General features: G+C 39.8%; 4 protein-coding genes, 1 long non-coding RNA gene and 1 other non-coding gene across 9 annotated transcripts; 1 reads left to right on the forward strand and 5 right to left on the reverse strand.

Annotated features, from left to right (window-relative positions):
• Positions 1–364: 364 nt before the first annotated feature.
• LOC144044240 (uncharacterized) lies at positions 365–9,079 on the reverse strand. 2 transcript variants are annotated; one of them, XM_077558520.1, is made up of 3 exons: positions 8,831–9,079; positions 4,546–4,630; positions 365–4,423 (listed from the first exon to the last, which is right to left on the reverse strand). In XM_077558520.1, the coding sequence occupies exon 3, from the start codon at positions 4,172–4,174 to the stop codon at positions 2,438–2,440; it is 1,737 nt and encodes a 578-aa protein (XP_077414646.1). In that variant the 5' UTR covers positions 4,175–4,423; positions 4,546–4,630; positions 8,831–9,079; the 3' UTR covers positions 365–2,437. The 2 variants fall into 2 exon arrangements, with proteins under 2 accessions (XP_077414646.1, XP_077414647.1); XM_077558521.1 differs by lacking the exon at positions 8,831–9,079 and adding an exon at positions 8,001–8,791.
• Positions 9,080–12,548: 3,469 nt separating this feature from the next.
• nfil3-6 (nuclear factor, interleukin 3 regulated, member 6) lies at positions 12,549–15,338 on the reverse strand. Its single transcript, XM_077559202.1, has 2 exons — positions 15,053–15,338; positions 12,549–14,434 (listed from the first exon to the last, which is right to left on the reverse strand). Exon 2 carries the CDS (start codon positions 14,376–14,378, stop codon positions 13,230–13,232), a length of 1,149 nt encoding a protein of 382 aa, XP_077415328.1. The 5' UTR covers positions 14,379–14,434; positions 15,053–15,338; the 3' UTR covers positions 12,549–13,229.
• Positions 15,339–34,995: 19,657 nt separating this feature from the next.
• Positions 34,996–42,834, reverse strand: LOC144042723 (uncharacterized). Of its 2 annotated transcripts, none has more exons than XR_013290967.1 (4): positions 42,774–42,834; positions 39,256–41,445; positions 37,090–37,175; positions 34,996–36,142 (listed from the first exon to the last, which is right to left on the reverse strand). It is a non-coding gene; the product is annotated as an uncharacterized LOC144042723 (long non-coding RNA). The 2 variants fall into 2 exon arrangements; XR_013290968.1 differs by having other exon boundaries at positions 39,256–41,442; positions 42,774–42,800.
• A 494-nt stretch (positions 42,835–43,328) lies between these two features.
• On the reverse strand, positions 43,329–50,527 carry LOC144044156 (uncharacterized). Of its 2 annotated transcripts, XM_077558388.1 has the most exons (3): positions 50,463–50,527; positions 45,707–45,783; positions 43,329–44,545 (listed from the first exon to the last, which is right to left on the reverse strand). In XM_077558388.1, the coding sequence occupies exons 2-3, from the start codon at positions 45,750–45,752 to the stop codon at positions 43,740–43,742; spliced, it is 852 nt and encodes a 283-aa protein (XP_077414514.1). In that variant the 5' UTR covers positions 45,753–45,783; positions 50,463–50,527; the 3' UTR covers positions 43,329–43,739. The 2 variants fall into 2 exon arrangements, with proteins under 2 accessions (XP_077414514.1, XP_077414515.1); XM_077558389.1 differs by lacking the exon at positions 50,463–50,527 and having other exon boundaries at positions 45,707–45,834.
• Positions 50,528–56,349: 5,822 nt separating this feature from the next.
• Positions 56,350–59,216, forward strand: LOC144043108 (general transcription factor II-I repeat domain-containing protein 2A-like). The gene is made up of 4 exons (XM_077556347.1): positions 56,350–56,641; positions 56,765–58,170; positions 59,013–59,078; positions 59,151–59,216. Exons 1-4 carry the CDS (start codon positions 56,350–56,352, stop codon positions 59,214–59,216), a joined length of 1,830 nt encoding a protein of 609 aa, XP_077412473.1.
• Positions 59,217–59,707: 491 nt separating this feature from the next.
• Positions 59,708–59,795, reverse strand: trnay-gua (transfer RNA tyrosine (anticodon GUA)). Its single transcript is given in 2 exon segments — positions 59,708–59,743; positions 59,759–59,795. It is a non-coding gene; the product is annotated as a tRNA-Tyr (tRNA).
• Between the last annotated feature and the right edge of the window lie 11,532 nt (positions 59,796–71,327).

The raw sequence follows: 71,327 nt of genomic DNA on the forward strand, positions 1-71,327 counted from the left end.
AAATGATATCAAAATTCCTCAGGCCTCAGGTAACGACATATCATGAATCAAATCAGAAAACAGGTGAGCTGTGATTTGTCATTACCTGACCCCTGAGCCATTGTGATGTAATTTTTTGCCAACAACAAGCGCCAAAATGGCCGACCCCTGAGATGGATAGAAACATGTGGCTTTTGCTGCTTAATAAATATTCAACAGATACAATACAGTAGACTAGCGGGGTGCATAGAATATATTATTATTGTTATTATTAATTATTTCTTTATTTTTGTTTTGACTTCCATTTTAAGATTTCCCATCGATTATAAAAAAAAATGTGAGTGAATTAAAATAAGAAAAACAGAAATAGCCTCAAGACTTTCAATTGGTTCAACATTGTTTTATTTATTTTTCAATCTTGAAATGCTCCCATCTTCATTAGTGTTATTTCATACATATTCATGTCAAAAGGAAGAGACAGTAATGACCAGCCGGATCAAGTGCCACCCATCTGTGCCTGTTTCCTTTTGTCTCCGTGTCTTGTTCATAAAACCATCATCAGCAAAACCACAAACGTTACTGATTAATACACACTGAAAAGAGGGTGGGTGGGCATGGGGTGGTATGAGTCAAATACATGTCATCATAGTCAATAGGAAAAAGGACACGGTATAGGGAACAGAACAACACCGGGACGAAAGGATAAAGGGTATAAAACCGATTAAATAAACATTACAGTGTTGTTCAAGGGTGAGGGAACTTTACATTTATACACAAGTGTCAAAAAGCCAAACATGGTACATATACTTCTGCTTCACATGGATCCAGTGCAGGCTACATACATACTCAGTGAGCAGTAGAGCTACATGGAGAACTGGATATTGGAATCATATAAACTCCACTTTAAAACTTGATGAATGGAATTGTGATTATACAAACCATGCTTTGGCCAATTTGAACCCAAATGTTTGTCATTACCACTTGTTTAACGTCAGTGAGCACAGTTTTAAACTCCATGCATTACAGTTCAAACTCAAGCCTGCAGTGGATCTTAGGTCTAGATCTGTACACATTTTGTCTATGTTCATGTGGGCTTTTTATACAGTGATGGGCAAGCGGAGAAGAGGGAAATAAATACATTGGGCCAGTGAATGGTGACAACAGATATGGTTGATAAAGCTCAAATAAACTAAAGGCTTATAGCCTGCAGCTGGTGAGATCCACCACATATTTAAAGGCTGGTTATAGATTAAGAAATCCAAACATTATAATGAGGCACTCGCCCCAGAAAACAAAATGTTCTCCATTCAGTGCTGGTGGCTCTCCAAACTGGACAGCCATATCTGTGTAAACAGGTCATTAACAAATGATTAATGCTAAAGCTTAACAATCAAGAGAGAGGCATTTTGATTTGAGGGGGTCCTGTCGCAAGAGCTGACAGTGTGGCTGTACAGTAATTTCATTCCGATTCCGTAAAAGGATGGTCATTTCAAAATCCTTTGTCGTTGCAGGTTTGCTGCATTTGTATTAAATGTATTGTAAAATATAGATTTAAAATAGATACATATATTCATATATCACAGTAATATACAAAACAAGTGCTTCAAAAATAAAGGTGATGCAGATCTTTTATGAAGTAAGGGGGAGAATATGGATCATAGAGGTAGGGTCAGGGAAGAGGTATGGAACTCGAGTTTTGTAGTTTTGATGGTGTTTGAGCTTCTTTGGTCAAGGGAACATCCCAAGAGTGTGTTTGCATTTCATTTGAATTAAGGCATAAACAGACAAACATGTGAGTCAGATATGCAGCAAATTTCTGGTACTGATAAAGCTTGAGGCAAATTGTTTTACATTCTTTTTGGATCCAAATGTGCTTTGAGTGTGTTTTACGCTGTGAAAGAAATGTAGTTCCATACCTCTTCTCATCTCATTAAAAAAAGTGCTTCTGTTGCTATGGAGAGAATGTAAGAAACAACAAGTCTGTACACTATATACAAGTATGATACAGTCCCACAAGTCACAAAGTCCAGTCTTTTTGGTGACTTGGAGGTCACTAGGCCAGCTTCATGTAACAAGAGCATCAGAGGGCGATCATAGGCGAAGGCATTATGGCAGGACGGTGATAGAGGAGAGATTGTCTTTACAATACGTACACAGTAAATTTTGTAGAGTAAATTTGACTCTATTTAGAGTGGGACCAAATAGACTCAGTTTTAGAGTAATATTTACACTTGGAAGAGAGTAAAGTAAAGAATTTAAAAATAAAAGTCACTCAAGGGTTGTGGAACAAACTCACAACCTTCGATCATTTCTTTATTTTACTCTCTTCCAAGTGTAAATATTAGCCTACTCTAAAACTGAGTCGATTTGGTCCCACCCAAAATAGAGTCAGATTTACTCTACAGAATTGACTGCGTATCACTGGAGAATGCTTAGCTGTGACCACATTTGAAATGACCTAATCTCGTCTCTTATTCCGCCGTCCACCTGCCTCCTTTTTGCCGTTGTGTTTCCTTGTGCCTTCCCCCTCATTTACGGCCCCGGCCGGGTTCTCTCTATGAATGTTCGATTGCGGTGACAGGGATAAATACGGATGTTGAGGGAGGGGTGGCGACGTGGCAGAGGGAGGTGTCGTTGGGGACTCTTGGCCGGAGCAATGGCCTCCACTGCTCCCGGAGTTTATGGCCCGATGTTTAAGCCTGAGTTTGTGGGGTAATGCCGTGGTCTTCACCTCCCCCTGGGGGTCTCGGCCCTGGGCGTGAGAGCAACTCTGGGATGAGGTTTGAGGGGAGGCTGGATCATGGATGTTGTTGAGAAGTTGATTGTGGTAGTTGTCTGAACAGGACGAAGATGGAGACTCATCGTCATCAGTGGAGGCGTCTTTGTCAGAGCTCCGTGGATCTCCGTCACTGGATGATGTGTCTTTGCCAGATGAGCCTGATTGGCCTTGGTAATAAGCATCAGTTGGGAACTTGCCTTCAAAGCTAAGAACAGGCGGCTCCTGGTCTTGGGCACAAAGGTATGAACGAAGAGGCTGGTGGTGATACAGATGCGATTGGCTGGCTTCCTCAACTTGTTTGTGGCTAAACTCTCTGGACAAATGAGACTCCTGCTGCTCCTGCAGGGGAGATTGGCAAGTTTTGTACACTTGTCTCTGTCCATCTTCATTTTGGCAGCCTGCGAGATCATATGAAGGGGTGTCTAAAGGTTCCGTGTTCTCTGCAAAGGACTGGGGACTGCTACTTTTGCTCTGCACATTGGTATCGTGGGAACGTGCTAAGCTGTCCACAGGACAAAAGAGAATGACACTCCTCTGGGCAGCAGGTGGTTGAGGGGCAAGTTGGCTGTTGACGGTGGAAACAGGCTCCTGATGGGGTTGTTGTTGGTGAAGATGCTGCTGCTGCTGTTGCTGGCTGTGATAAACGGCCTCCATCTCCTGAGAATGCTGCTGGAGGTGGTGATGAGTGGGTACAGATGCCAGACCTCGATGGATGTTAAACATGATCTGAGTGGTGGTGCCGTTGGTAATATCCATCTCCAGCCTGTCGCCTTCCTGCTTGATTTCAAAGGGAATTGGCTCCGGGCTGTCTCTGGAGGAGTCGTCAGACATGTCAGACAGAGAACCACGTGGCGAGTATTTCGCCATCTGCCTGTGGCCCTCGCCCAGCCCGGATTGCTCCGTTTCGGAGGAGTCCGAGTTCATCATCACCTGAGAACTGCTGGAATAGCCGCTGGAGTAGTACTGAGAGGATGATGAAGAAGAGGAACCGCCATTTCCTGTGCCGTTGCTTCCCTCAATCTGTTGGCTCTTTTCGATGTAGGAGGCGGTGCTTATAAGGCCGAAGCGTAGCTTCAACTGGAGCAACTCTGTTTTGAGCCTCACATTTTCATCGTTCAGTGCAATGACACGGTTCTCCAAAACCATATCGTTAAGACGGCGTTTCTCACGGGAGCGCTTAGCTGCCTCGTTGTTCTTGCGCCGTTTCTCCCAATAAGAAGCATCTTTCTTCTCATCGGAAATGAATTCACGTTTTCGCCTGCAGGTCATATTGGGTTTGGGTTTGAGGATGCGGCCCATGCGAGGCGGCGCCCCTTGGAGAGGGGTCATAGGCTCTTCATAACCGGTGAAGGTCTCAAGGCAGTTTAAGTCACTTCCTGAGTTTTGGAGGGCTGCAGTCAGACTTTCCATTCTCATCTGCTCGTAGCCAGTTTGAAGTGTAGACAAAACAACGGGTCAGCAATCAAGGTGATGGAACACCTTTCGAAACTCCTTCAATGTATTGACTGTAAGTTCAGTGATGGCAGGAGGGAACTCAAGTGTCCAAATTAGCCAAGAAGATCAACAACACTTGCAGCTCAGCATTAGACACCCTCATTTATCCACTCGTAGCTTCGGGTTCAGTGTTGATACTGGTATTTCCGACTCCTGACTGAGACACTGAATCTGGAGTCGAAAGAAAAGAAAACGTGTTTAGTTTTGGCATCATAATGGCACGTTGAGTAAAGCCGTAAAATGTGTGTGCCAGATCTGCATGCAAACAGCAGCATGTGGGTCTGCCAATCTACCTCAGTGTGCCAGTCTCTTGGGGAATCTTGCCCTCTTTCCCCTCGTTGTCTGTTCTCTCTCTCTTGTTGATGCCAAGATTAAAAGCTGCAGAGATAAAAACAAACCGGAAAAAAAAGATATGATCATTTTGGTCAACTGACAGATTTACATAAAAGAGTCCAAATGATGTCATGTTAAGGTTCTCCTTTTTGTGTTCCACTTGCATAGTGCGAAAAGGCCCTTTTGCTTTTGTATGTCTGGCGGTCTCCCATGGCAACCGTACTGTCTGACCTCTTTGCTCGTCTATTGATCTGCTCTGTCTAGAAGCCTATGACCCTTGACCCTTAGCCTGGCATGTTGACTTATGTGATGTAATGTAGTCACTGGGTTGATTGCATGACTAGTGATCCCATTTTTTATCTCGCAACCCATGTGAGCTTTTGTGATATGCATCAATGGGACCGGAGGCAAATGCACGAATTATATAGTGTAAACCACTGCATCATAAGATGAACACTCAAATTGAAGGTTCCGTATAAGTGGGTCAAAAGGGTGAAGCAATAGTAGTCTTTCTCTATTGTGCAGGAACAGCCCCACTGCCTTTTCCAGGGAGAATCCCCATGTGTAAACACTCCTGAAAATAGTGAACCCCCTCATGCATTCAGGCGCAGAGGAATGTAGCAGCATTCTTCACCAAAACAACTCAATGCCAAATCAATGATGCAGGGAGAGCAGATAAGGAAAACAAAGGCAAGCAGCCAGTGCTGCAGGTCATGGAAAAAGAGGCCGAGACCGGGGGCATGAGGTTTTGAGGAAGAATTGTGTGTGTTGGGAGGGTGAGACATTGACAAATATAGGTCAAGGGCCCCGGGAAACAAAGATTGATAACATTTGCTACAACAAGAGGGTGGTCTGAGTTTTGATGAGGATTTTCTTTTATTGGGTGCTGTGTATGTATGTATTATATAACATTAGAAATATTCACGGCCATGATATGAATACATCATATACTGTCCATATTTTCTTGTTAAGCCTCAAAACCAGACTAGGTCAAAACAGGCTTGAGCCAGCATATTTGCTCCCATGTCGTTCTGGTTTGGACTGGAATTTTTTTGTCTGTTGCGTGGCGTAATGCTTTGAGGTTATCCTCGTGAGCCTTTGACGTGTGGCGGCAGTGAGACAGAATGGGAAGAGACACGTTCCACAGTGTGTCCCACTGACCCAGAAAGTCCATTAGCCTCCACGGAACCGTATCTAGGTCACCAGAACTGCGGCGAGACGAAGCCCTGACGAAGGAGCCAGAGATCGGAAGAAAGACAAAAAGTGATGGGAGACTTAGGGGGAAAAAAGAGCGTGCAGAATTATAGCATGGTGGGCTGTTAACAAAGAGGAGGGAGCAAGCAAGTGCAGACAAAGAAATGAATCAAAGTCTGAGAATTGTAACAAAGGATGAGGTGGCCGCTCGATACGGGGATACCAGTGGTGACTGCAACAATGTTGCTATTGCATCAGCAGAAGGAATGTGTCACCCCTGGTGAAAAAGGGGGCAGCCAATCACATCAGTAATCAGAGGCTCAACATTCAACTCTGATATTGTCAAAAGCAGATGATTAGTTCACTATTTAAAAGGTCAGTGGGTGACATCACCTTCTGAGATGAGTTACATTAGCGAGCCTTCTTTTACAGTCTCAGAGTTGCCGCTGAAGCTCTTCCTTTATTTTTCTCGTCTCTCACACTCTTTTGTGACAGGCAAATGAATGCGGCTATTTCATTTGCATGACTAACTGGCATTTATGACTCAATTACACAAAGATAAGGCTCAAGCAAGCAAACCTGATCTGCTGATCTAAATACATGTTCATGACCTAGATTACTCCTTCCAATTCATCATACACATTACGTGTCATCTATGCTGTGGGACTTGTGGAACGATAGCACAGTACAAAAAAAAATAAAAATTCTGAGTCGCACTCGTTTGCCAGACCGCAAGACTCTAAATGTGTACTGGAAACAGTGGATTGAGTTCAGCCCTCGCACGTGTTGCTGTGGAGCATTTCAGGAAATAGGAGCAGGCTTAAAATAAAAGGCACATGCCCCAAAAGAAGAAGATGATGAAACAGAGGAGGGGGTTCAGTGTACGGCACGTGGTGTGAAGTTGGGGGGGGGGGCATGGGTGGGGTCTGTGTGAATTCCAAATCTGGGTGCAGACTTTATCCACTTAAAAAACATGGAGGGATGGAGGCGGGGGTTCAAGAATCTGAAAGCCTGCCAGCAAGGTGGAGTCCTATCGAAACTGGATCCTTGTTCCAAGAACACACAGACATATCATCCCTCTCTCTCTGGAAAAGGGAAAAAAGCCGAGTGACTCAGTCCATGTGTTTCACTAGTCACATGTGCTCCCTTGGCCTACTAAACGCTGTAATTCGCCTGCGCATGCAGCAACAACCACAAAGCAATAACAAAGCACAGCACTCATCTTTTATCATCTCACATATGCTGCTATAAACCAAGACAATGAACTTGTCGCACACTTTTTGCACTGGCTTTTGCTCATAATGTGGACAACAAGCATCATTCGTAAATATAGTTGACTTTTAGTAAAAGTTTCACATGTGCATGGGGATTTTGAACTAAATGGCCACTTCTGCCACTGGTGAGGATTCTATTGTGTCGTTCTGACAGTGCCGCACTACCATGCCTTGCTTTTGCGCCTCACCTCACCGCCGCCCCCTCCCACAGGAGTGATGTGACCTACATTTATAGCTGGCATGGAGACCCACTGTACGCCACCCAATTGGCAGTGTCCTCGCCACAGAGTACAGACGCAGAGACCATCAGTTTCCCCTAATTGCATAATAAGCCAATTTATTGAAAAATCTATTGTCATTGATCCATTCATTTATTTATGTATCTCTGTGTCTAAATAGGCAGATTTCAAATTGGTGAGATTGTTTCACGTGCCATCATATTCTCCCCATATAGGAGAGCAGATGACTTTTCATTGTGCATGCCAGATTAAGACAATTTTGTGTACCTTAGAAGATGACTTTAGTAATGCCATTTATATATATATATATATTTTTTTTTAAAGCAAGGGCAAATGGGGTAACGATAAGCACTGCTTTGTAATTTCTTTTTTTTTTTTAATTAAACAATATATAATAAATACAACTTTTGTAACAATGCCTATTGTTTTTTTTGTATTATCTGTTTGACATCTTAAATTTTCAGCCTTAATTAAACGTTTTAGTTTCTGTTTCTCCATTATGACTAGATGTGGTAATTTTGCCCTTCTTTGTTGTTCTGTCTGACAAACCACATTCATGCATATTTAGTTGGATCCTCAGTTCATCAACTACATGCATCTATTGTAAACTACAGCACAAACAAATACAAATAAACTTGGCGTAAGGTGATAACCTATTACACTGACCCTCGTCTGACCCACATTTGATCCAGATGTTCCACGCCTCACCTTGCAGTCACCAAATCCGGTTAACTTCACCATTCTTCTATCTATCTATTTTTCTTTTGGGGGGAAGGCTCCCATTTAAAAAACAAAAATGAAAATCAGTATCCATACGCAAATACGAGGCACTCGTGGCTGGCTCGATCGTGTCTGACTTTGCGCTTCCCGGTTTGTGTTTGCGGCTTCTTGGGCGGGGACTGAAGGGTTAAGCAGGAGGACCGCACAGCGGCGTTAACCTTTACAAAGAAGCAGCTACACGTGACACGGAGAAGCGTGGCGCGGAGCCGACTGCTCCACTTGTCTGCACCGACTAGCCTACTAACCCACAAGGAGTCTAAATGAGTCCAAATAGGTCGATTCTCAAAAACTTAGCGCATCATACAACAAATATGGAAAGTAGGATTGAATGCAAATATAATAATAATAATAACAACAATAAAAATAATAACAATAAAAACAATTATAATTATAATAATAAAAGTATTATTATTATTATTGTTATTAAATCTTTACTGTATGTATTTGTATATTAGTAGTAGTTGTAGTATTTTTATCCTATGCACTGTAACACACGTGAGTTATGGATTCAGAGGCAAAACAGATATGATCAAGGATTCAAATAGCTAAATATAAAATAATGTTTAAAAAAAAAACACGTTCACCCCACAGGCGTAACCTCCATATAGGTATTTTCTCTCTCTCACAGACAGATTCTCATATACAGTAATTGACATTGAGAAAATTGTTACCTAGGTTCAAATGAGCAACCAATGGTAATCATTCTACTGGACAAATCACATGTTGAGATCGAGAAATAACTGAAAATACCAACTCACCCAGCTTCCTAGATGATAGAATCCACGGTGGGCACCAGTCCGTTAGGTGTATGCTGTCGCCTCATACTCCTAAACACACACCATCCGCCAATTTGCAAAAGTCCACCTCTCCGTTCAGTGCAGGTATATAGGAGGAGCGTGAGCACAGTGGATCTTGTTTTTAGTGCCTTGCTCATGTCATGTTTGGTCCAATTCCTCCCTCTCTCGATTTCCCCTTCTCTCTGTCTAAATGTATGTTAGTAGGTCAGTTGTTGCATAACAGGACGCTTTGGGTGCCTTGTCACGTTTTTTGTTTCTCTGCTGGTTCTGCCCCCTCCCCTCTCCTCGTGCCTTCGAATCCCGTTGCAGGAGGGATCGAAGGGGCGGGGTGAGAGGATGTAAGGGGCGGGGCTACAGGCTTCAAAGCTGTCAGTCCAGACTGCATGATAGCCTCAATGAGATTACATACGTCAAACGTGCTTATGAATAGAAGAATGGAAAATTTATGTGGACGTCAGAGAAAGCAGAGTGATATATATAATCACTTAAGTACACAAACATTGACATCAGCAAGGATGAGATGAAAATATTTTTATACTCTAATTCAATAATTGTAAATATAAATTAAAAAGATTCTGAATTGTCTTAAAGTGCAATGAGTCAGGTATTTCATAAATGTAAGAAAATACTTTTAAAATCATGTGAACAGTAAATTTCAAGAAAACAGTCAAATAGAAAAAAATCGGCCTTTAAAATTTATGGAAAAAGAGATACATAAAATAATTGATTCATGGTTTTATGAATCAATATTGGGTTTCAAAAGGAAAATCGATTCAATATCGAGTATTTAATTTTTTAAACCCAGCCCTAATATTTATTAGACATACATTGGGTGAACTTGCAGTATGTGTGACCATGCATAACTTGACTTGACTTTGGTGTGGAAGAACTTGAGAACCCTGACCTCAACACCATCTATCTCCTTTGTCATGAGCTACAACTAAGATGGAAGGAGCAAAGTGGCATATCTGCTGAATAAAATGAATGGGGTCGTACTTGACCTATAACCTCTGTTGTACTTGGCAGGGGTAACATAAACTTAATGTCCCATATACCAAAGACTGTCTCAAGGTTAATCCAAGTAGGAATTACACATTCTGTCTTTTCCCGAGTGTTTATTTTGCTCCAAAGTGTTGAATAACCCGGCTGCTATTGAAGCTGGTGTGATTCAGCTTCATTACAAGCAGGAATGTTTAATTAACATGCTGGCAGGCTGAAAATGTGGAAATCCCTCACACAAAGAGTGTCAAACTATTTTGTTAGGCTGCAACAACTCCACTTTGAGTAAATGAGGAGTTGGACTTTGAGGCATCACAAATAGTTGACTGGCTATCAAACATAGCTACACTGCGGGGGCGGCATCGGCTCAGCGTATTGGGTTGAGAACAAACTGCTTTGTTAACACAGAGCATATTTGAACTGGACAATGTGAGGACGACAGTTTGCATGTGAGTTGGCGACTTTTTTGCTTTGGGCATCCGAACATTTGTAGTTGATTCCAGTTCATTTCTGGAAGAATGTGCCTGTGTTTGTTGCCTTCGTCAGCACACTGTGTTCCAAATTATTCAACATATGATGTTTTTGTTCATTTTTCCAAGTAGTCAGTAACAGAGAGTAGTGTTTTTAATCATCAACAATTAGATTAACTTCTATAATGAGATAGATTTTATCCAACAAAACCATCATGAATAAATAATTTTGTTGTTTTTGCAAAATACTGTATGTTGTATTATTATTATTATTATTATATTTTAAATATCTTAACCACTCTTCTACTATAGCACTTGTAATTCTGTGGATGGTTTGTGTCATTTGATGACAGAAAAAAGATAACAACAAAGCACAACTTCAGTTGTCTTCCGTCAGGAGTATTTCACTGCGGAAGGCACAGTTCTTCTTCTCAAACAATGGCAGGAAACCATCAGTTGAAACTCTATATATTTTGTCAGAGGTCATTCGTTTCGCAAGGCATTGGACTATTTCATGCATCATGCATAAATAAAGTGACTTGCCAAATCATGTGCAACAGCATCCTTTCGCAATTTTCATTTAAAGGGGAAGTCAGGCAACACCAACATTTTCTTTACCCTCACTAATCTAAACAGGACATTCTGATTAATATTGCGTTTGGGATATGAGTTAAGAAGCAAAATCCAGCCATTTTTATCCATCTCAGAGGGCAACCATTTTGCCACTTGCTGTCGACTTAAAATGAGATCACAGTTGCTAAGGGCTCAGGTATCAACCAATCACGGTCATCTTCAGAAAACAGGTTATTGGTCATTACCTGAGCCCTGAGCAACTGTGATGTTATTTTAGATCGACAGCAAGTGACAAAAAGGCCGTCGTCCCCTGAGATGCAGAAAAACAGGTGGATTTTGCTGCTTAACTCATATTCCACAAACACAATATTAACCAGACCCACAATGTTAAAGTTTGGGGTTAAAATCTCGACTCTGGTCTTCCTAAGTGGAATTTGGCATAGGTTTTCACCTGGTGCTACAGTTTCCAGCTCAGCTCTCCAGTTTTTTTTTTTAAGGGATCATCTTCAAGTGTTATTCTTTGTTTCCCTCCATGGATGAAGCAGACAAATAGCACTGAAGGAGCTGAAGCATGGATGCCCCTCCCCCATAAAAACACACATTCCCTCTCTCTGTCTCTACATCGTCCCTTTCTTTTTGCACCCCATCCTTATCCCCACCCGAGCAGCCCCCCAGCTCTGTCTGCAAGCGTTCCCATGGCAACTGTCGCACTGCCTGCCTAGCAACAGGCTTTATCCTTTCACCGAAAAAAGGACGGTAGTGGTGGGGGCAACAGATTGGAGGAAAGAGGGGACTGGGAGTTACGTAGATGTGAGTAGTAACATATTGCAGTGGCTTTATTAAATTGCATTCCTTTCTACATCCTGCTCCACACCTGCAGTATTTGTCGCATATATCATCGTTTTTGTTTTGTTGTAGTACTTTGATTGCCCCACAAGATTGTGCAATTTATTTTGACAGACAATATAGCTTTCAAGAGTATGACAATTGTGGATACATTTACATCCATATTAAGGAAATAATGTTCCCCGGTGATTTTTGTTTTTGTTTTTTTGTATGTGTTGAGGATTTTCCCTTGCCTCTTTCCCAAAGACCCAGTGAGAATGAGATGTACAGAAAGCATTAAAATCAGATCAGATTAAATCAGACCATCATTAGATTAACCTTGTCTTTTATGGATATAATCAAACGAACAAAAATACAGATCTGGAGATACTAAATTCACCACACCAACTAACTTGCTAATATAAGAACAAAAGGATCAGGACGAGGCAGTGACCCCCGATGCTATTGTCTTTGCTGCCCCCTGCTGGAAAAGAAAAGTAAAGACAATTCACCCCGGAAACGAGTAGAGCCATGTGGCTTTGATGCTTTATGTGATGAGGATGACAAACGGATTTCAGCATTACTCAGCTTTGGATGGACACTTGGCTCAATACCACATCCCAGAGATAACCCGTTTTGCAATAGACTTTGTGATTTGCATATGCAACTTTACCTAACATTTTTTTTTGCTGTGTTGAAACTGGAGATAAAATGCAGAGTGAGACAAGTGATACGCCCTACTTCTTCCGTTTACAACACAGTGGACGGACTTGAATGACTAAAAAGTCACGAACATAATAACACACTTATAGTGACTTTATCAAATGTTTATTTTCGTTGAAAATATACAGACACCATTCAAACTTAGAGAAGTGGACAAACAACAGACAGTAACAGTGTTCGACTGCTTTACATGAAAATAAACACATGGTGTGTCGATAAACATCAACGGACACATTGAAGGAAACTTGAGATTCTTGAATATTTATTAGTTGAGCTCGATGTTGAGTACGTGCTACCATCCCATCTGCTATTTGTTGACGATGATTGAGCTGACTTGCCTCAACAGTGCAAAGCTTTTCAGAACTCCAAACACTTTCGCTTATCACGTGTTGCTGAAACTGTTTGAGGTTGTGATGTTAGAAGCAGGCTTTACTTGTCACAGTGTGTTGGATTATAGAGATGAATTTGTACAGTGAACTCCCGGCATTCGCTAATTTGTGGTTATTCGCGGTAAAACTCGCCTATTTAAGCAATCTAAGTATTACTTTAAACCACCACGAATAACGGGAGAACGTTGTACATCTGACAAAAGAAAAGGAAGCTCCATGCCTGAGGCGTGCAACCTAAACAGCAGACTACAAGAGGAATATATATAGACATTTACAAAATAATGCTGTATTCGAAACACAAAATACATCACATTGTTAGAGGTTTCACTTCAAAGAGTAAATGTTCTCTTTCAGCGACGTTTAATTGTGGAAGAGTGCTTCTTAGTTGGCGTTGGCCATGAGCTGCTCTGTGAAAAGTTTCTTCAGCTGAGCCACATCCTTGCTCAAAGAGCTCAGCTGAGACTTCAGGTAGTTGTTCTCATGCTGAAACTTGACCTCCGTGTGTCCTTGCAAGCTGAAGTTTGGTGGCGAGGGGACATACTGGGGCGACTGTCCCCCTCTCCTGCCCCCATCGCCCCGCAGAGGAAGCCACGGGCCCGAATGCGCCTCCCCTGTCTCGCCCCGAATCAGTTCTTGGCCTTTCGGGGTATCTCGCGGCGCCTCTACCGGGGGAGGTGCTGGGCTGCGTCGAGTGCTTTTTGGATCACCTGCCGCATCGCTCGCCTCGCCGTTACCCGGCGTCTTGAAACGCAGCTTATGAGGGAGGTTCTTCATAGGCTCGACCTGGTACACCTTGTGGTGGGCATCAGCAGAGGAGTGGTCGAGGTCCAAGGTCATCTCCTCTGCTCTGTGTGGCGAGGATTTCTCATGGTCACTAAGTCGGTCTTCAAAGTAGACGGGGCTTCCGACGCTGGACCCGCCTGGAGTGGAAAACCCAGAGTCTTCGGACAGGTTGCCGCCGTCTCTGGAGCCCCGCCCGCTCGGCTGACCTGTTTGGTGGTTGGTGAGTGATGATGAGGAGTTGAGGAGGTAATAGTGCGGCGTTACGCTCGGAGGGGTGTGCGGAGGAGCCGAAGCAGAGAGGGGCAGGATTGACGCATTGGATGGGTCTTTCACCAAACCAAATCGGAACTTGAGAGCCAACAGCTCGGCCCTGAGGCGAGCGTTCTCCTCCAGCAGGGCCAGCACGCGACTCTCCAACACCATGTCGTTGACGCGACGCTTCTCCCGCGAACGCTTGGCCGCCTCGTTGTTCTTCTTCCTCTTGTCCCAGTAGCCTTCATCCTTCTTCTCAAGTGGGATGAACTCACGCTTGCGGCGGATGCTTGACGAGGGACTTTCTTTGCGCTTGACGGCGGCGGTGCGGCCCAGCAGGGAGCGGGCCAACAGGTTGCTGGAGGTCAGGGCGGACAAGGTGTCGTCCGGGAAGGCCAGAGGTGCCCGCTCTCCTTCTCCTGAGGACTCCAGTGGGTGGAGCATTGCTACATCCTGCTGCACCCTCATCTCCTGGGATACCTCCTCATACAACATTGCGAAGAAGTCAAATCTCAGGTTGAGTTGGAGTGAAACCGCAGCAACAGTGCTACCTAGTGGCGAGAGAGACACAATGGAGGGATTTAATGGTTACGCAACAGCCATTACAACACAATATTATGTAACCCTATTACACTACTCCCGTGAAACTAGAGCAACTTGTTCCGTAATATGTGACCAATATGTCGTAACACCTGATGTTAACAATAATACTAAGCTAATGTAACACTTTTTTTAAATGTTTTATTGTCACACGACTTTGACCTACATTTTCATTTCGCTTCACCCATAAACAGAATACTTTTAGAAAGCGTATAGTCTCTCCCTCCTAGCTGCATTGCACAGCGCCCTTTAAATAGACATGCATTCCGGTCTTCGGCCAACAGGACGACCGACCCACTTCTGACGGGAACAGTCTGATCCCCCTCCACAGTGTGTCCAGACGAGAACAGACTACAGCATTTCGCCTCAGTCCAATTATAAATTGATATTACGATGTTATCAGGTAACACAGAACACTACTTACGCAACCATTTCCCCCCTTTATTTATTTTATTTAACCAGAAACATTACATCCACAAAATAGAAGAACAGATGAATAACTAAAATAATAAATTAAATCAAATACACCACAATGAGAGTTTATTAAATAATAATAATAATAATAATACCTGTGATGGGAGTTCAGTGCCGGTTCAGGAAGAAGATGCGCTTGCTCGCTGCAGATGCTCTCTGTTCTGTTTTGTTACTTAATATTATCAGCCGTGCTGTTCTTCACTCTGCTCTACTTGGAAGAGCGCTGGCGCCTATTTGTAACGCGGAGTTCAGCTCGGGACGGTCTCTATCCTCGAATGAACCAGCTGAGGCCCCGCTTGTGTGCAACTGTGCAAATTGGAAGCTGTGGGACCGCCTTCCAAAGTGACCACTCGCATAAATCCTCCCCCAGCGACCGCCCTGTGCAGAGGAAAGCTCCCGACGGTTGCCGCAAATAGCAGATGCAGTCGTCATCTGACCTCATCGACTCCTCCCCCCTCTGTGTAAACGCGTCATAATGAAGCAATGTTACGCCACTACTGCAGTAGGGTGGTAGAAATCTAGAATCAGAAGCATCCCGGTACAATATAGTCAATGAGTGAATCTGAGCAAAATCAGCAGAAGCAGTAACTGCAGCAATTGTATCTGAATAAATAGCTAATCTTTCTATCAGAATAGAAGGATATCAACTATCAACAGTACACATTTTATGAGAATCATATCATATCATATTTAGTTGTTTCGGGTGCAACTATATTACAGATACTCTGACACCGGGAGAAAATATTAAAAATAACATTCCAGAATAAATCCCTAATAAAGACATAAATAAAAAATAAAATAATAAAAACTATGTCTGCAATAGCACGCTGGCTGACTGGTTAGCACGTCCGCCTCCCAGTGCTGAGGACGTGAGATCGAGTCCGGGCTTCGGCCTTCCTGGGTGGAGTTTGCATGTTCTCCCCGTGCTTGCGTGGGTTTTCACCGGGTACTCTGGTTTCCTCCCACATTCCAAAGACATGCATGGCAGGTTAATCGAACACTCCAAATTGTCCATAGGTGTGATTGTGAGTATGGTTGTTTGTCTCTGTGTGCCCTGTGATTGGCTGGCAACCAGTTCAGGGTGTACCCTGCCTACTGCCCGAAGCCAGCTGGGATAGGTTCCAGCACCCCCGCGACCCTTGTGAGGAAAAGCGGTCAAGAAAATGGATGGATAGATGTCTGCAATATTAACCATGACAGTCCATTATACTGCATCGATAATCTATTGAGAGGAATGATGAGTTGTGAAGAAATCCTGTTAGCTCTGTAAACACCCTGAAGGTCATCCTCAGGATCAGTGACGACCATTTCAGTATTAAACAAAATGATAATTTACAAACTCTAACAATTTCCGTAATTTACACGAATAAGTGCACAGTGACGTGACTTCTCTACTAAAAGAATACAGAAGTGTTTTCTCAAGTAAAAAAATCTTCAGGGTCATACGGTTTGGTTTACGCAACAGGAAGTCAGCCACATCACAGATCTGGTTGCTTTACGAAATAAATGTAACACTTGAAGTTCTACCACTTGAAGCAACGTTGCATCAGACTTCTTTAGAAATGGGTGAGGAAACGCTGCCTTATGTCCTTCACATGCCATTCTCTACAGTGTGACAATATTCATCACCATTGTGGACACAAGACCAGGAAACGATGATTCTGTATGATAATGTATTATTAGGAAGCTTTAATTTCATCATGTTTACATAAGGTGCTTGTATTGTGTGTGTGTGTGTGTGTGTTTTAAGGCATCAGTAGCAACAATGTATAGTCTGGAGTGAACTCAAGTCAGTGAAGCTGGTAAGAAAACAAACTAAAGTCAAGAGGTTCATGAAGTTTAGTCTGAAATTCTTGACATTCTAGCCGAGCCCCTAATGGAACGGTTGACCTCGTTTATTTGACTTGTAAGGGGGAGGAGGGGAGGAGATAAACCTGCAGACAGCATGTTGTCTACTGCAAAACATGTCAAACAAGAATTTACAAGAGGCTTGTGAGATGACTTCCTTCAAGCTGCAAAGTGAAAACATGCTTTAAACAAACAAAAGCAAAAGACAACGTGGCCAACGTTGAAATGAGTTGATGAACGAGTTGGCAAATAATAAATGGCATGCTTCATCTTGCTTGCTCATAATGGGATATTTTTTCACAAAAGATTTCACAACTCACCTAAAGCCGCAATAGGCATTTAAAAAGTCACCTATCCAAAATATAACCCTTTTAAATAGGAAGTTTCTTGTATCGTGGCTGTAGCAGTGACTATATTGGATTGAGCTCACCTTTATTCAAAGGAGTCTATCCTCAGCAGCACTGGTGTTACACAAGCCATAAAGCAGACAGTGAGAGTGTTAACACCAGCAAATTCCCTTAACAAAAGCAGCCAGTGAGGTGCCAACGGATTTAGAGTTTGGAGATGCTTGCTGAAGTTGACAGATAAGGACATGATACATCAAGCGGCCCACAGGAGCCCATTTCCACCCCAAAATAGACCGGGAGGGAAGTCTTTGGAAAAGGGCAAAAGGGCGCCTGACATAGTTAGTCGATCACAGAAAGAAGGTCAGAGCCATTAATCACTTTCAGCTCACTCTCACAAACTGTTCTTGACTTGCTGCAATACTCCAGCAGGTCTCATTTATGCACCTCTTCTGCTTTTGCCCTCACATTCTGACGACCGTGTTTCCTTCCGAATGAAGAGGCTCGTAAAATCAGCGACAGGAACATAACATGCTGCAACAACACGGCATATTAGACAACGGCTTGGCCTACTTTTTACGTGCCGTATAAGGTTACCTAATGTGATAACACCCAGTGGCATTTATGAGCCGCAGCCAATTGTCTGTTATGTCAGGTACTGAAAGTGCCAATGACAAGAACAAACTTGAGCAATCTGTGCCCAAGTTCATATCCAACTACTTTTAAATCTCACTCATTTTTCTCTGTTATATATTTGCTGCTATTTTCTTTGCCATAAACAATCTATTATTGTGCTTCTTTTCATTCTTGCAGTGCTTGAACTATTCACACAATTCTCTAACATACTTTCTACAAACATTCCACATATTCTGAAAACTTTATTTCAAGGCAATTAACTCATTCACTGCCATTGACGGCTATAGACGTAAAAAATTCATTTGAACTATTTCTATTAGTTTAAAATAGTTTTTCCCACTTTTGTTAACAAGAGTATGAAAACCTAGATTTTTTTAATTGTACATTTAGAACAGATATAAAACTTGTGATTAATCGTGAGTTAACTATTGGAAAAAAAGATTATTAAAAATTAGGGGTGACAATTTTTAATTGTAATTAATCGCATGACTTCAATAGTTAACTCATGATCAATCACAAATTTTATATCTCTTTTAAATGTACAATAAAAAAATTCTAGGATTTTATACTCTTGTTAACAAAAGTGGAAAAAATATAAAACTAATAGAAATAGTTCAAATGATTTTTTTATGTCTATAGCCGTCAGTGGCAGTGAATGAGTTAAGGGAAGCTTTATAAACATGCTCATGTTTTAGACCCAAAACACATTTATGTAACAGCATAGACACAACGTCAAGCCCTCGTCATGCACAGCACAGATGTATTGGTGAAGCTATAAATAGCTCATGACTCATTTTGTTAGACTTGGGGTTCAGTTTCATAACAAGGAGAGTGTGAGTGCTGCAAGCATTACTTGTTGCCAGTTGCAAATATCAGGTGCTTTGTCAGGTAAATTCATTACATTTTTAATCTTACTGGACTGTTAACCTGTACTGCGTCACAGCGGCAAACATTCGCAAAGAAATAAATTATATAAAAGGCAGAGAAGCTCTCAATGGTTCTATTCTTAGCCTTTGAAATACGTCACACTGTTGCCAACGCAACCACTTTTGATCGTTTAGGGAGGGGAGATGGGTTGGGTTGTGATATACACACAGAGAAAAAATAATAATCATAATTAAGTTAACTGAGACACATTTTAAGCACTTAAAGAATCCCTATCAGTATTCTTAGAACTGTCAAAACAAACGTCCCATTATGGTCCGTCTAAGAATAGGACACTGCAGTGTGGATTTGATGTCCAACCATTCAATACAGCATGACATAACTCTGATAATAACACACAAAAATAAAAAGAACAGACACGCATGGTCATAGGAAACTGTATTAGCAAAGAACCCCCCCTAAAAAAAAACAAGCAAACAACTGATGTGCTGTATTCTTATATACTGTACTTAAAATTCTTGAGTAAAAAAGACGATAAAAGTCGACTCACTCATTCATCCCCTTACTTAGTTAAAAAAGTGCAGACTCTAAAGAACAAAGTATAAAAGTAAAAAATAAATTGATATACCTATTATATACAATTGTCAGGTTCCCTGTTTTTAACATCTTTCATAGCGCTTGGGCTGAGAACAAGAAAAAAAAGCTATTAAGTGTTGGCCAGTGCAATCCTGCTGTTGGCAGAGGATTTTTTTGCCATCAAAACAGCATGTAACCAAAGCATTGCTAAAAATGCCAACTGATTCACACCCCAAAAAAATCTAGAAAAATACACCTTAGCTACCAGAATGTGTTTGTGTGTGTTTTTTGTAGAATAGACAGCTAATTTTTTGAATTCCAGAAGGTTGTGGTTTTAAAATTGTCACAAGTCACACATATTTACCAACAATCAGTCTTGGAGTCGACAAGTCGACGCTATCAAGCAATTTTCTTAATTCAGGTAACATTTGAGAAATATCTTGTTTTTCAGGAACTGTTGAGTGATTGTCATGAATGCTCTCTGGTTGATGTTCCGCCATGTCGTGGCGTTCAATCAATCAATAAATCGACATCTTCCTTTTCTTCCATCAACAGCAGCTGACGTCGGAGAGCTCCCCGCATTCAGCTCACAATTTTATGCAATTTTTTACACAAAGGATCCAGTTTATTAAAATGAGATTATGGGCTCGGTGCCTAAATCTCAGTTAAATCGCACAATTTCTGATGTTAATAATGACAGCCCGGCTAATAACTGTCCGACGACGCTCTCTTATTTCAATAAAATGTCGCTTGAAAACCTTACACATCTGGTTAGTGCGGCGAAACAAACAACTTGCTTGCTTGACCTGCTTCCGGGCAAACTCGTTAAAGAATTGTTTTCTATCTTAGGACCTTCAGTCTTAAATATTATAAATGTATCACTTTCTACTGGCACTGATCCAGTAGCTTTTAAAACTGCTCTTATTCAACCTCTACTTAAGCGACCCAGAAAGTCTCTGTAATTATAGGCTGGTATCAAATTTACCGTTAATTGCAAAAATACATGAAAAAGTTGTTGCGCAACAGCTGAATGATTACATGGTTGCTAACATTCAATATGAACCTTTTCAGTCAGAATTCAGGGCCATTCACTCTACTGAGAAAGCCATTGCTAAAGTGGCAAATGATCTTCTCTTAGCAATGGACTCCAATACCTCGGCAATGTTATTATTACTCGATTTAAGCTCTGCCTTCAATACCGTAGATCATAACATACTATTAGAATATCTCCAAACATGTATCGGTATTTCAGGTTTAGCACTCTTGTGGTTTTGTTCTTACCTTCGCACCGTGTAATCCATGGCAATGCGGCCTCTGAGTTATGTAACGTTATGTGTGGAGTCCCACAAGGGTCGGTACTTGGCCCTTTCTTGTTTAACATTTATATGCTTCCGCTTGGTGATATTATATGTAAATATAACATAAACTTTCACTGATATGCTGACGATACACAATTATATTTGCCTCTACACATAACAAATCCGCACAACAACAGTAATCTGGAGGCATGCCTCGCCGACATTAAACAATGGATGCCGTTTAATTTTTTGCTTCTTAACCCAGATAAAACCAAGATGTTGATTGTCGGTCCCGCCCGTTATTGACATCTGCATGTCTTTGGAATGTGGGAGGAAGCCGGAGTACCCGGTGAAAACCCATGCAAGCACGGGGAGAACATGCAAACTCCACCCAGGAAGGCCGAAGCCCGGACTCGATCTCACGTCCTCTGGACTGGGAGGCGGACGTGCTAACCAGTCATCCACCGTGCTGCCCTCTTTTCAAATGCACATTAAAAATATTACTAGAACTGCTTGTTTTCACCAATTATAATTCATGTGTTTGTTACGTCTGGCTTCGACTACTGTAACGTATTACTCTCTGGTCTTCTCATGGCCAGTCTTAAAAGTCTGCAGTTAGCACAAAATGTTACAGCTAGACTTTTGATGCAGACGAGAAAGTTCGATTATATTACCCCGATACTAGCCAACTTGCATTGGCTTCTGGTTGACTTGAAATGCGATTTGAAGGTTTTGTTACTTACATATAAAATATTACACGGCTTAGCGCCTTCTTATCTCGTTGATTTATTAGTACCGTATGTTCCGACACAAACCCTTCGTTCGCAACACGCTGGTCTTTTGGTGATTCCAAGAGCTGGGTTCTAAAGCGTTTTTGATTCGGGCTCCAGTGCTTTGGAATGCTCAGAGTGCTCAGAGGTCAGAGATGCTACCTCTGTAGAAACATTTAAATCGCGTCTTAATGATGTGTACCTGGTGACTGCCGCTGCTTTCTTTCCCTCTTTTCTCCACGGCTTGGAGCGAGAGTTAGGTGTTAATGACCGATTTGGATGCTGCATTACGGGTTCTGTGCTGGTTAACCGGAATGCGATCCGGACCATCACCTTGAAGTTGCCGCCATGGAGATAGCTTCTCCGATCAACCGGGCTGGATTTGGAAGAGAACCCACTTCCCTGACGTCTTATTGCTGTGCTTCAATTTCTTCAATGGACTTTCGCACTATTCTAGTTAATAATGTTTAGTATGAAACATATGAAACAAACTATGAAAATTTGTGCCCATTGGGCATCCATTGCAGCCTGATCATCCTGGAAGGTGGATTGCCACATTTGCGGTCCCTTCTCAAGGTTTCTCATTTTTTGCCTGTTGCTTTCTTTTTTAGTTTTTCCTTGCCCTCTTGTGGTTCGATTAGGGGATGTTGTTGATATTTGTCAACTGTGGGCATGCGAAGCCCTTTGAGACTCTTGTGTGATTAAGGGCTAAATAAATAAACTTGACTTGACATTGTATCCACAGCTGACTTCACCTATTTGTGTCTTTTTTACATTTAGTCATCATCCACAGAGGATTAAAAAACGCAAAAAGCCTATGTAGACAAAGCAGGAGTAAACACACAGATACAGTATGTTTATAAATGTAGGGAGCAATCGTCGGGAAAACCCTCCCACTACAGAAAGACACGAAGGAAGTATTTGTACTTATAAAAGATGACTTTTATGAAAACACTCTGACCCTTTGATGAGCTACAGTGTTTAAACATGACTGGCTAGATAGATAGCTCACAATTGGTGGCGACCAAAAATAACGAGACATTTACTGAATGTGAAATGATAATGATGATTAACATGATTATTACTCAAAGCCTAACAAAACAAGTACAGTGCAACCCCCAAATTAGAGCGCTCCAAAAATACAGCTTTAAATTGCAGTCAAATTTGGAGCTTGGCCAACAACTGTAACCAAAAGTTGGAGGTTTCAAAATTAGTGCAGCTTCCAAGTCGAAAAAGTATCAATGAAAAAATAACATTTAACCTTTTAGGTTCCACGCTACAAAGCGTGAGTTATGAACTATAAACTACATTGTGACAGTAAACCACCACTAGCTTTGGTGCAAACTAGAGAACAGTAATTTTATGGTAATTATTGGGAATGGATTAGAGAAGAGACTAAACAATAATGATGACGCTGACTTTTGAACAATACTATACTTATCTACTTTTAAAAAACAAGACCATCAAACAATAACCTGTGCATTTACATTGACCTGGACAGGTAAATAAGTGCATCATATCAACACTGTTTAGAGAAAAAGTATTCGATGGCTGCAATTGGCTGGCGACTGGCGTAGAGTTTACTTCGCCTCTTGCCCAAAAGTCAGTTGGATTGGATCCAGATCACCTGTGATCCTAAAGAGGGCAAGCACCGTAGAAAATGGACGGATAGATGGTGGTTAATGGCTCCCAATAAGCATTACTTTACACTGAAATATGTGATTTAATTTATGGCGTATACTTTTATGGCGCAATGTAAAGATGAGCGTCATACGCATAATAAATATTTGATCATGTGCAAGCTACTGTCGCAGTGTAGTGACATAAACTGTAAATGGTTGGCTCAAATGAGGTTTTTAATTTGGGGACAAAGGGTTTATTCAGATTAGCACATAACCATCCGCAGTTATGTAAAACATCTTTTGCAGTTGCATAATCTGTTCCTAATCAGCGGGCTAGTGCAGATATAAGTGGCACCGTTTCCTTTTGGGTTCATTTCAACATACCAGTGGCAGAGTCTTCTGAGCACTCAGGTTCACACAAGGTGGATTTTACATCATGTCACATCGCAATAGAAAAAGTTGTGTTCATCATTAACCATTGACTCTCAAATTTTGGTTTTCATTTGATGCATGAAACAGCTATGATTTGATCAGTTGATGTCATTTCGAAACACCCAAATTAATGCCACGCAGTATTGTACTGCTATCAAAACAAAATGAAAATTTCATTCAAACATAGATTGTAGCATGAGAATTCTCGTCCAGTGAAATATTTCCTGATTAGCAAACTAAATGATGACGTGAATATTAAACCTGGCATAAAGGCAAGCTGACTGCCTCACAGTTCTGAGGTTTTGGGTTTGAATCTCAGCTCTGGCCTTCCTTTGTGGAGTTGCTTGCGTACATTCTTTCTTGCTACTTCAGCTTCCCACATTCCAACAAACATGCATGTTAGATTAACTGAAGACTAAACTGTCCATAGCTGTGAGTGTCTATGGTTGTTTGTCTACATGTACCCTGATTGGCTGCCGACCAGTCCAATGCGTAAAAAGCACCCCTTTGCCCAAAGTCAGCTCGAATAGGCTCCAAATGGATCCATGTGCCTAATGAGGACAATTTGTATGAAAAATGGAGATGGATTTTAAATATATGGTTCTCCTCTCTTATGAGAGTTTTTATGTGGAACCCATTTATGTACAATATCAATGCTTTAATAATCTAATGTGGGGGGAAAATACCCATCTGTGGATATATTTTACTTATTGTTGTCCAAAGATGGACTTTATGGAAGCCTCTTGTACTGTTGTTGCTGGAATGCAGTGCAATGTGGAGCTGCCTCCTCGTTAATGTGCAATGCATTGTAAAGCATTGAATTAACTCGCTTGCATGAAAGTACACAGAAACAAATGAATTTTGCTACACAAACAGATCATATAGCGCAAAGTTTCTCATGAGTTTTCAAATGTAAATTGATAAAAAAAGAAAAAGAAAAAAAGTATTCTGCATTGCAGTTCTCTTACATTGGCAGTGGTACTGGACCTACAAATAAACATAGGAAAAAACAATGTCTTTAAGCAATTTTTAATTTTTTTTTTTTTTAGAAAGACACTGTTTCTATGTGAGTGCTAAAAATGGTTGCTTCATGATAAAGTGTCCACTTGGGATGAGCCCGAATCGCTTGAACATTTAATCTCCCTAGTGATTCAGATAGACAATCGCCAGTGGCGATTGTTCTAAGACTGCAAGGGAAGCCCAACTTCCCCTTAATGCCCCTCGCACTGAAAAAAGAAAGTGATGAAATATGCACTGCTGTGTGTACAATTCGTTATGCGCTAGAATACCTTCACCTTTTGTTCAGAATCAGTTACTTATTAAATGATACGACTTCCTTCTCATTCATCCACAGCACTTTTACTTATTTATTTATTTACATAGTCGGACGCTGCTTCGTAGAGTGGGTTGTTCCACTGCGTGAAATGCGGACGGTCATTGGATAAATACTGGGCCTTTTCCCGCCCATCGAACGTACAGCATCACTGGGGGTTCATGGAACAGTGAGCCGGCCCAGACATTCTGCGTGATGATTACACATAACGAGACAACGGGAGAGACACATAACAAAACACTGATCACACAGACAAAAGACAACAAGAACACCCAAAATCAAATAAAAATCCAACCCCACAGAACCAAAACATGACATGAGCTCTATGTTGAATACAGTCTTAGTTATCTTACTGTCCTTCCACAGATCATTGCTTCCTTGAACCCTCATTGCCTTCTTGCCTGCTACCCACCGAAGCCCCGACCATGTAGACTGCTTGCCACCTTGCCTGGATTCCACTCCATCCCCAGTGTACTGGGCATTCAATAAGAAACCTAGCAACCACCCTGCCCTTTCCTATGCACTTGCTTCCCCTTTTCGCATCCACGAACCCTGATACACCAAAAGACAAATGTGAGTGTTTAATGAAGCTTACATGTGTGTTTAGAAAGAATGAGGTTTGTCCATTAGTGTTTATTTATAATATTTGTTTTACATTGCCTCTTTTGTAACTAAGGCATTTTATATATATTTAGACATTACTATTATAAATCAATTAAATATTTAATATTATTCATTCAGAATAATTTAAAGGTCCCATAGTATGAAAATGCACTTTAGTGGGGTTTTCTATCAATAATATGCATCCCTGGCCTGTCTACAATCCAACCAGGTATGAACAAAGTCCGTCCGCGACTTCTTTAGCTTTCTCCTCCTTTCTAAAATGTGTGCTTCAAACGGGCAGATTAAACTTCCGTGACTTAGTGACGTCAAAAAGACACGGAATTGCACTCGCCCCCGCCCCCTTGGGTTAGTGACACCACCTCTGGTAAAGGTTTGTCACGCCCACTGAAATTTGAGAAGCTGGCTGCACCTTTCTTTTTCTCCCCAATGGAAACATTGATCAAGAAAAAGTGGTTGCTTCCTTCGTCCCAAGTCTTTGAGAAGACAGTGGATTCATTTTATTTTTGAAGGACGTGTACCGACATAATTTCTCAAAGGACTGTTTTGTTAGTGAAAGCCTGTTTGGAGCTGGATTTGCAACACGTTGAAACATAATGGATTGGTGCCAACAGTGTGACACGACTGTAAACGGGAAAGATGTAAGTTTAACCTTGTTGATTTAGCCTTCTTTCTTATCCTTTCTAATAAGAGATGTGCACCTTCTACCATATAACTGGTGTATTTTTAGTGCCTAAAGTGGGAGCTACATTTGTCGTGTGGAGGTTGTTTGGTCAAGAGAGGTCAAATATGAAAAAGCAGACGGTGGTTGGATAATATGAAGCGGTTGCATAATGTTTTGTCAAGATACAATAAGTGGTGGTTAATTTGCCGTGACTGGCAACTCTCCACCTCGTTGACGCGACTTTGTGATGCTAACCGGCAAGATGGATTGCACGTTGCGACTGCGCAGTGGCCTAAATGTCCACATTTGTGTTATTCATAACCGCTTGTAAATGTCTTCAAGCATTCACGGCAAATCAGAGACATTCACGGCAAAATAACGTTGGCGGGAGATTTGCCGGTTATGGCAAATTAACCATGCCTAAACAATCACAAACAAACGCTACAAGATAGTCTCTGTAGTAACGTTATGCTACTTTTTCTTATGATAAAATGTTATGCCACTTTTCCACATATTAAAATAGTTCTCAAATGTGTAAAAGACATGTCTGTATTTTTCTTTTCTTCTGCTCCCATAACCAGTCGTTTCCATTCACATTAGCACATGGCTACCATGACCGAAATTACTGCCCCTTCGATGAGAGAAGGGTATGGCCTAGGCGTGGCCTGGTGCCGCTATTTACATAAAAGTGACACACCCCTAAAACAGGCTGTTATGAACAAAGCGGTTTTTGGCTGATTTAGGGACAGCAAAAATATTAGATCCAAAGTCAATTTTGACGAATGCATGTCACAGACATGTCTTTTACACATTTGAGAACTATTTCAGTATGTTGAAAAGTTGAATAATATGAGACTTTTAAGACAGGTCACCAACCTTTTATAACCAATTTTATATCATTTATGTGAAGACACTCATGTTAATCATTTCACATTATAACTATGAAATAAATCAATATTCACCACGTTTTCCCCTAAATCTCTGCAACTGCCATTTTCATGATCCCATCTACAACATTCCTAGAAAATCACAATGTCCCAACGTTCCTTTTTTTTTTTTTTTTTTTTCAGAAAATACTGGTGGACTACTCATGTGGTCCTTTGGAGCTACCTGCTGCCTGTCGGCACCTTGTTGGTGACGCCTAATGTAATACAATTTATTTTTCAGCCTGGTGCTTTTTTTAGGGGAGACCGGGCCTACTTGTATAATGGGTAACCCCGGGATTACACCGCATGCGTGTGCGTTGCATCTCCGCTCTGCTCCGGCAGCGCAGCTGATTCATTTCCATTCTATCATCTTGTTCAAATTACACCGGCTGGGTATGCGCTGCGTATCGACTGCGGACCAGCTGGGTCATGCCGGAGGCCGGCGCACGGATAGACCTAGTTTCTATTTTTGCTGGACGACGCATCCGTAGGCATCCGTCAAATGGCAGACTAGCACAGAACGCACAGAGCGGAACAGGAAGACCGACGCAGTTTCAAAATGAAAAATTCTGGTTACTTTTCAGAATAAAACACTCACCAGATCCTATTTCGCAATCATGTCAGCAAAACGTCATAATGCTTAATGCTTAATTCACTGCAGCCAACATGGACGAGTAGAGATTTATAAGGGAGGTGGATTATATAGTACACGGCACATCCTTTTTATTTGGACAACCTAAAAATTGATGCTGCAAGGAACGTCATAGTAGAAGCTGTGGGAGTGGATGGCGAGTTAAATCAAAGGAAGTCCACCTTTTTCTGCTTCTGCGTTGAGCACAGACTTTGTGTGTTTGTCGTTGTTTTTAATGCCACATTATCGCGGGCGATCACACGAAACATGGTGAGAACTTGTCGGCGACGGAGCTGCCGGACCGCAGTTGTGTGCAGCCCATGAGTTTTGTCCATCAAATTGACGTGTCCGGAGCACGCAGTCAAGACGGATGCACACGCATGCAGTGTAATATGGGGTAAGTTAGTCACGTTGCAATTTTCTTCTCCACCAGAGGGCGCAGCAAAAAAGTGGAATACTAGTTTTCTTCGTCGAAATGGTCAGGGGTTGTGTACTGTCTGAGAAAAGAATTGCACATTGTGAGCTGAGATGAGTGTCAGTTATCGGTTTTGTACAAACAAAAGTACAAATTTTCAACTTCATATATTTTTAAACAGGCGTCGTACATAGACAAATTCTTGCAGCAAATCATGTGGACTCGTTAGAGTAGAAATTCAGGCATCTTGTCATGCCTCAGTCACTGCTCTGTTTTAAGATAACTTTAATCTAGAGCACGTATTACCCAACATGGTATTTTGGGGCAATTTGTCTCAGTCATTTTGCGATTTGTCATCACATATGCAAAGAATGGGCTAATGAAAATTGCACCTCTGGCAACTGTTTTCGTATGCCAGAATTGTTCTTCAGATGATAAGAGTCTGAAAAGTGAGGAAATTAGTTTGCTAGGTTTTGTTTCATTGTTTAAAAATGGATTTTCTAGTTGTTGGAACTACAGGATGCCCACATGTCAGGACTGGTTTAGGTTTCATCCATCCATTAACCAAAATGTTTTTTGGTTTTAAATTAAATTAAATCTCAAATTTCCAGTTTAAGGGAAGCAAAACAGACATTTGAGGCTGAGAGCTATGACCTACATGCCAGCAGTTCCTAAGGATTTTAATCTATTTAATAATATTTTATATTAAAGTTTGCTCAATGACTATATGGTAAATTTTCCAGATCAAAGATAAAAAAAAAATTCTGTCTGTAAAAACAAAACAAACCAAAAAACAAACCCAAACAAACAGGAAAACAAGGGTAATTTTGCCCTTGTTTTATTAGTTGCAAAATCCAGTGTGACATCCAACCCCATATAGTGTGACAACTTACCCATTGGCGGGGCAACATGTCACATGTTCACTCCCTCTATTTGATAACTCTGCACTGACCCAAAGTATGAAAATGACATGAATACAAAAAATACACCTAAGACGTTAGTCTTTCATCTGGGGTCCATTTCAAAGTATGTTCAACAAATACCAAGACTAACCCTGAACAGCGAGTTGCCATGTCCTGAGATTTTCGGTTCCAGGACAGCTGATTCAAGGTAGTTATATCAACGCAGAGTAGTTTCACCTGGCGTTGCCACTACACTAAAAAGTCCACATCAATGGAGCCCCGATTCGTCGAGTGACCATGGCAATGGAGAAACGCAGTGCGCGGCGCCGCCCTCTGCTTCCGCGTTTTTTAAAAAAATTTTTTTACACCTCTCAACTGAAAATCTTAATGTGACCATAGGGCGAATTTAACCATGTCTTTAGAAAAAAAAGTGCAACATCGCAGCGGCTCCCCATAAAGTAAGGCGGCGTACGTGGAAGAATGTTGCTGCTCGGGTGTCGGGTCAATGCATACATTTAAATGTAGTCATTTGCAATCACAATAATATTACACCTTCATCAATAGGGCCATTGTCAAAAGGACTTTACGTTATAGATTATAGGCGTATTTACACAAACACTCGCCGCAGCGGACTCTATGAACGAGGAAATGAAATGTCAGAATGCGGCTAAAAGGAGGCGGGGACAGAGAAAACCTTAAGGTTCATTGTGAAAAACCTGTCACCGACCAGGTTTGGTTAATGGAACATGTTACTACGGTAACTGACCAACAGCTTAAATGACCTCTTTTTATGAAACAGGCTCGAGTTACCTCTTTTTCTCTGGTTTTAGTTACCTCCCTTTCTGAAATGGAAAACGCAGAGTTTCACACTTTTCAGGGTTTCTTGACCCAGAGTTCTCACTAAACCTACTTTGTGAAATACTGTAGACCCCTAGTATACATTTTGTTTATATATGATGTATGGATTCCAAGAAATATATAAAAGTATAATAAGTGATACAAGTAGCCCCGGTCTCCCCTAACTCTAGTATATTGACAGTATGATACAAAAGTAGTGTGAATGCAACAACCATAATAACAATGACATATACTCTGCAATGTTGTCATTATCATGCATCATGTAAACTTGCCTGCGATTGGCTGGCAACCAGTTTAGGGTGTACCCCGCCTACTGCCCGAAGCCAGCTGCGATAGGCTCCAGCGTCCCCCCGCGACCCTTGTGAGGACAAGCGGTTAAGAAAATGGATGGATGGATGGATGTAAACTTGATGTAAACAAGGAAAACAGAGATAAAGTGGAGTAGAAGAGCACATTATTGTTTTATAGTTCAGACCGTTTCTTACCCATCTGACACTCCAGCATTGTACTTTTATGCCGACTGAATTCAAACGGCACCATATATTTTCCAGAATGTTTGTCATATTAGCGGTCACATTTTTTAGGTGAAGCTGTTGTTGCCATAATGAAATACATGTCCAGAATAACAAAAGCCCTCAATGCCGCTGTGTCTTTGAAAGATCCCTTAAATGACAGTCACATGAATTTGCTAGAATGAAAATGAGCATTATGGACTGCAACCAGTGGCTTGTAAAAAGTAGACAAACCTCATGACTTTCTAGAGAACAGCATTATGTAACTTAAAATCCCCCCAAAAATGTATATTAATTCCTTAATGCAGTGATTCAAGAAGACCTCATTTCACAACACAAGAAAATTGAGGATTGTCACAGAAACATAGCTGTTTATTTGTTTTTTCATAATGCCAAAAAGGTCAAGTACTGTAATTCCTTGAGGCTGTAGCCTTACAGTAGAATCTTTGTTAAAAAAAATTTGATGGCTCATAATGTGCTTATCATTTGGGAGATCTTCAAATTTATGGAATGCTGCAGGCAATGAACTTTATGAGGACATATTTCTCATTAGTTGGAAAATTCTTACATATTTCTTGATAAGAAGGCTTTGTGATTTTAATCTTTTTTCAATTTATCATTCCTTTGTGATTTGTAGGTGGCGACAAACAGAAATTGGTTTATAGGATGTACATATTATAATGTTATAAAACAAACATAACATATCATGTAACAAAATTTAAATAATTTAGACCATGTTGCTCAATCAATAACAAGACAGATGTGATTCATATTTTTGTAAAGAGGAGGGAAAATATGAAGGGACACACTATAGGAAATGCTAGCACAGAATTTTGAAGGCCCTTGTAATCAATCTGATAAACTTCCTCTTTGGAATGACGTGTTGTTGTTTTTTCTCCATGATGACAACTTTGATATACCATCTGATGAAAGACAATAAATCATCTTGTAAACAAAAGCAGATTATATATATATATATATATATATATATATATATATATATATTAAAAAAGAGTTTAATAAAGAGACATCTACAAAAAGCCAATGTAACCATGAACTTATAGGCTTCAAATGAAGAGAAGTGACGGCAGAACCTCAAAAGGACTTGGTAAGTTTTGGAAAGGAGGGTACGGTTTGTATTCTGCTGTGAATGAACAAAAACATTGCAAGTAGTTGTTGAAAACGTGAGTTAACGTTTTTAAATGCTTTGATTTGCACATTTTATGCTGTATTTTTTTCTTATTTTAACCATTAAGTCTTTGCATCACATCTTACAAATGCTTCACATTTTGGTCTTACCAAACAAATCTTGTCAAATGTGAACACACCACAGACATATATAGTGTGTAATTGGTCATTATGCAGTTTTTCATTAGAAACAATTTCACAAGCTGCAATCAGTTAAGTTTGAGTGTATTTAGTCATTACAACTACTGTACACCTAACAAGTGACTTAATGTAGCTGGAACAAGAGTATAATTTGACCATCATGTTCCCAGGTGATTAAATACTATTTTGTCTTAATTAATCCAGGCAGTAAATACTCGCTTTTCTTATATGGCAACCTGAAGTCTAATAGACGGCATATATCAAAATGGACAACTCATATCGAATCGATTTGAGAATTGCGCGCTGTAATATAGCTATATATTGCCGAATCGATTTATTCTAACACCCCTAATTTGAACCAATTTTTTAATTTTATTTTTTTAAATCAGTTGTTTTGTTCATTTTTACTTCTCAAAAAGAAGTTGTACACGTTTTAGGTCAATACTAATGGTTGAAAGAGTTTGAATTCACCTACTGTATCTTGGCACATTTTTACAACACAAAAACCTTTGTTATATCCACTATAGTTTCCTGGAACATTGAAATATTTATCGAGCAAATTTCAAGGAAATGGACATCAATGTACAAACCGCAAGTCAGTGAGTATATCACCCATTCCTCTATGTTATCAAGCTTACATCATTGTTGGACTCATGCAATCTGATCTCACAGAATGAGACAACCACAGGAACAAGCCAGCGGGAAAATAAAATACAATAGGAGGGTTTGTTGAGAACAATGAACAATCGGCAGGGCCTTTTAAAGTTTGTTGACTCTGTCTTGTGTTCCAACTGTCCAGATATTCATTACTTTTCTGTGACTTATGATAGCTGGCATTTAGAATTATGTCCTTCAGTGGAGTAAGGACATATTACATTCCTCACAAGGATGTTCATTGTTTTCAGTAGTGTAATGAACACTTACCCTGCCTTCATTTGAACCTGCAATTTACAATATTTGGGCCATTCCCCTGTTTCTATGTGATACATGCTGACTATAGGAGGAAGCCTGGGTGGCACAGATGAGTCATCCCTCATCTGCTGCTGCTGGTGGTTCTAGCACAGAGAGGTGAGTCAGGCTCCATATCTCACAGTGATGTCAGAGCTGTCGCTGCTCTGCTCTCTCACTCGCACACAACGCCTTTTGGTATTGTGGTATGGTTTATTGAGTTTAGTTACAACACTGTGGAGCACCTTATCTAAACCTTTCTCAAACAACAACAACGGGCATTATTTTACTTTTGAGAGTACAGTGGTTTGGCACTGGAGTGGGAATTGTGGCAGTGGGTTGGTTTTGCAACTCTTACCATCATATTATTGGGATATTTTGCCAACGATACCAATAAAGATACAAATCACACTATACTGTTTGATGATATATAACTGGAGTACATGAAGTGTATGATTCACACCTCATCAAAAGGATACAAGTGTGACTGTATATACTTGGTCATTAGACAATATAATATCCAAATCTGAATTATGTGTATTGATACTGTTCCATGAGAGAAAACTATACAATACACAGCAATATTTTATTCTACACTATTGTCGCCCATTATGAGTACATACCTTGAGGGACAAACAACAGATTCATATTTGACTCATTGCCTTGGCTCGGGAGCAATTGCCTGGACGCAATGTAGTTATCAACGGGATTTAACCCCCACCCCCAGGTTTATTATTTAAGACATTTTGCAGGAAAACGATAGACCACTTGTCTGACAATTAAGCTTAAAGCAACACATGATTCAAAAATCACTGTCCTTCACTCTATTAGGCAGTGTCTATGAAGATTAAAAATGCAAATATCAATGGTATTTGATTCCCTGACAAAAGGTTTAAGCCGATTAAGTATCAGAATAATGACATATGCTCTACGTGTGAGTACTATAAGCCTGCTGCCAGCAGTCCAGACCTGTCTCCGATTGAAAAAGTGTGGCATATTGCGAAATACAAAATACGACAACGGACATCCCTGGATTGTTGAGCAACGTTGTACATAAAGTAAGAATGGGGGAAAATTCCACCCCCAAAGCTTAAGCAATTCGTGTCCTCAGTTCCAAAAGAAAGATGATGAGACACAGAGGCCACTTCCCCAACTTTTTTTTGGAAGCATCAAATTCAAAATGAGTGAATATTTGCAAACTGTTTATGAGTTTCAACATCTTGTCTTTGTACTGTATTCGGTTGAATATAAGTTGAAAAGGATGCAAATCCCTTCACTCACTTTTTATTCATGTTTTACATTATTTTGTAAATTATTATTATGATGATAATATGTCTCTACTTGAATGGAATTGAGGTTTATACATATTTCCCCCCAAAAAATATATCCTTTCAGGACATTAAGTATTGTTTTTCTTTCTTTTTTTCCCTTCCTCATCAAGTGTGTTTTCCAATTTCTGCATGAAATGACAGTTCCAGCTAAAATCTACTAAGCAGTGGTACGTACACACAGGGGACCTCAAAAAGATGATTTACAAAAATAAAATATAAATAGCGAGTCACGCCACTTTGAGGGCCATGGACACATAAGTCCAACATCACAGTCCACAAACCAAAACTCTAATCGAAATAAAATATTCATGTTGATTTTGTCATGTTCTTGTTTGTTCTCGTTTTCTTAAGGCACACTTGATTTGACATCCTGTTGACTCAGTGTGGCAAACTTTTGAGGAAGGTACCACCCACACTCTTGCACAAAATGCTACAGATGTTCTTTCGAGCTGCGTACATGACGACCCGTTCTTATTTTATGAAGTGACTCATCATTAGATAATTTACAAAGGTTACATAACTGTACTGTACGATCCCAGCGCTGCTTCCGGTGTGTGACAGCATATTGCATAAGTTATCTTCATCATCACTATGCACTAACATTAAAATATTTGGATGTTTGGATTTGCCGCTAGCAATTAGCGTGTCCCTTAAAACCCGCCCCCACACCTCACCTTTAATACTTAATTAACTAACACTAACAAATACACACGTTTTACCAATTTGCAGTTGTGTTTTGGGTTTACGAATATAGTTCAGTACTGTACCGCAGTCTTCATCATCATGTCCAATACCTTTCTGCTTGCAATTAAGGGCATGCTGCCTCCTTTTGGTGAGTAATTGTAACGACACAAATCCATATAGCTTGTTGAACGTGAATTAAGTACAATACCTGCATTTACAGTACAGTAAACACCACTGTTAATTTAACAAAGGCAACATAAAAAAATATCACTAGTAACATTTAGACCTAATCCCTGCAACCAGCTGATATGCTTGATTTTATCTAAAATTTCAAACACACGAGCAAATATTTAGAAGAATGTCCACATATTTATACAAAGCAGCTTTAATACAGTATATATTATTCATCTGTTTTATGACTACATATCTATTAAAGTGTATACAAGAGTATCCACAAAAAATGTATCCAGTAGTCAGCTTTTATTTTTGGTGCAATGCAGCTGTACGGTATTTCTTATTTTTGTTTTTATTCAAAACTAACATAAAAAAAAAACACTTATCAAATAATGAGTTAAAATAACACAATAGAATATTGACAGATAAAGTCAATAGCAAACAGATGGGTAGTTATTATTATTATTATTAATAATAATAATTCACACCTCAGTTATTTTCTATTGTCAAAAAAAAATACATTTAAAATTAAAAGTTATCTCTGCTACTTTGAATACACAACACACATTTTAATATTTGCCATCATTTAAAGAGGAATAATCCTTAGTGAAAAAACAGTTTTGCGAATCAATGACTTCATTTGAGGAGCAGCTTTCTAATTTTGTGGAGCGATTCTTTTGCAGATTAGTCCAAGGGACCTGGAAGCAAGGGTTATATTAAACAATGCAATGACAATATAACAAATAAACAATTGTTTTACACATACAATTAACAGTTTGTATTTCTTAAATTCACATTGTGTATGCAAATTGTATTTTTTATTTTTTTTATCCAGAAGCAAGGCTAAATTAATCAAAGAGAAGTGAGAGAGATAAAATCTAACTGTAATAAAATTTTGAAAACTTTTATTGTGCAAACCTTAAAAGACAAAATCAAAACTCATGTCTATTGTGAAACATAAACAAATAACAAATGTTATTATAAATATTTTCCTCTATATTAACATACTTTTCACCGTATGGACCAGTCCTACTGGCTGATGTGCACCTTAAACGCAACTTATTTAATTTCTAATTCTGTTTAGCAAGTACGATTTTCCAGTCCTTAATATGTCTGCTATTTTGCTGTTCAAAGTTGGATGCTCTCCATTTTAGTGCGGTTCCAGCCAGATGTCTGTGAAAAGTGTATACTTGAATAGGACTACAGTTAAATAAAGCCAAATAGATTGTGTTGGAACAGCAATATTTGAATACAAACTAACTACTGAATAATGATTATTTCATGATTATTTCCTCTGATGCCGGTAATTGATCTGTTTGGACTGTAGTTGCGTTGAGTAGGTAGTTGTCAGTTCTTTTGTGTTGAGGGCTGCCCATTGATCTGACCAAACTCCCAGCGTTGCCACAGATGAGACCTCTGACTTCCTGCTTTGTGCACACTTGGCCCCTGTGGGGATGATGATGCAAGTAGGAGAGATTAATTTCCTGTGGGTTTTTTTTTTTTCAACCCAAAACTAAAGAACAATATCAGAGTTACTTGAATTTCAGGCAGCATTGGGAAAACAAATACTGTGGTATTAGCTAATCCTTAAAGTCTGCTATGAGTGCTGACCTTGGAGGACAACAAACTAATCCAAAGAGTCACAGGGCGTAACTATTACTGTCCTTCTTATCATCTTAGCATAAACAAAAAACAACAATGACAATGATTTTGGCCTCACCCTCAATTCCATTATATCTGCCCATACACTGGCACAGGCTTTGCATTCTTTCTATTCTGTCAACTATAATATATAGTCAGTGATTTTTTATTATTATTATTCTCTCTACATTCTTAAAAATAAATAAATAAATCTTAATGTCCCCAAAAATATGGAACACATGAACTCATTTGCTCCCAAAAACGTATATAAAAACGTTCTATTTTAAATAGTGCCATGGTCCCAAAAATGTATTTATACACTTTTTATGTTTTTTTTGTTTTTTTTAAGGGTTTTGAGGCAGCCTCTGAACTGATGAGACTAGTTGAACCAATGGTAGCCATTACAAAAACGGCCAGCAGGTGGCAGCAGAGTATAAACCAGGGCCATGTTGCAAAAAGCTCTTTCCCCCACTGTTTTAAACAGATTTGTGAATATTGATGAAACTTTATTCTAGCTATATTCTAATGCTAATTGCTGCAAAAAGAAAACATACATAAATATATACATTTTTCCTGATGAAAGAAGAGACTAATCTTTTTCTTTAGGTAGGTTCTATGTTTTAATAGCAATAGAACACAATATTCTGTGGGCCTTGCAAAATCAGTCAAAATCCAGTAAAACAGCCGGGAGCGAAGGGGTTTGCTTCAGCGAAAATGGATGCGAGTGAATGAGTTAATGTAATTTTTATTACCTGTGTAAGTTCAGCTTTAAGTTGTTCTTTCTTGCAGGGTGGTGGCCAGACTCGTTCCAGTTTACCTCTGGACTGTGGCTTTACACCTAAAGATGGAAAGAGTGGAAAGAAAATGATGCAATTGTATTTCAGGTGTTACTATATCTTTTAATTAACATCTTTTCATTCACATAATGTTTAAAATATTTTTTTAATGGAATAAGGGAAACTGCTAAGATGTGCTAGGACATTTTCAGAGGCCTTGCTAAGTGCAAATTTGGTAAACTTGCCACGGCAACATTCCCCCCCATAAAACTGGACATTCGTTACTTTAATGAGAGCAAATATTGACATTGATTTTTCTTGTATCCCACCATAACAAATTCATCAGCGAATACTCATTGAAATACTTGGAAATTCAAATGTTTACACCAAGACATTATTTTATTGTATGACTTGATTTTAATTATTATTATATATATCATTTCAGCGGCACAAGTGAATGACTGGTTAGCACATCAACCTCCCAGTGCAGAGGACGTGAGATCGAGTCCGGGCTTCGGCCTTCCTGGGTGGAGTTTGCATGTTCTCCCCGTGCCTATGTGGGTTTTCTCTGGGTACTCCGGTTTCCTCCCACATTCCAAAGAAATGCATTTCAGGTTAATTGAGCACTCTAAATTGTCTCTAGGTGTGATTGTGAGTATGGATGGTTGTTTGTCTCTGTGTGCCAGTTCAGGGTGTACCCCGCCTACTGCCCGAAGCCAGCTGGGATAGGCTCCAGCTCCCCCGCGACCCTTGTGAGGAATAAGCGGTTAAGAAAATGGATAGGTGGATGTATTATTTCAATATTGTTTCATTTAGATGTTGATATAGTATGGTTGAATTTAAATGTGCTGCATGGTGAGATTTGCTGGGTTGTTTTCAAAACAATTTTTGTGTTTTTCCATAAAAAGTGAAAATCTTGTTTTCATCTACTCTTTATATACGATACGATACGATACGATACGATACGATACAATATACTTTTATTTATATATAGAGGCGTTCCAAGTTGAATAATAGGAATTTGTTGAGTTTAGTACAGTTAGAGCTTGTCAAAATCCAAAACACACAAATATAACTTTAATGAGGAATTAAAGCAAGCTTGACATTTGGTGTTTGTTTATGACACCAAATCATTACCAGTTGTGGTTTAATTTAATCCCAAGCAGTCCCACACAAATGGCATTACTGTCACATGTAACTTATTTGGCCATTTTAACCTTGATTCAACCCACATCTTGTTAGCTGCCACAAAAGCTAAAAATACAAACAAGACACTCCCAGACTGGCTGTTGTGTTTTTAAGCTCTCCTCCTGGGCACTCTTGTCTTCTTGCTTTTAGGCCTCCTGTGAATGTGGCAGAAGCACCTAAGAGTTCCGTTGTCTAACTGCTTGTGACAGGGTCAGCACTAGTGGCTGATCCTGTTCCCTGAATAGCACACTGTGATGGTGAAAGAGAAGGTCATTCATCCAAGTGCCAGACAGGGTAAGAAGGTCAAGATGTGCTAAGAAATAAAGATCAAAGTGACACTTTGAGGAATATGATGCACCTTTGTGCAATCACAGATAACCTGCCTCAATATAAACGATACACCAATCCGTCAATAACACTGCAATCAAAAGACTTTTGTGGACAGAAAAAGAGAAGATCATAGATTTTGTTGAAGATCAAGATCATATCAGATTATAACTTTGGGAATATGTTCACAGGACCGGTGGATTTACAAGATATGCTTTGATGTACTAACCTAGAATATTAATGTTGGATAGGTGTTCGTGTGACTTTTAATGTGTGGCAGCTAACTGAGCTGTGTGTGTTCAGTCCACTTAGGGATGTCATTCTTTGTCATTTGTATAGTTAAAACTTTCATAGAAGGCTGGTTTCCCTCTCAAAAAAGTGTTCCCCACTAACACGATTTAGATCTTAAAATCAGTTACGATTTACAGTAACATGAAAGTGATCATGCTGAAAACAATCAATTTATCAATCGGTAAAACGTTTTACAAGTCCCATTCAAGAGTAACAACATTAGACAAATATACATTATATGTATCTGCGTAAAAAACAACCTATTTGAGGGAAAACCATAACTCCAATGTGGCTTACTGTGAAAATTAGTTTGACATCCCTGCTCTACAAACTCACCTGGTGTGACAGTCGATGCGCATGGCGGCGTGTCACCTTCCTCTGTAGCCGGTCGCCTCTCTCCATACAAAGTGCGTCTTTGATTGCGAAGCTGATCTTCTCTTGCTTCAGCTTCCCGGATGTCTTCCTCAACCTCTGGCTTCAGAGCGAGCGCTGGACGCAACTTGAAGAAAGGATTTTGTTTGGGCATGGGAGCTTCCTGCCTAACCTTGTCCTTGCTTACCGAACTGTTTTCTACCACTTGTTTGGAGACATCCGATCTTATGGAGTCTGAACTTCTGCAAAGACGTACATTTTTATCCTGCTTTGGGTATGGAGATAATCGTGTCCTGTCTCGAGATCCCCCATTTGGAATCTTTGAGTGTAGGTTTTCGGAAGTTTTCTTCCTCTCGGAGGTTGAAAACATATCCAGGCTGCGTGTATGTTCGAGCACTGTGGGATGAACTTGATCTGTCATCGATGAAGAAAGGGGGTTCCTTAATCTGGTTGGACCTTGTGTGTTATCCTGCTGGAAAGTTTCCAACAGCAATTTTGTCTTCTTTAATTGATGGGCCTCCTTTCTGCCGTACTCTTTTGAGATATCCCCTTGTCTTCTCTGACTCTCCTGACTTACCTCCTCTTGCAGCACCTTCTGCGGTTCACTGTCCTGGCCTGGACATATTTTTGTGGGAATTATGTCAAACACGATCTTGGTTTTAAAGGGCATTTCCAGGACATCTGGATCATCAGCTAGGTTTAGAATCCCCCCAGCCCTCTGCAAATTCGGTTTCTCTTGGGCAATCTCATGGATTCGCCTTTCCTTGGAGGTCTCTGTGACTGAGAAACGGTGATAAGAGGATCGGAGAGAAGTTGAACTGGAAATGGTTTCATTGGAATTGGTTGGAATCCAATCCGGACACACACAACTGACACCTGGCGTAGCATCAGAACAAACTTCTTTTGTGGCAATGTCTTTAATCGTCTTTTCTTGGGCTTCTCCACTCCCATTCCCTTCAGTCTTTTCTCTCTCCAACAGGCTTGTCTTTGTCCTGTCAGTATTGATGGTGTGAATACTGATCTCTTCTTTCTCACCTTCGCCCGACGGGTCCCCTCCACTTGCTGCCAAATGTTCAGTCAGAACTGTCTCCTCATGTTCCCGCTCATGACTTGCTTCTTGGCAGGTGCGCATATCTGCCTCCTGTCGTTGTTGCACCAGTTGCAGACGCCGAAGTAGTCGCTCGCCTTGAAGAATATCTGAAGCTATTCTCCAAAATTCATCTCTGTGCTTTGCCTTTCCCACCTTAGTCTGTTTTTCATCGGAGGTCCTCTTGAGAAGTTGTACATCACAAGTGCCTTTGTCGCTCACTAGCAAGGAATCTTTTGAATCGGTGTCAACGTACTCAACAGTATTTTGGGTTTCTGTTGATCTCTCCGCCTTGGGATCACTGTGTGCGCTAGTCGTCATGACTTCTTTGTTTTTGAAGAATTCTCTTATGTTACACTGTTGCATGAGTGTCATTCCATTTTCTTTTGAGGCCTTCAAAGGCTTAGCTAAATCTCCTTGTTGTATTTTGTCTCCTACCTTGTCCAAATGTGCCTCATTTTGCAACTTGTCCACAGCTTCTGAAGAGGCTTGGTTTGGAAAAGTGTCATCATCAGCTTCGCCCCAGGTCTCCACTTTAGTTCCTCTTAATGGAGTTGTGGGTATTTGGTCTTCAGCATTCGGAGTAAGGTCTTTATACACTGTACCTGCTGACACTTCCCCACTCTCCCTCTGTGCTTCCATTGACTGCCTTTCACTATGATGCCAGTGTAAGCTGATGGGATTAGCTTTAGCCTCTGTGTCGTCACCTGACTCACACACAAGGGTCACACTGGAATTACATGTTGCTGTGTCTCTGTTGCTCCCTCCCGGCAATAAGGGACACATGTTTGAAAGAGAAGGTTGTAGTGGGGTAAACTTATGATTTGCACCTTCATTGTTGATTGCATCATTCTGCATCACAGCAGGGTGAGGGGTGTTGCGTTCACTTATGTTCCCCTCACCAAGAATACTCAATAAGATGCTGTTTGCTATTTCTGTATTTTCTGCCACTAGCTTGGAATCCATCTTCCACAGGTCATCATCATCCTGAGAGGCCAGTGACGGACGCTTTCGCATTGATGTATTTGTTTCCATAGTGAAAAGCTCTTGAAATAATCAAGGATCTTCTTGATTTTACAGATGAGACGTGAAAAACATTTATTAGTACAATTTAGCAACTATAGCTCCTTAACTCTTTGACTGCCAAAAACGGTTAATAACGTTTAGTAAAATCCTAAGGAGGGCTGCCAAAGACGTTAAAAGTCGTTAACTATGTTTTTTTTTTTGTTTTTTTTTTGGTTTTTTTTGGAAACGTGTGGAGGAAAGCCTTGGTATTATGCGTGTTTCCATAGTCCAAACACAAAATTTTCTGTGGACCTTGAAAGATCAGTCAAAATGTTTAAATCAGCTGGCACCCACAGCATCCCTTTTCTGAAAACTCTTGGCAGTCAAATAGTTAATAACCATTTGTATTGCTGTTTCAACTTTTGGATATATTTTTAACCAATTTTAATAATTAATTGTGCACTTATAATAATAATTTATACTTGAGGATGCCAATTTGCGTGTTCACTGCAAAAATTGCAGCATGTGTAATACAGTCTGTGATTTTTTTCATTTATTTTTTGTTAACTTTCTCACATAGACAATAAATACCACACATACCATACGCTTCTTGTCAGGCAATTAATTTGGATTGGTCAAATATTAATGTAATCATAGTTACCCATAAAACGAAATTCATTTCTCAATCACATATTGTGACAAGTCACATGTTTATCTTGTTTTGAGACGTTTGGGCGTGGCCCTCTCTTCTAGCATGACTGTGGGGCCAGTGGCCAAAGAAGGTCTATAAAGACATGGTTGGACGAGTATGTTGTGGAAGAACTTGATTACCCTGACCTCCACCATCAGAATCAGAAAGCTATGGAACGAACCATAATGGCGATTATGAGCCAGATCCTCCAGTTCAAAATGACATTATAAATTTGTGCAGTATTTATTTTATTTTTTTGCATTTCAGCTTTCTGTATGTGTAATGGCTATGTGTAGAATAAGAAAATCACAAAGTACTGTAGTTTATTTTACTTGAGTGCAGCTAGGTTTTAATCTATGAGTCTATATTTACACCTGCATTGAGGAGCTTTGTGTCTACGCTAAAGTCGAGGATTATCAACACAAGCAGCAACAACTCCAGCAACAGGACATGAAATGAGCTTAACTTGCTTATTCCATTTTGTAAGGTGGATATTATTTTATTAAATTGTAGATCTTCCCCAAGACTATCTAAAATCTGTCGCATTAGTACCCTGTGATACAACCACTGAGCAGATAGTCTGAAACAATATTCTTTACATGTGTTGGTAAATTTTGATAAAAACTAAAACAAAAAAAAAGGTCCAGTTTGTTGCATTCTAAATGTATACAAAGTTATTGCGTATTTAAGGAAACTCACCTGATTGTAGCACTGCAGTCATCTCGCACCAAAGTAGGGAAATGTGAATGATCCAAATTATAATGCAGGAGATCTTCTTAGCATGTTCTAGTCATGTGAGTCATGTGAGATGGGCTTAAAAAAAAATCTCTTAAGAGGCAGCACATATTTATTGAGGAACTGGAGTCACAGATACACTGTAGACATCCAAGTACATAGTAGGTAAGAGCACTCATTTTATTATTTTAGCATATTTAGTTTTTAGAATGCAAATGGTGATAGACCCCTGATCCGTAATGTAGATCCCTGTTGACTGTGATGATTACACCATTTATTATTACGCTATATTTTAGTACTACATTTTAAACAGGTAAAACATGATTTTTACAATGCCAAAACTTTAAAATGGTTATGCACTGTAAATAATAATAATAATAATTATTATTATTAATGTCATATTACACAAAATAAAAATGAAATATTTTGAAAATGAATTAACCCTGAAATATAAGATTAGATTCTCAGCAGAAATCATTGGAATTGTTGTTTTATTTTTGACAACATTTGTGTTTATCTATCATAGGTAATACCTTTGTTAAAGTAACAAGTGAGTACAATCAAGTAACCTGAGTAAAATACAGATACCATTACTAATATATTTGCCATCCACACTACTTTCAGATGATTTCCTTTTTTTCCTTTCATCACAATGGAAGACATTTCTTTTGTCACAGAGCTGACTTTGCACATGTGTCGAGCATGTTGTCTTTGTCCTCTAGGGGGAGAAAGTGCTTTTTCAAAGGGAGCTTGGCCAAGCTGTGAGTACACATTAACTGTAGTCTTACAACATTATAACGCCCAGAGTCAAATGGAGGTAACAGATGGGCAGAAAACCCCAATGCATGTCAATTGAGTTAAACGGGGCCTCAATGATACATACGGTTTCATAGGTAAGAAAATATGTATACGATCAAAGGAGATCACGTCTTACATGACAGAGCAACACTGACAGGTCTTGCGTTTCAAAGGGCCTTTTTGCTCTTCAACAGTGGGTGAGGATGATTCCTGATTAGCTTTATCTTCCTGGACTTGAGCCCTTTGATCATTTCCCTTCAGGGGAATGTCCGGATACATTTCACTTTCACTCTCTTTTCCCGCCTTTTTATCTGCCATACTGCATTCTTCTCCGTCCTCTGTGATAATCACTCTCTCTGCAACAAGCATGTCCGGCTCTTCTTGGGCAGTCGTCGAATCAGTGTAGCCCAGGAACACGAGGGTGACTGGGCTTTCCTCCAAATCGCAATCCTCCATAGTCACCTCTTTTCCTGCTGTGTCTCGAACCACCATCACGTTTGAATCCTCCTCAAATCTCACACTCGCACCATTGACCTCTGTTGTCATTTTTTCTTCAAAGTTAGGCCTTCTAGGGCTGTCTAACTGCATACAGTTCTCTCCAGACACAGACTGATTGACAAGCGCCTGGATTTTTTTGACTGGAACTCCGTTGGCTTCTGCGTTAACCAACTCAGGCTCTGCTTCATTTGAGGTGATTGTGACCTCATCTAGCATTACTTGCATGCCAACACCATCAACAACACTCAAAATCTGCTCAAGCTCTTCAGTTGAGGGATGACAATCTGACCCGCCCACTGCATGGATGCTTTTCCTGCCATCATCAAAGACAGTGGTGGCTGGGGGACCACTGGCTGGTGTGGGCTTGGGGGCCACAGACTTAACAACTGTGGCTCCTGTCTTGGGGTCCCTTTCCACTTGTACTGTTAGCATTCCCAAAACTGCAATAGATAAGGACAATTGTATTTATAATCAAAAGTGGCGGAATATGTGAAAAGAAAACATGGCTAAAAAAGTTGTAATTTTCATGCTTCTTTAGGCTCAGTGTAATTTAAAAGTAAAGGTGTCCAAGTTCTCAGGCATAGATTTTGTACACTCTAAGAAGTCAATTGTTGAACCAATTTAAGATTACAAATTGAATTGTTGACTAACTTTTAAAAAAAATCACATCAATTGGTTACCACATGATTGAATTAGGTTAATCCAAAGCAAACATATTAAGTTAAATTCATTATTAGTTTATCAAACTTAATATATACTAATTAATATACTAATTATATATTAGTTTATTAAACTTAATAAATTCACTTGAATTAAGTTCATCCAAAATTAACCCAAAGTGAATGTATTAAAATTAATGAACTCATAATTAATTACATTTAATATATTCACTTTAGATGAACTTAATTAAATCGTGTGTTACCAATTGAAGCATTTGTTTTATAAATTGTTCAACAATTCAATTTGTAATCTTAAATTTGTTCAACAATTTCCTTTTTAGAGTTTAACTAACGTAAGGTTTACTGTCACAATATTCAATACAGCCTGGAAGACTTAACAAAAAAAAGAAGCAGTTGTTTACTCTGTTAAGCCCCCACAAGAGGGGAAAACAATGAATAGATTGGCTAAAAAGTGGGTCAAATACATAATTGGTATTGGTCTGGTCATTTACCTCAGTCTTATTAGGTCATACCCTGCAGGCTCCTCTTAAAACAAATTAAAAAATAGGGAACATGCTTTGCAGGCGAACAAAAGTAGGCCTATACATAAATGTCTCTTTCTATTTTTGCTATAATGGAGGATACATCATAAAGTCATATTCATCTCCAGCAGTTTGCCCTTTTGCCATGGCTGGACTCACATATTGTCAGGATTGTTCAGGTAAAAAAATGAAATAAAAATAATCAGATGGTAATGGATGGATGTTCAGGATTTTTATATGTTTATGTTATTCCATCATCTAGTTTGATATGGTGTCAACAAGATCTCCTTTTGCAAATGTATTTACATTCTTCTTTAAAGTTTTTTTTTTCATCGAGGAAAGACAAATAATGTCAATGTTGCACACATAGGAAAAATTTACATTAGACTTTAAGCCGTACCTGAGCGGCCATCCTTCCCACATTCTTGAAATGTTCTTTGTGCCATGTGGAGGTATGTTTGTCAGCCTCTTTGATCACTGAAAACAAAAATATGCTTTTATTAAAAGTGAATGAAACACAAATAGCGATTACAGTGTTTACCTCACTTTATTACAAGTCTGAATCAGGACTCAAAATACTCCTTCAGTGTAGTACCATCTAGTGCCACTAATAGTCATTTTTGCCACACTTGTACACTTGTAATACAGGCTTGTGAGTATTGCTGTATGCAATTGTATGTGATGCTGCTCTGTGTGTGTTAAAGTAACATCTCTGCTAATTTCTTGTAGACCGTCAATTGATTGCTGGTTTTGTTCAACATCCTGGTATCTAAATATTCTGGCCTCAATTTTCACAACTGACGTTATTCTCTACGCAGAGGCGATTTAGATCCAGTGATAAGTTCAGCGCAGGCCAGCGGCTCTGTAAGCAGGAGGGATGCGTCACCATGGGAGAGGTCACCAACTTCAATCGATCAAAGCGGCTCTTTTCATTTCTTTTAAACGTGGTGCGCTAGTTGTGCATTCAAGTTAAAGCGGAAACATATTTGAGCCATGAAGTGGAGACCGCTTCCTACATTTGATCGTTTGTATGAGCCCCACCTGCTATTTTTTAATTCTGATTTATTTCATGTCACTTTTACTGTGAGAGACAAACAGCTTGAAATGGGCAGGCTTTGCGTCTTTGGAGAACTGTGTAAACGAGCAAGAACGGAATACATTACTTTAAAATATGTCTTAATCATTTTAAGTGTGTCGAAATTATTTTATGATAATTTGTTGGAAGTATTTGACAGTTTTCATCAGTTGTGGTGGAGCATCTGCAAAGAAGCCTAGACTTTTCATCCTGACCTCGCCACCCAAAACCAGCTCTCAGCACACAACAGACCACAGCCCTCCTCCAGGCCATCCACCCCTGCTCTAATAAAAACCTTTAGCAACTCATTCATCCTCGTTTCTGCATTTGGGTCCCCCCAGAACCGTGACAGAACAGATGACTTATCCATCCTGAGTCATCCTTAAATGGCAATGAATTTTGTTGTTTTGAAGTTTGCAGTGGTGAATATCAGCATGGACGTGTGAGAATCCTTATAGTATCACATTATCGTAATTCATAATTTCAGCATTAAAGTTCAGGCTAAATTTTTGTGTAGTTGAATTGATTTCTTTCTTGGTTTTGGGGCTCTTAAGCTAATTCACTAATAGTATGCTTAAAAGGCCTACTGCCACGCGGAGGGAGAATATCAAAGTGATACCACCCCAATTAAAGGCGAACTGCTTCTTAGCTGTGACTCCATTCTGTCACCTTGATTTAAATTTCCATTCTTCAAGGGAAAGACTTAGTTATGGTAAATTATTATCAGCCAAGAAATAATAGTAGCAGGGCTATTTAGAAAGAGACCGAGCGGGGATAGATTTAGATTGGATTAGAGATAACACTGTTGTTTTTCTTTTTTTGGAGACTTTAAACACCCGGTGCAAAAAAATATGTTTTTAATAATACATTATTCTTTTTATGTATTTTTTATTTTTCAATATTAAAAATCAATCATTATATTGCCTGATACAACCTGTGTGTGTGTAAACATGTCCAAATTTGTCATTATTTTGGCCCAGTCAGGAATTTGTTTTTATAATTGTCTGATGAAAATAATGTCATCTCACTCACACAGCTCTGAGCTCTGCAGGCTGAGCCTGAAGCTGACAAGTAAAGGAAGAACAAGAGACGAATATGTTCCACTGAGCCCATCGTGCCCCAAGGGATGCTCAAGATATATACAACTCTAGTTGGTTCAGACAAGAGGCAGAGTGTCAAGAAAATCTGAGATCAAAATTACTCATACAGGGCCATCTGAGTACTCGGTCTGAAGTTGTACTGTCTGTCCAAATTGTTCATATCAATGAGGGAAAAGATGTTTTCAAAAATAACCAAGACAACAGATGATGTACATTTTCCCAGATTAGAATTGTAGCAAGATGTTGGTCTATGGCAGGGGTACTCCAACACAAAACATAGAGGCCTGCAAATATATTTTTAAATAAGTTAGAGACCAGGAAATTCCTATAACCGGTTAATCGACCTATAAATTTAAACAATATAATGAATACAGTTACTTCTTCTTTGGTACCTTAAGACTTAAAAAAATAAATATGTGAAACTGGAAATATGACTGGCCAGTTTACCGCCGTATAATAATATTAACTTAGGTCTATAAAGTTTTACAAGGAGGTCATTGAACTCTTTAGTGTAAGTTCCTTTGTAAAGCAGGAGACACTTCATAAATGAGACTTTTTTTTCTGCTTCCCAGACTCTTCTTACACTATTAATGCCTTATGTTATAATGCTATGCTTTAAAATAAAAATTATGTGATTGTTTTAGTGTGCAGAAAAGTTGTGCAAAAAACATGAGTACAACCAGTACGGTTAGCAAAATCTATAAAGTGCCCAGGGCTGGATTATGTCTTTTGTATTATGTTTGTGTTATTCATTTATAAGAATACGATTTATATATTATGTTCATATGTTTTTTTCCCACGTAAACAGTTAGACTTGTAAACTTGTAACAGATACTTGGATAAGCTATAAAAGGGTAGGAGTTTAAAAAGTTTATACTTCTTCCTACTCTTTTTCCAAACGTGTAAATGCTTTGTGTTGATGTTTTTATTTAATTTAACTTTATTATTTATTTTTATACATGTTCGAAATAAATTCATTCATTCAGGGTGGTCAAAGGACATACATATAAATACGTTTGATGATCTCATGGAATTGTGCATTCTGAGTTACATTTTTGCTTGTTGCAGTCCAGTATACCTTATGATTTTAAACAAATGATTGTTCTTCATTCACTCACCCTAAACAACATTCCAACAAAAAAACACAAGCATGCCAGCCACAGAACACATTGTAAAAAAAGGCTTGGTCGGAAATTGAACCTGGGTCTAATGCCTGCAGGCACAACAAATCTTCTCTTATGGCTTTTGGGACAACGGCCATAAAGTCAGTTTGGATTTAGAGCTGAGCACAGTGCCAGAAGGAGTGCTAAGGAATATCTTAAACGCCAATAACTTGACTGTCAGTTGTAGTCATTAAACTTGTGCTTGTGCAATGTGATATTAAAACTAACAGCCTTTTGACAACAATGTAAAGGTGTTGGCAACGTTAGTCACTCTCTTGTGGAAATCCAGTTTAAAAATCAACATCAAATGCACAATGTGCACATCCAGTGTATTAGTGCAACATTCCCTGATGAGCTAAATATAACTTGCCAAGGGGACCAACCAGGGGTCTTCATGGACTTTCAAAAGCTCCACCCAGGACACTTGAGTAAGGTGTTGACTAACAGGCGGGCGGGCGGGCTTGGTGAGAGTCTTCAGATAGGACATGGCATGTGGTGGGTGGGTGGCTTTGCACCACTGGTGGAGTTAAACTTTTCCTATACTGGTGCTTATCCTGTTCTGGGTGTTGTGGAAGATGGAGTCACTCATTCGTACTAACTTCAAAACAGGCGACCTCGTCGACTATTGGTCACTCAATACCAGGGAAAATGTGGAGTGCTGCTGATTAAGTGAGAAATGAGCATACAATGGCTGTGTCGAAGTCAGCTATGTGAACCATATACTATACTGTAAATGTATATTATTATAACGCAATATCAGTCATTGCCGTTCATTTTGATCTGCTACTATATCTTGGTTCATCTTTCGCATCCTCAATATATTAATATATCACAGATTTTTAAGTGATGGATTGTTTGGGTTATATACAGGCAAGTCCAAATTAAATTCTTTTTTTTTTTTTTAATGTAGTGCAAAACCACATCATATTGTAACTGGTCGAGCACGTCTGGAATAATCCTCCCCACACATTAAGAGACCAGCCATAGTTAAAATTGAATGACTTCAGTGTAGTAGTAATCAGTGCCAAAATACCATGCAGGACTGATGTATGTAATGTCGTTTAGTGCAAGGAGAAGAGGCAGAGAAGGTCCTCTCTAAGCTTTAATAATAGTCGTTACCACAGAGCCGAGTGTGTATATATATATATATATATATATATATATATATATATATACTGTATATATACAGCATGTGGACAGAGGTGGGTAGAGTAGCCAAAAATTGTACTCGAGTAGCGTTACTTCAAAATAATTTTACTCAAATAAAAGTAAAAAAAGTAGCGTTCCTTCTTCACACATCTACTCAAGTAAAAGTAAAAAGTATTGTGTGGTAAAACTATTCTTAGAAGTATATTTTTTCAAAAGTTACTAAAAGTAAATGTAACGGAGTAAATGTAACTCGTTACTACCCACCTCTGTATGTGGGTAATGGTTTATGCTGTCTGTATGTGTTGCTGCTCCATGCGTGCTTAAGTACATTTGAAATGCAAACTACATTTTTACCCATTTTAAAATAAAAGGACTTTAGTGGCCATGTTACATATCACATATCCTCAAACTTTGTGTACCTTGAGTATATCTGATTGTAACTTAGTAGTTCGAGTTCTAACTATCAAATGTTAGTTTTAACATAAGCAGTACATCTCAAACAAGAAGCAAAAAATGAAATCCTTTAGTGTTCACTTTATGTAGTAGCAATAACAAAAACAGTAGCATGCAATTACTTGATGAGCTTTCGTCAATACATATATAAGAACCACTCGATTTGAACAAATGATTTCAAGCTACTATATGTCATGCAAAGCCATAATTGCTTACCCCTCAGCATACAAATCCTGCAAGTGGCTGCTCAAAAGTAAACTGCATAAAAAAAAGAAAGAACACTCATCTTGAATGAATCTTTATCTATGTGACTGTTGTAGTCATGATGGTAGGTTACACCCACTGCTTAGTCTTACTACAGGAACACCCCTTTACGCTATCTTTTGCATGGGGGACCAAGTCAGGCAGAAGGGGGTTGGGGGGGATATTTTTACAAGACACAAAGTGACGGATTAAAGTGGGCAAATATAGCTGGCAGAGTGCGGAGATGCCGATGGAAATAGTTGAATGACACAGCACATAGTATGCATGCTGACACTGTATCTGCACTGATCATGTGAGCTGTAAACATGCTGTGGCCTTTGCCTTTTTTGCCCAAAGTGAGTCACTGGTGTTTGGAATTTTATCATGGCTAGTTTTACATAAAGAAGTCAAGCAGGGTCCAAGCACGCCCTCAAACCCTTTCACAGAGCACTGATTATTAAGCAGAATATTAACTTCATCTTGGCATATTCACTTCAGGCAGCACAGATCAAATGAGTCCAGTCTATTGAAGTGACATCCGAAAATGCTTGTGCGCTCCACTTATTTTGGCATGAGGTGAAATTTGACATTGGTTAAGGCACACTCAAGTTGACTGTCACAGGGCTGAAAAGAAGGAAAGAGAGCTGGAAATGAAACCATGGATTCCTGAGCACTGGTGCTCTTGAGACAATACATTGAACCCCCACAAACTTACATTTGTAACTGGTGTAGTTTTGTGAGGATGTAGCTTTTGATCATGGTAATGACAAATAACATACCTGTACATTATGTGACTTGGCTTCGTCCTTGTGCAAGATTTTCTAATTTCATCAAGGGAGAGTGAATAAATTAGTTTCAAACTGCAATTCACGTAAAAAACCCTTAAAAAATAGATTTATTTATTTTTTAATTATCATTCTCAAGTGTTGGAGAAGTTCAGTGCTGTACGATGAAGTTATTGCTATCATTATAACGACATGTAATGTAGACTGTTTAGTAATGTGTTTGCAGAGTAATACTGTAGCGGCATACTATTGTTAGAGCCTGTCTGTTGGCAGGCAGCAGAAGAACACATCTTGTAACTTGTGGTTGCTTTGCTGGTATGAACTGATTTCAGAAACTTGGAGCATGTGAATAAAAAAAATAAAAAAACTTTTTTTGGCAATAAAAAGATGCTGATTATTGTTCAAGTAGAAAGTCAAAGGGGAAAAGCATTTGCACTAATGTGTTCTATGTGCCCCTACTAGCGTAAATATGGTATTCTGATTGATACTTCATTTGAGGAATATTGCTGGCGCCGGGCCAAAACCTTGCACCTCCAAAATCATCACTTCTCAGGAGACCCCAAAAACGGCATGTTTTAATACCATTGCATCATCAAAGAGAGTAAGCCATTTTCAATGGAAATAGACATAGCACATAGTACTGGTCAATATTTCGTAAGAATGACCCCACTCATGTGGACTGACCAAAAAATAGATTTTTGACAAATATGAAATTGACCAAATTGTGACTTATGAGGTTTCGGCCCTACACCCGCGATATGAATTACGATTAGAAAATTCAAGCCCCCTTGTTTAGACTTGGGGGCACATAAGACAATTTTTTACTTGATATCCGCTTTAAGTGTTTGTTACTGTCATGTTAGTACTATTTAGTGCTTGCTGCTAATTTAATATTATTCTTCACAGTAATTCTTTACATGTTTAGTGAGCTGACAACATTTAGTTTTTTAAACTGTTTGACTGTTGAAGTGTTCGACTTAAAAAGGTTATCCTTTAAAATGATTCTGCTACAGAATAGAAAACATAGGTAATAATAAAGTCATCTGTCAAGTTTACTGTGTTTAATGGTAGTATTTTGTGTATGTATAACTATAATAAAAATTAATATGTCTCCAAAGATTAGAAAGTATTTCATGTCTTTTCTGTTGTTGTTTGAAATTCTACCAACAGCAATAAATAACACAGACAGTGCAACCACTATTCATTTTGAAAACTTTCGGAACAAAAATTACAATTTCAACTATACCGTGAACTGTCAAAGCTGTCTACTGATTCAGACCAATTTTTGTGGATTATATTTATAAATGTGTTTGCTACAGAAAGAAGAGGAAATATTCTTCTTTAAAATATAAATTGAAAAGGTCATTCTCTGGGTCACAGATCAGGGATTTAGGCTAAACACCATGCGCTATCTCTAGGAAAGTGTGCAGGAGTAGGCTTGTGGTGTGAAGCTGTAGATAGATACACAGCGCATTCCTTACATGTATAACTTGCACCCTGAACCTTCTTCATGCCGTCCAGGCAATAAAATGTCAGCCCACTTTAGAAGCACCTGTTTTCACAGTAGTGGCCCAGACTTTGTTAGATGTTTTTAAATTATAGATTGTCTAAAGGCCTAGCTACACCAATCCGACATCGGCCAAATGTGACCAACCCCCTGTGGCGTCGGCACGTCGCGTAGAAAAATGACGTAAATACCCACCGCCCCGACCCCGAATATTACGTACCTTCAGCGCATGGACGAGAAGTAATTCCCCTCCATATCATTGGCGGCGGTAGTCATTATTCCTTAAGGCAGGGGTGGGCAAGTTCGGTCCTTGAGAGCCACTATCCAGCCTATTTTCCATGTTTCTCTCCACTAAGACACCTGATTCATGATAAGGATTGTTATCAGGCTTTTGCAAAGCTTGCTGATGAGCTGATCATTAGATTCAGCTATGTTGTAGGAGGGAGACATGGAAAACAGGCTAGATAGGGATTCTCGAGGACCAAACTTGGCCACCCCTGCCTTAAGGCAACCGGGCGGGATATGAAAACATAAACAACACATACCGGTTATTTTACACAATTTACAATTTATTTTATTTCCTATTTTTGATTAAGATTGGAATTCTCCAAAAACTCCTCCGCATTGGATTTGAAACAGCAAGCTAAGGATTACAGCTAAAACACTCTACAGTCCACCGCGCTACCAAATGAGCTATCAAAGGTTACTGCGTCCTCTCAAGAACGTCTGGGGAATGGGGATAACACAAAGTATAGATGCTTTGTGGAACGAGCATCTATACTTTGTGTTATCCCCAGCACAAAATATGATGCCCCGCCCCCGTCATATATAATTTAGAAAACTTCCCACCTCCCTACCTAATGATGGCCCAGGTCTTGACATGGTCCAGGCCAAGAATGAAGTCAATTGGATCAAATGTGTAGGATAAATGAGCAAGAGTATGCCCCCTGTAAATGTTCAAAAATTGGCAAAAATCGTACATTAAAAAATTCGGAGCTCACTTCCTGTTGATTTAAGCATATGGGTCCAAGAGACTTTTTTTGTAGGTATTGGGCTCCCTCAAATACCAAAATGTTTTCATAGATCTTGCTTTAACGTACAACCGGGGCTGCGTTCCAAATTTATAGGGGGCGCTAGTGATAATTTTTATAAAAATCGCACAATACATGATAAAATATTGCTCATTTTGCCAGGCCAGATGTGTGTGCCAAGTTTCATGAGTTTCTGTGCATGTTTAGGCCCTCAAAATTGGCGTTGTCTTCTTGGCAAACAGTACCTTGCCACGCCCACAGCGATTCGCGAAAACTTACAAACTTCGTGTTATGACATCATGAAGGCCTAAACACTCTGCTGAGCAAATATGAGGTAGATCCAGTTAACTTGGTTGGAGAAAAAAGTATAAGAAATTTATTTTAATTTTTTAATTGCCAGTAGGTGGCGCTATCAGTACGAATAAATATAAGTTCGCAGATGTATTCAGACCTGGACTCTCATCAAATGTGTTAAAATTTGAGAAGATAGGATCATCTGGGTCCAGTTAATGCAGCTTTTATTGTCTCGGTGAATCATCAGACTTCGCGGCACCGTAACGGCCACGCCCTTCAGCAAAAAGTTACAATATTTGGTGTTGGGCATGACCAACATCTTAAGGCTTTTCTGACAAAATTTTAACTGGATCGCCCAAACGCGCTCGGTATAATAGATACAAATGTTTAGTATGACATTTCTTGTCACCACTAGGTGGCGCTACATGTATTACCAAATGTTATCATATAGATATTTTTAGGCCGTAGCTACTAAGATGCATGAGAAGTTTGGGATTTTTTGGACCTTGTACAGCGGAGTTATTACGCATTTCCTCTTTTTTGATGAAGGAAATAGTAAAGGCAAAATTTGAGGCCCCGACCCCGTCATACAGTATTTCAAAAAGTCAAGATTTTTTCCCCATTTGTTGTCCCAGGTCTTGAGATGATACAAGTCAAGTTAGAAGTAAATTGGATGAAAACTGTTGGCAAATGGGCAAAAAGAATGAACACAGTGAATGTGCAAAAATGGGCCAAAATTGGACATTCCAAAATTCATAGTTCACTTCCTGTACATTTTAGGATATGGCTTTCACTGACTTTTGTGTGTGTCTCGGGGCGCTTCACGAGCCTGCCAATTTTTGTAGCCCTCGATCAAACGTGCCGGAATTGGTGCATATTTTTTCATGCTAGGGGGCGTTGTATGTTGTTATGTTCTTATTACAACTTCCTAATATCAAATTTTTCGCCGAGCCCGAGGAGTGTGCAAAGTTTGGTGAGTTTTTGTTTACAAAGAAGAAGAAGAAGAAGAACGAAAAACAATAACAATAATAATAATAAATGGAAAATTATATATAACTAGAAAATTATATATAACTAGAGCTGCGGGCAGCTATAAAGAGCCCTCGCAGCCCGGGCCACTTTGAGGTACTTGCAGGTTGGGGTAGTGGCATGTTGGGGTACTTGCAGGTTGGGGTAGTGGGACGTGAGGTAGTGGCACTGGAAGCAGAATTTTGTCGAAAACGGCATAATAAACCTTTTACATATGGATTTTTTTTGCCAGGTGTGATTAGTGTGTAAAGCTTTTAGGTCAATGAAAAGACCCTCAAAAACCAGTGTCCTATTTTATTTTTTTGGCTTTATAATATCAAATTTTTCACCGAGCCCGAGGAGTGTGAAAAGTTTGGTGAGTTTTCGTAAATGTTTAGGTCCCCAAAAATGAGATCGTTTACAAAGAAGAAGAAGAAGAATACGAATGAAAAACAATAGCGGTAGCTGCTCGGGCCCTAATTAATGGAAAAAAAATTAAAATAAAATTAACGCGGATTTTCATTATTGCGGATAGTTTTTGGAACGTAACACCAGCAAGGAAGTCTGTATTCAGATGAATTGGAGACAATTATTTTTATTTCCTATTTGTAAATAAGTTTGGGAATTCTCCAAAATCTCTTTTGAGCCAGCCACTTAAGAATTTCAGCTGAGACCCTCTACAGTAGGGGTCTCAAACTCGCGGCCCGCGGGCCAACTGCGGCCCCCGGGACGATAATTTGCGGCCCCCGTCTTAATATGAAAGATTAATGTTCGTGCGGCCCGAAAGATTGATATGAATGACACTTGTTGTGTTCGGAGCTGAATGAACCAATCACGGTGAGGTATACGGCTCTGGAGGGCGGGACATCGGCCGGGCTGTCCAGTGCCTCGCTCACTCACTCATTCATTCCTCCAATCAGCTGGGCGGAGGAGAAGCCGTGAAGCCGATCACTCCGCTCGGCGCGCACAGTCCTCCGCTGCTCTCAGCATAGAACTGAATGAGGCGCTATGATCCGTGATCCAGCCTGTGTCTGTGTCTGTAGCCATCTCCGCGAGTGAAACTGAAACTTAATAGTAAGTGCGTTAACATGACACTTGAGAAATTCGGAGAACTGCCGTAATCCAATACGATCGGAGAGCGAAAGTGCGCATGCGTCACAGACCCGCGCGACTGAAAGTTAAAGTTCAACCCGAGACTCATTCCAAGTGGAAACACATATTACAGAGCCCCAGAGATGTCTCTTTCAAAGCCTGCCGTGAAGAGAAAGGTCGGTGATGAGCACAGACAGTTTCAAGAAAAGTGGGGAGTGCAATATTTCTTTGTTGAGCACAGGGGCACCCCGACGTGTCTCATTTGCACTGAAAAAGTTGCGGTGCACAAGGAATACAATTTGAAACGTCATTATACTACGAGACATGCTGAGGAGTACGAAAAATACCAGGGAGATGAGAGAGCCAACCAGGTTGCCAGCCTTAAAACACGTCTTCTGAGGCAACAGGATTTCTTCAAGAAGGCTACCAAAGACAGTAATGCAGCAGTCGAAGCTAGCTACGCCGTTTGTGAGTTGATTGCTAAAGCATGAAAGCCATTCACAGAAGGTGAATTTATCAAAAAGTGCATATTACAGGCTGCACATATTGTCTGTCCAGAAAAGAAAAGTCAGTTCAAACACATCAGCCTTTCTGCCAACAACGTGGCAGAGCGCATTTCTGACCTGTCAAGTGACATTTATGATCAACTGTGTGAGAAAGCACAATGTTTCAGTGTATATTCAGTGGCTCTTGATGAGACCACAGACATCACAGACACTGTCCAGCTCGCAATATATGTCCGTGGTGTTGATGACAATTTTGAAGTGATGGAGGAGTTGCTCACAGTAATTCCAATGCATGGCCAGACCACCGCTAAGGAAATATTTCACCAGCTGTGTGATGCCATTGAGAATGCCGGTTTGCCATGGAAGAGCTTTGTTGGAATAACAACCGATGGAGCCCCATCAATGACAGGGAGGAAGAATGGACTGGTAGCACTTGTTCAAAAAAAAAAAAAACTGGAAGAGGAGGGTGTGGAGGAGGCCATAGCTCTGCACTGCATTATCCATCAGCAGGCCCTTTGCAGCAGATGCCTGAAGTTTGACAATGTGATGTCTGTCGTTGTGAAATGCATCAACCAAATCAGATCCAGGGGCTTAAAGCACAGAAGGTTCCGTGCTTTTTTAGAGGAAATGGAGTCAGAATATGGGGATGTGCTCTACTTCACTGAGGTACGTTGGCTCAGCAGGGGAAACGTGTTGAAGAGATTTTTTGAGTTGAGAGCAGAAGTAAAAGACTTCATGGAGATAGACGGGGTTGCTGTTCCTGTGCTAAATGATCCCAAATGGCTCATGGACTTAGCTTTTCTTGTTGATATCACACATGAGCTTAATGTACTGAACAAGAAGCTACAAGGCCAGGGGCAACTTGTCAGTGCTGCCTATGACAACGTGAGAGCATTCTGCACTAAACTTGTGTTATGGAAAGCCCAGCTCTCTCAGACAAACCTTTGCCATTTCCCAGCATGCAAGGCTCTCGTGGATGCAGGCACACCATTCAGTGGTGAGAAGTATGTTGAGGCCATTTCGAAGCTGCAGGAGGAATTTGATCACAGATTTGCAGACTTCAAGACACACAAAGCCACATTTCAAATTTTTGCGGACCCCTTCTCCTTTGATGTGCAAGATGCCCCTCCTGAGCTTCAAATGGAGCTCATTGACCTGCAGTGCAACTCTGCACTCAAAGCCAAGTTCAGGGAGGTGAGTGGAGAAGCAGACAAGCTTGGGCAATTTTTGAGAGAGTTGACCCCCAGCTTCCCTGAACTTTCCCGAATGTTCAAGCGGACCATGTGCCTTTTTGGGAGCACATACTTGTGTGAGAAGCTCTTCTCCACCTTGAACTTCAATAAGTCCAAGTACAGGTCCAGACTTACTGATGAGCATCTTCAAGCTCTACTGAGGGTCTCCACTGCTTCCTCCCTCAAGCCAAATGTGACTCAGCTATGTGAGAAGAAGCGCTGCCAGGTCTCTATGTCATGTTTATTTTCAGTCTTGTTTACTCCCTGTCATGTTTTCCTTGTGTTTTCCCCTTGTCTTGTCATTTCCTGTTTTATTGTGAAAAGTCTGACTCCTCTCGTTTCTGGTCACTTGCCCTTCCTCGTGTGGTGTCTGTGTCAACCCTGATTGTGTCCCCCTTTCCCCATTACCCTCATGTGCCATCCAATCAGTGCCCTCAACCAGGTGTGTCTTGTCATGTCATTAGTGTTGGTGTATTTAGTCGGTTGTCTCCCCCCTGTCTGTGTCGGTTCATTTTTGCTGTTGCAACTGTCGTAAGTCTTTCGCCACGTCACGCTGACGTCTTCGCCTGATCAGGATCCATGTCATGTTGTTAGTCTCGCCTTAGTTGTTTTGTCATGCTTAGCTTCATGTTTTGTTAGTTCAGTTTATTTTGTATTTTGAAGTTAGGTTTTTTTTGATTAGATATTAAAACGTCTTTTTGGACTGCACCTCTGCCTCCTGGCCCTGCCTTCCCGCATCTGGGTCCTAAAGCCCCACCTTACTGACACTCTAGCAGCAAGAAGTAGGCAAGAGAAGCCGTGTTCAGAATATTTCATGTTCAATGTTCCATTCAAGTTCAGAAAGTTAAAGGTTAAAGAGCTGTTAATACAGACATTTGAAACGGAATAAAAATAATTAGTTTTCTCTACTTAGCCAGCCAGTGTATATCTACTGTATGCTCATTATTATTATTTTATTTTTTTATTACTGATTGATTTATTTTTTATTCATCTTTAAGTTAATTTATTTAATTCATTATTTTTTGTTAAAAAATAAAGATATTTGATAACGTTGGAATGTTTTATCAGCGCTTTTCTTGTGGAAATCCTGATGCGGCCCAGTCTCACCCAGACTCTGCCTCTAGTGGCCCCCAGGTAAATTGAGTTTGAGACCCCTGATTTAGATGAATTAGCCACAATCATTTGTATTTCCTATTTTTGATCAAGATTGGGAATTCTTCCAAAAACTCCTTTGAGCAGGATTTGGACCTGCGACCTAAGGATTTCAGCTGAGACCTTCTACACCCAACCTGTGTGTTCTCAAGAACATCTGAGGAATGGGGATAACAAAGTACAAAGGGGCAACGAGCGACTGTGGCATTTTCAAATTTGTATATTTAGATGATTTGGAGACATTTATTTTTATTTCCTATTTGTGAATATGTTTGGGAATTCTCCAAAAACGTCTTCAAACCAGATTAGAACCAGCGAACCTAAGAATTTTAGCTGAGACACTCTACAGTGCTCGGCTCTACAAACTGAATTTACAAAGATTGCTGCGTCTTCAGAAATAAACTAGGAATTGGGACATGACAAAGGCTGCTGTGTCTTGAGAAATAAAACAGGAATTGGGAAAGATGACAGGGATGTGGAGAAGAGTTGATGAAAATGTTTTGTGGAACAAGATGTAATTGTGGCATTTTCAAATTGGGCAAATTCAGATGAATTAGCCACAACTATTTGTATTTCCTATTTTGATCAAGATTGGGAATTCTTCCAAAAACTCCTTCAAGCAGGATTTGAACCAGCGACCTAAGGATTTCAGCTGAGACCTTCTACAGTCCTCCGCTCTACCAACTGAGCTATCGAAGGTTGCTGTGTTTTCTCAAGAACATCTGAGGAATGGGGATAACAAAGTACAAAGCGGCAACGAGCGACTGTGACATTTTCAAATTTGTATATTTAGATGAGTTGGAGAAATGTAATTTTATTTCCTATTTTAGAATATGTTTGGGAATTCTCCAAAAACATATTCGAACTAGATTAGAACCAGCGAACCTAAGAATTTTAGCCCAGGCACTACAGTCCTCGGCTCTACAAACTGAATTTACAAAGATTGCTGCGTCTTCAGAAAAAAAATAGGAATTGGGACATGACAAAGGTTGCTGTGTCTTGAGAAATAAAACAGGAATTGGGAAAGATAACGCGGATGTGGAGAAGAGTTGATGAAAATGCTTTGTGGAACAATAAGTAATTGTGGCATTTTCAAATTGGGTATATTAAGATGAATTTGCCACAATTATTTGTATTTCCAATCAAGATTGGGAATTCTTCAAGAAACTCCTTTGAGTAGAATTTGAACCAGGGACTTAAGGATTTAAGCTGAGACCATCTACAGTCCTCCGCGCTACCAACTGAGCTATCGAAGGTTGCTGTGTGTTCTCAAGAACATCTGAAGAATGGGGATAACAAAGTATAAAGCAGCAACAAACTTCTGGCTATTTCAATTTTGTAAGTTTATAAAAATGCTTTGTGGAAGGAGTAAATGTGGCATTTTCAAATTGGGTAGATTTAGATGAATTAGCCACAATTATTTGTATTTCCTATTTCTGATAAAGACTGGGAATACTCAAAGACTCATTTGAGCAGGATTTGAACCAGCTACTTATGATTACTGCTCAGAACTTCTACAGTCCTCGCTATACCAACTGAGGTATCAAAGGTGTTGTGTTTTCTCACGAACATCTGAGGAATGGGGAAACAAAGTATAAAGCGACAACGAGCGACAGTAGCATTTTCAAAATGGAGCTTTCGATGATTTGGAGAAATTTATTTTTATTCCCTATTTGTGAATAAGTTTGGGAATTCTACAAAAACGTCTTTGAACCAGATTAGAACCAGCGAACCTAAGAATTTCAGCTGAGATACTCTATAGACCTCGGCTCTACAAACTGAATTTACAAAGATTGCTGCTTCTTCAGAAATAAACTAGGAATTGGGACATGACACGGATATAGATCAGAAAGTTTATAGAAATGCTTTGTGGAAAGAGAACTAATTGTGGCATTTTCAAATTGGGTACATTAAGATGAATTAGCCACAATTATATGAATTTCCTTTTTTTTAATTAAGATTTCTTCCAATAAGTCCTTTGAGCAGGATTTGAACCAGTGACCTAAAGATTTCAGCTGAGACCTTCTTCAATCCTGCGCTCTACCAACTGAGCTATCGAAGGTCGGTGTATCTTTTTGAGAACATCTGAGGAATGGGGATAACAAAGTAGAACGCAGCAACAAGCAACTGGCATTTTCATTTTGTAAGTTTATAAAAATGCTTTGTGGAAGGAGTAATAGTGGCATTTTCGAATTTGGTATATTTAGATGAATTAGCCACAATTATTTGTATTTCCTATTTCTGATAAAGATTGTGAATACTCAAAAGAACCATTCGAGTAGGATTTGAACCAGCTACTTAAGACTACTGCTCAGACCTTCTACAGTCCTCCGCTATACCAATTGAGCTATCGAAGGTCGATGTATCTTTTTGAGAACATCTGAGTTTTGAGAACATCTGAGGAATGGGGATAACAAAGTAGAACGCAAATTCACTGAGGTATAGTATCAGTTACACCTTGACGATGGGGCAGATGCCATGGACTTCCGACATCCGTAAGTTACACACCCACGCCGTTTCCGGTCACTGCTGTGACACACTGGCCACGTCCCAACACTCACAGCCATCGACGGGAAGCCCAAGGGGAACAAGGGCATAAGCACAAGCACCGGGACGCGGCCCACATGTCGCAAACAGCAAACGGAAACAGTGCATCTGAGACACACGGAAGTCCCGCCTTCTCCGTGGCATATACCCCATAGCAATGCTCACGTACTTAAACGAAATAGACAAGACAGAGAGCTAAATTAAAGAAAACACACTCGTTGTCGGCAGGATTCAAACCCAATGGATTTCTAGTCCGTCGCCTTAACCACTCGGCCACAACAACCTTACGCATGTGGTTTTAATATTAATGATAGTGCTTGCTGAATAGACCAGTTATAGGTCAGAGTTCAGAAAGAAACAGCACCCCTTGCTGTCCAAAGATGGTCTCACACCTTTAAGTCTAGTCTCTTATTAAGTTCTGAGAAATCAAGTCAACAGACACACCTTAAACAGTACTTGTCTAAAGTGGGGTTGAACACAGACTTTAATTTGATCAGAAGTCCCAATTTGCTGAGGAACCAGTCACACCTTGACATCACCATTCATATTGACATAAATGAAGCCAAGAGAATATAGAAGGCTAAATTCCAGAAAGTAATAGCGTTGATTTGAATGCTACGAGGGGAGACCCCAAAGGATTTCAAGTCCATCGCCTTAACCACTCGTAACATTAGGGTTAGGGTTTCAAACTAGGGTTAGGATTTCAAAGTAGGGTTTCACATTAGGGTTAGGGTTAAAAACTAGGGTTTTATATAAGGGTTAGTGTTTCAAACTAGGTTTTACTTTAGGGTTAGGGTTTCAAACTAATGTTTTACTTTAGTGTTAGATTTTCAAACTAGTTAGTTAAAACCCCAACCCTAATGTGAAACCCTAATGTAAAACCCTAGTTTGAAACCCTAACCGTAATGTAAATTCATAGTTTGAAACCCTAACCCTAATGTAAAACCCTAGTTTGAAACCCTAACCCGAATTTGAAACCCTAGTTTGAAACCCTAATCCTATTTGGAAACTCTAATATAAAACCCTAGTTTGAAACCTTAACCCTATTGTAAAACCATAGTTTGAAACCCCAACCCTAATTTCAAACCCTAGTTTGAAACCCTTACACTAATGTAAAACCCTAGTTTGAAACCCTAACCCTAATGTAAAACCCTAGTTTGAAACCCCAACCCTAATTTCAAACCCTAGTTTGAAACCCTAACCCTAATGTAAAACCCTACTTTGAAACCCTTACCCTAATGTAAAACCCTAGTTTGAAACCCTAACCCTAATGTAAAACCCGAGTTTGAAACCCTAACCCTAGTTTGAACCCTAACCCTAATGTAAAACCCTAGTTTTAAACCTCAACCCTAATTTGAAAACCTAACCCTAATGTAAAACCCTAGTTTGAAACCCTAAACCTAATGTAAAACCCTAGTTTGAAACCCTAACTCTAATCTAAAATGCTAGTCTGAAACCCTAACCCTAATTTGAAACCCTAGTTTGAAACCCTAACCCTAATGTAAAACCCTAGTTTGAAACCCTAACCCTAGTTTGAAACCCTAACCCTAATGTAAAACCCTCATTTGTAACCCTAACCCTAATGTAAAACCCTGGTTTGAAACCCTAACCCTCAAGTAAAACCATAGTTTGAAAGCCTTATCCTATTTGGAAACTCTAATATAAAACCCTAACCCTAATGTAAATCCCTAGTTTGAAACCCTAACCCTAATAAAAAACCCTAGTTTGACACCCTAACCCTAATTTGAAACCCTAGTTTGAAACCCTAACCCTAATGTAAAACACTAGTTTGAAACACTAACCCTAATTTGAAACCCCTGTTTGACCCATAATCCTATTTGGAAACGCTAATATAAAACCCTAGTTTGAAACCCTAACCCTAATGTAAAACCCTGGTTTGAAACCCCAACCCTAATTTGAAACCCTAACCCTAATGTAAAACCCTAGTTTGAAACCCTAACCCTAATGTAAAACCCTAGTTTGAAACCCTAACCCTTATGTAAAATGCTAGTTTGAAACTCTAAACCTAATTTGAAACCCTAGTTTGAAACCCTAACCCTAATGTAAAACCCTAACTAAGGTTAGGGTTTTAAACAATAAACCTAATGTAAAACCCTAACTAGGGTTTCGGGTTTCCAACTAGGGTTTTACATTAGGGTTAGGGTTTCAAACTAGGATTTCAAATTAGGGTAAGGGTTTCAAACTAGGGTTTCAAATAAGGGTTAGGGTTTCCAACTAGGGTTTTACATTAGGGTTAGGGTTATAAACTAGGGTTTCAAATTAGGGTTAGGGTTTAAAACTAGGGTTTCAAATTAGGGTTAGGGTTTCAAACTAGGGGGTTTCAAACTAGGGTTACAAACTAGGGTAAGGGTTTCAAACTAGGGTTTTATATTAGGGTTAGGGTTTAAAACTAGGGTTTCAAATTAAGGTTGGGGTTTCAAACTCGGGTTTTACATTAGGGTTAGGGTTTCAAACTAGGGTTTTACATTAGGGTAAGGGTTTCAAACTAGGGTTTCAAATTAGGGTAAGGGTTTCAAATTAAGGTTTTATATTAGGGTTAGGGATTCAAACTAGGGTTTTACATTAGGGTTAAGGTTTCAAACTAGGGTTTTACATTAGGGTTAGGGTTTCAAACTAGTGTTATACATTAGGGTTTTAAACTAGGGTTTCAAATTAGGGTTAAGGTTTCAAACTAGGGTTTTACATTAGGGTTTCAAACTAGGGTTATACATTAGGGTTAGGGTTTTAAACTAGGGTTTCAAATTAGGGTTAGGGTTTCAAACTAGGGTTTCAAATTAGGGTTAAGTTTTCAAACTAGGGTTACACATTAGGGTTAGGGTTTCAAATTAGGGTTAGGGTTTCAAACTACGGTTTTACATTAGGGTTAGGGTTTCAAACAAGGGTTTTACATTAGGGTTAGGGTTTCAAACTAGGGTTTTACATTAGGTTAAGGGTTTCAAACTCGGGTTTCAAATTTGGGTTAGAGTTTCAAACTAGGGTTTTAAATTAGGGTTAGGGTTTCAAACAAGGGTTTTACATTAGGGTTAGGGTTTCAAACAGCGTTTTAAAATTGGGTTAGGGTTTCAAACTAGGGTTTTACATTAGGGTTTGGGTTTCAAACTAGGGTTTTACATTAGGGTTAGGGTTTCAAACTAGTGTTTCAAATTAGGGTTAGGGTTTCCAGCTCTACACCCTCAGCAGGGTCCTCGAGGGTGCGTGGGAATTCGCCCAACCAGTCCACATGTGCTTTGTGGACTTGGAGAAGGCGTTTGACCGTGTCCCTCGGGGAGTTCTGTGGGGGGTGCTTCGGGAGTATGGGTTACCGAGCTCCCTGATACGGGCTATTTGGTCCCTGTACATGATGTCAGAGTCTGGTCCGCATTGCCGGCAGTAAGTCGAATTTGTTTCCGGTGAGGGTTTGACTCCGCCAAGGTTGCCCTTTGTCACCGATTCTGTTCATAACTTTTATGGACAGAATTTCTAGGCGTAGCCGAGGCGTTGAGGGGGTCCGGTTTGGTGGCCTCAGCATTGCATCTCTGCTTTTTGCAGATGATGTGGTGCTGTTGGCTTCTTCAAGCCGTGACCTCCAGCTCTCACTGGAGCGGTTCGCAGCCGAGTGTGAAGCGGTTGGGATGAGGATCAGCACCTCCAAATACGAGACCATGGTCCTCAGTCGGAAAAGGGTGGAGTGCCCTCTCCGGGTCGGGGAGGAGGTCCTGCCCCAAGTGGAGGAGTTAAAGTATCTTGGGGTCTTGTTCACGAGTGAGGGTAGGTTAGAGCGGGAGATCGACAGGCGAATCGGTGCAGCGTCTGCAGTGATGCGGACGCTGTATCGGTCCGTTGTGGTGAAGAAGGAGCTGAGCCGAAAGGCAAAGCTCTCGATTTACCGGTCGATCTACGTTCCTACCCTCACCTATGGTCACAAGCTGTGGGTCGTGACTGAAAGAACAAGATCTCGGATACAAGCGGCCGAAATGAGGTTCCTCCGCAGGGTAGTCGGGCTCTCCCTTAGAGATAGGGTGAGAAGCTCGGTCATCCGAGAGGGACTCAGCGTCGAGTCGCTGCTCCTCCACGTTGAGAGGAACCAGTTGAGGTGGCTCGGGCATCTGGTTCGGATGCCTCCTGGATGCCTCCCTGGGGAGGTGTTCCGGGCATGTCCTACCGGCAGGAGGCCCCGGGGACGACACAGGACACGCTGGAGAGACTATGTCTCTCGGCTGTCCTGGGAACGCCTTGGGGTCCCGTCGGATGAGCTGGCTGAAGTGGTTGGGGAGAGGGAAGTCTGGGCTTCCCTGCTAAAGCTGCTGCCCCCGCGACCCGACCCCGGATAAGCGGAAGAAGACGGACGGATGGACAGTTAGGGTTTCAAACTCGGGTTTCAAATTAGGGTTAGGGTTTCAAACTAGGGTTTATCATTAGGGTTCGGGTTTCAAACAAGGGTTTTACATTAGGGTTAGGGTTTCAAACTAGGGTTTTACATTAGGTTAAGGGTTTCAAACTCGGGTTTCAAATTTGGGTTAGAGTTTCAAACTAGGGTTTTAAATTAGGGTTAGGGTTTCAAACAAGGGTTTTACATTAGGGTTAGGGTTTCAAACAGCGTTTTAAAATTGGGTTAGGGTTTCAAACTAGGGTTTTACATTAGGGTTTGGGTTTCAAACTAGGGTTTTACATTAGGGTTAGGGTTTCAAACTAGTGTTTTACATTAGGGTTAGGGTTTCAAAACAGGAGTTTAAAATTAGGGTTTGGGTTTCAAACTAGGGTTTTACATTAGGGTTAGGGTTTCAAACAAGGGTTTCACATTAGGTTTAGGGTTTCAAATTAGGGTTTGGGTTTCAAACTAGGGTTATACATTAGGGTTAGGGTTTCAAACTAGTGTTTTACATTAGGGTTAGTGTTTCAAACTAGGGTTTCAAACTAGGGTTTCACATTAGGGTTAGGGTTTCAAACTAGGGTTTAACATTAGGGTTAGGGTTACAAACTAGGGTTTTACATTAGGGTTAGTGTTTCAAACTATGGTTTCAAATTAGGCTTAAGGTTTCAAACTAAGGTTTTACATTAGGGTTAGGGTTTCAAACAAGGGTTCTACATTAGGATTAGGGTTTCAAACTAAGGTTTTACATTAGAGTTAGGGTTTCAAACAGGGAATTCAAATTAGGGTTAGGGTTTCAAACCAGGGTTTCAAATTAGGGTTAGGGTTTCAAACTAGGGTTTATCATTAGGGTTAGTGTTTCAAACTAGGGTTTTACATTAGGGTTAGGGTTTCAAACTAGGGTTTCAAATTAGGGTTAGGGTTTCAAACCAGGGTTTTACATTAGGGTTAGGGTTTCAAAACAGGGGTTTAAAATTAGGGTTAGGGTTTCAAACTAGGGTTTTACATTAGTGTTAGTGTTTCAAAGAAGGGTTTTACAGTAGGTTTAGGGTTTCAAATTAGGGTTTAAAATTAGGGTTAGGGTTTCAAACTAGGGTTTTACATTAGGGTTAGGGTTTCAAACTAAGGTTTTACATTAGAGTTAGGGTTTCAAACAGGGGTTTCAATTTAGGGTTAGGGTTTCAAAACAGTCTTTCAAATTAGGGTTAGGGTTTCAAACTAGGGTTTATCATTAGGGTTAGGAATTCAAAATAGGGTTTTACATTAGGGTTAGGTTTTCAAACTATGGTTTCAAATTAGGGTTAGGGTTTCACATTAGGGTTAGGGTTTCAAAACAGGGGTTTAAAATTAGGTTTAGGGTTACAAACTAGGGTTTCAAATTAGGGTTTGGGTTTCAAACTAGGGTTTTACATTAGGGTTAGGTTCTCAAACTAGGGTTTTTTATTAGGGTTAGGGTTTCAAACTAGGGTTTTTTACATTAGGGTTAGGGTTTCAAACTAGGGTTTTACATTAGAGTTATGGTTTCAAACTAGGGTTTTACATTAGGGTTAGGGTTTCAAATTAGGGTTTCAATTTAGGGTTAGGGTTTCAAACTAGGGTTTATCATTAGGGTTAGCGTTTCAAACTAGGGTTTAACATTAGGGTTGGGGTTTCAAACTAGTTTTTAAAATTAGGGTTAGGGTTAAAAACTAGGGTTTTACATTAGGGTTCGGGTTTCAAACTAGGGTTTTACGTTAGGGTTAGGGTTTCAAAATCGGGTTTCAAATTAGGGTTAGGGTTTCAAACTAGGGTTTTACATTAGGGTTAGGGTTTCAAACAAGGGTTTTACATTAGGGTTAGGGTTTCAAAACAGGGGTATAAAATTAGGGTTAGTGTTTCAAACCAGGGTTTTACATTAGGGTTAGTGTTTCAAACTAGGGTTTTACATTAGGTTTAGGGTTTCAAACTCGGGTTTCAAATTAGGGTTAGGGTTTCAAACTAGGTTTTTACATTAGGGTTAGGGTTTCAAACAAGGGTTTTACATTAGGGTTAGGGTTTCAAAACAGGGGTTTTAAATTAGGGTTAGTGTTTCAAACAAGGGTTTTACATTAGGGTTGGGGTTTCAAACAGGGGTTTCAAATTAGGATAAGGGTTTCAAACTAGGGTTTTAAATTAGGGTTAGGGTTTCAAAGAAGGGTTTTACATTAAGGGTTAGGGTTTCAAACAGCGTTTTAAAATTGGGTTAGGGTTTCAAACTAGGGTTTTACATTAGGGTTAGGGTTTCAAACTAGGGTTTTACATTAGGGTTAGGGTTTCAAACTAGTGTTTACATTAGGGCTAGGGTTTCAAAACAGGAGTTTAAAATTAGGGTTAGGGTTTCAAACTAGGGTTTTTCATTAGGGTTAGGGTTTCAAACTAGGGTTTTACATTAGGGTTAGGGTTTCAAACTTGGGTTTCAAATTAGGGTTAGGGTTTCAAACTAGGGTTTTACATTAGGGTTAGGGTTTCAAACAAGGGTTTTACATTAGGGTTAGGGTTTCAAAACAGGGGTTAAAAATTAGGGTTAGTGTTTCAAACCAGGGTTTGACATTAGGGTTAGTGTTTCAAACTAGGGTTTTACATTAGGTTTAGGGTTTCAAACTCGGGTTTCAAATTAGGGTTAGGGTTTCAAACTAGGTTTTTACATTAGGGTTAGGGTTTCAAATTAGGGTTTCAATTTAGGGTTAAGGTTTCAAACTAGGGTTTATCATTAGGGTTAGCGTTTCAAACTAGGGTTTAGCATTAGGGTTGGGGTTTCAAACTAGTTTTTAAAATTAGGGTTAGGGTTAAAAACTAGGGTTTTACATTAGGGTTCGGGTTTCAAACTAGGGTTTTACGTTAGGGTTAGGGTTTCAAAATCGGGTTTCAAATTAGGGTTAGGGTTTCAAACTAGGGTTTTACATTAGGGTTAGGGTTTCAAACAAGGGTTTTACATTAGGGTTAGTGTTTCAAACTAGGGTTTTACATTAGGTTTAGGGTTTCAAACTCGGGTTTCAAATTAGGGTTAGGGTTTCAAACTAGGTTTTTACATTAGGGTTAGGGTTTCAAACAAGGGTTTTACATTAGGGTTAGGGTTTCAAAACAGGGGTTTTAAATTAGGGTTAGTGTTTCAAACAAGGGTTTTACATTAGGGTTGGGGTTTCAAACAGGGGTTTCAAATTAGGGTAAGGGTTTCAAACTAGGGTTTTAAATTAGGGTTAGGGTTTCAAACAAGGGTTTTACATTAGGGTTTGGGTTTCAAACAGCGTTTTAAAATTGGGTTAGGGTTTCAAACTAGGGTTTTACATTAGGGTTAGGGTTTCAAACTAGGGTTTTACATTAGGGTTAGGGTTTCAAACTAGTGTTTACATTAGGGTTAGGGTTTCAAAACAGGAGTTTAAAATTAGGGTTAGGGTTTCAAACTAGGGTTTTACATTAGGGTTGGGGTTTCAAACAGGGGTTTCAAATTAGGGTAAGGGTTTCAAACTAGGGTTTCTAATTAGGGTTAGGGTTTCAAACTAGGGTTTCAAATTAGGGTTAGGGTTTCAAACTAGGGTTTTACATTAGGGTTAGGGTTTCAAACTTGGGTTTCAAATTAGGGTTAGGGTTTCAAACTAGGGTTTTACATTAGGGTTAGGGTTTCAAACAAGGGTTTTACATTAGGGTTAGGGTTTCAAAACAGGGGTTTAAAATTAGGGTTAGTGTTTCAAACCAGGGTTTTACATTAGGGTTAGTGTTTCAAACTAGGGTTTTACATTAGGTTTAGGGTTTCAAACTCGGGTTTCAAATTAGGGTTAGGGTTTAAAATAAGGTTTTACATTAGGGTTAGGGTTTCAAACTAAGGTTTTACATTAGGGTTAGGGTTTCAAACGTGGGTTTCAAATTAGGGTTAGGGTTTTAAACTCGGGTTTCAAATTAGGGTTAGGGTTTCAAACTAGGGTTTTACATTAGGGTTAGGGTTTCAAAACAGGGGTTTAAAATTAGGGTTAGTGTTTCAAACTAGGGTTTTACATTAGGGTTTCAAACTAGGGTTTAACATTAGGTTTAGGGTTTCAAACTCAGGTTTCAAATTAGGGTTAGGGTTTTAAACTAGGGTTTTCCATTAGGGTAAGAGTTTCAAACAAGGGTTTTACATTAGGGTTAGGTTTTCAAACAGCCGTTTAAAATTGGGTTAGGGTTTCAAACTAGGGTTTTACATTAGGTTTAGGGTTTCAAATTAGGGTTTGGGATTCAAACTAGGGTTTTACATTAGGGTTAGGGTTTCAAACAAGGGTTTTAGATTAGGGTTAGGGTTTCAAACTAGGGTTTTACATTAGGGTTGGGTTTTCAAACTAGGGTTTCAATTTAGGGTTAGGGTTTCAAACTAGGGTTTATCATTAGGGTTAGGGTTTCAAACTAGGGTTTTAAATTAGGGTTAGGGTTTCAAACAGCGTTTTAAAATTGGGTTAGGGTTTCAAACTAGGGTTTTACATTAGGGTTAGGGTTTCAAACTAGTGTTTACATTAGGGTTAGGGTTTCAAAACAGGAGTTTAAAATTAGGGTTAGGGTTTCAAACTAGGGTTTTACATTAGGGTTGGGGTTTCAAACAGGGGTTTCAAATTAGGGCAAGGTTTTCAAACTAGGGTTTCAAATTAGGGTTAGGGTTTCAAACTAGGGTTTTACATTAGGGTTAGAGTTTCAAACAAGGGTTTAAAAATTAGGGTTAGGGTTTCAAACAGCAGTTTAAAATTGGGTTAGTGTTTCAAACTAGGGTTTTACATTAGGGTTAGGGTTTCAAATTAGGGTTTTAAATTAGGGTTAGGGTTTCAAACTAGGGTTTAATATTAGGGTTAGGGTTACAAACTAGGGTTTTACATTGGGTTAGGGTTTCAAACTGTGGTTTCAAATTAGGTTTTGGGTTTCAAACTAGGGTTTAACATTAGGGTTAGGGTTTCAAACTAGGGTTTCAAATTAGGGTTAGGGTTACAAACTAGGGTTTTACATTAGGGTTAGGGTTTCAAACTAGTGTTTACATTAGGGTTACGGTTTCAAAACAGGAGTTTATAATTAGGGTTAGGGTTTCAAACGAGGGTTTTACATTAGGGTTGGGGTTTCAAACAAGGGTTTTACATTAGGCTTAGGGTTTCAAATTAGGGTTTGGGTTTCAAACTAGGGTTTTACATTAGGGTTAGGGTTTCAAACTAGGGTTTTACATTAGGGTTAGGGTTTCTAAATAGGGTTTTACATTAGGGTTAGGGTTTCAAACTAGGGTTTTACATTAGGGTTAGGGTTTCAAACTAGGGTTTTACCTTAGGGTTAGGGTTTCAAACTAGGGTTTC

Source organism: Vanacampus margaritifer, chromosome 2 (genome assembly GCF_051991255.1).
Source record: "Vanacampus margaritifer isolate UIUO_Vmar chromosome 2, RoL_Vmar_1.0, whole genome shotgun sequence".
Lineage (NCBI taxonomy): Eukaryota > Metazoa > Chordata > Actinopteri > Syngnathiformes > Syngnathidae > Vanacampus > Vanacampus margaritifer.

Bases quoted from the DNA above. Each gene is read 5' to 3' on its own strand.
- LOC144044156 (XM_077558388.1), bottom strand. From the start codon at position 45,752: ATGGCACAAAGAACATTTCAAGAATGTGGGAAGGATGGCCGCTCAG. The intron at 44,546-45,706 runs GTACGGCTTAAA...TATCTATTGCAG, and splicing joins TGGGAAGGATGGCCGCTCAG to TTTTGGGAATGCTAACAGTA.
- LOC144044240 (XM_077558520.1), bottom strand. From the start codon at position 4,174: ATGAGAATGGAAAGTCTGACTGCAGCCCTCCAAAACTCAGGAAGTGAC.
- nfil3-6 (XM_077559202.1), bottom strand. From the start codon at position 14,378: ATGTTGTATGAGGAGGTATCCCAGGAGATGAGGGTGCAGCAGGATGTA.
- LOC144043108 (XM_077556347.1), top strand. From the start codon at position 56,350: ATGTCTCTTTCAAAGCCTGCCGTGAAGAGAAAGGTCGGTGATGAGCAC. The intron at 56,642-56,764 runs GTAATGCAGCAG...TTGTCTGTCCAG, and splicing joins CAAGAAGGCTACCAAAGACA to AAAAGAAAAGTCAGTTCAAA. The intron at 58,171-59,012 runs GTCTCTATGTCA...ATGTTTTATCAG, and splicing joins GTGAGAAGAAGCGCTGCCAG to CGCTTTTCTTGTGGAAATCC.